At 44.4% G+C, this 72089-nt stretch overlaps 1 protein-coding gene across 1 annotated transcript; it reads left to right on the forward strand.

Annotated features, from left to right (window-relative positions):
* Nucleotides 1-5311: 5311 nt before the first annotated feature.
* On the forward strand, nt 5312-38182 carry LOC124045367 (pleckstrin homology domain-containing family D member 1-like). Its single transcript, XM_046364663.1, has 12 exons — nt 5312-5666; nt 14647-14740; nt 14987-15076; nt 17339-17415; nt 19573-19664; nt 19885-20032; nt 21366-21459; nt 21707-21897; nt 27279-27411; nt 35283-35427; nt 37627-37770; nt 38012-38182. The coding sequence occupies exons 1-12, from the start codon at nt 5512-5514 to the stop codon at nt 38173-38175; spliced, it is 1527 nt and encodes a 508-aa protein (XP_046220619.1). The 5' UTR covers nt 5312-5511; the 3' UTR covers nt 38176-38182.
* Nucleotides 38183-72089: the final 33907 nt, after the last annotated feature.

Consider the following 72089-nt stretch of genomic DNA (forward strand, 5'->3'; position numbering starts at 1 on the left):
TGTGTGTGTGTGTGTGTGTGTGTGTGTGTGTGTGTGTGTGTGTGTGTGTGTGTGTGTGTGTGTGTGTGTGTGTGTGTGTGAGAGAGAGAGTTGAGGGGCATCAGGGGTTAGCAGTAGACATCATGCTTCGGGTCATGTGATCATTCCATAAGGAGTCTGACATTTTTCCATCTGTTGATAGTGAAATGTTCATTCTGTTGCAAAACTGTGTTTTTATGATTTATTTAAATAAATAAAAATTAATGGGTGCAATGTGTCCCGACTCTGACTGTTTGGTCACCTGTCCTGGCCAGATCAAACCCACCCCTGAGCTATCCCACAACTGGCCACGCAGGGCTCTCCAGAGGGTGGTGAGGTCTGCCCAACGCATCACCGGGGGCAAACTACCTGCCCTCCAGGACACCTACAGCACCCGATGTCACAGGAAGGCCAAAAATATCATCAAGGACATCAACCACAGAGCCACTGCCTGTTCACCCTGCTATCATCCAAAAGGCGAGGTCAGTACAGGTGCATCAAAGCTGGGACCGAGAGATTGAAGAACAGCGTCTATCTCAGGGCCATCAGACTGTTAAACAGCCACCACTAACACAGAGAGGCTAAATAGCCATCCACTAGCACAGAGAGGCTAAATAGCCATCCACTAACACAGAGAGGCTAAATAGCCATCCACTAACACAGAGAGGCTAAATAGCCATCCACTAACACAGAGAGGCTAAATAGCCATCCACTAGCACAGAGAGGCTAAATAGCCATCCACTAGCACAGAGAGGCTAAATAGCCACCACTAACACAGAGAGGCTAAATAGCCACCACTAACACAGAGAGGCTAAATAGCCATCCACTAACACAGAGAGGCTAAATAGCCATCCACTAACACAGAGAGGCTAAATAGCCATCCACTAGCACAGAGAGGCTAAATAGCCATCCACTAGCACAGAGAGGCTAAATAGCCACCACTAACAGAGAGAGGCTAAACAGCCACCACTAACACAGAGAGGCTAAACAGCCACCACTAACACAGAGAGGCTAAACAGCCACCACTAACACAGAGAGGCTAAATAGTCATCCACTAACACAGAGAGGTTAAATAGCCATCCACTAGCACAGAGAGGCTAAATAGTCACCACTAACAGAGAGAGGCTAAACAGCCACCACTAACACAGAGAGGCTAAACAGCCACCACTAACACAGAGAGGCTAAACAGCCACCACTAACACAGAGAGGCTAAACAGCCACCACTAACACAGAGAGGCTAAACAGCCACCACTAACACAGAGAGGCTAAACAGCCACCACTAACACAGAGAGGCTAAATAGCCATCCACTAACACAGAGAGGCTAAATAGCCATCCACTAGCACAGAGAGGCTAAATAGCCATCCACTAGCACAGAGAGGCAAATAGACATCCACTAGCACAGAGAGGCTAAACAGCCATCCACTAACACAGAGAGGCTAAATAGCCATCCACTAACACAGAGAGGCTAAATAGCCACCACTAACACAGAGAGGCTAAATAGCCATCCACTAGCACAGAGAGGCTAAATAGCCATCCACTAACACAGAGAGGCTAAATAGCCACCACTAACACAGAGAGGCTAAATAGCCATCCACTAACACAGAGAGGCTAAATAGCCATCCACTAACACAGAGAGGCTAAATAGCCATCCACTAGCACAGAGAGGCTAAATAGCCACCACTAACACAGATAGGCTAAATAGCCACCACTAACACAGAGAGGCTAAATAGCCACCACTAACACAGAGAGGCTAAATAGCCACCACTAACACAGAGAGGCTAAATAGCCACCACTAACACAGAGAGGCTAAATAGCCACCACTAACACAGAGAGGCTAAATAGCCACCACTAACACAGAGAGGCTAAATAGCCACCACTAACACAGAGAGGCTAAATAGCCACCACTAACACAGAGAGGCTAAATAGCCATCCACTAGCACAGAGAGGCTAAATAGCCATCCACTAACACAGAGAGGCTAAATAGCCATCCACTAACACAGAGAGGCTAAATAGCCATCCACTAGCACAGAGAGGCTAAATAGCCATCCACTAGCACAGAGAGGCTAAATAGCCATCCACTAGCGGGCTACCACCCGGTTACTAAACCTTACGTGCTGACCGTACCGCTCGTCCGCCATCGTGCACGGGTTGATTTGGTCCACCCACACCAGACGTGACCAGGACACCCAGGTTGATTTAGTCCACCCACACCAGACGTGACCAGGACACCCAGGTTGATTTGGTCCACCCACACCAGACGTGACCAGGAAACCCAGGTTGATTTGGTCCACCCACACCAGACGTGACCAGGACACCCAGGTTGATTTGGTCCACCCACACCAGACGCGACCAGGACACCCAGGTTGATTTGGTCCACCCACAACAGACGTGACCAGGTTGAAAGGCAGGCCCTACCTATGTGTTCTGGTGCCATAAATGTTAAGAAATGTAAAATTGTTTATACATTTTACTTTTCATACTGAAGTATATTTTAAACCAAATGCTTTTAGACTTTTACTCAAGTAGAATATTACTGGGTGGCTTTTACTTGAGTCATTTTCTATTAAGGTATCTTTACTTTTACTCAAGTAGAATATTAATGGGTGGCTTTTACTTGAGTCATTTTCTATTAAGGTATATTTACTTTTACTCAAGTATGATAGTTGCGTACTTTCTCCACCGCTGTCATTAAGCCTACGGTATGTACAGTTGTGGCCAAAAGTTTGATGCTTCAGTGTCTTTAGATATTTTTGTCAGATGTTACTATGGAATACTGAAGTATAATTACAAGCATTTCATAAGTGTCAAAGGCTTTTATTGAAAATTACATGAAGTCGATGCAGAGTCCATATTTGCAGTGTTGACCCTTCTTTTTCAAGACCTCTGCAATCCGCCCTGGCATGCTGTCAATTAACTTCTGGGCCACATCCTGACTGATGGCAGCCCATTCAATTAACTTCTGGGCCACATCCTGACTGATGGCAGCCCATTCAATTAACTTCTGGGCCACATCCTGACTGATGGAAGCCCATTCAATTAACTTCTGGGCCACATCCTGACTGGTGGCAGCCCATTCAATTAACTTCTGGGCCACATCCTGACTGATGGCAGCCCATTCAATTAACTTCTGGGCCACATCCTGACTGATGGCAGCCCATTCAATTAACTTCTGGGCCACATCCTGACTGATGGCAGCCCATTCAATTAACTTCTGGGCCACATCCTGACTGATGGCAGCCCATTCAATTAACTTCTGGGCCACATCCTGACTGATGGCAGCCCATTCTTGCATAATCAATTCTTGGAGTTTGTCAGAATTTGTGGATTTTTGTTTGTTTACTCGCATCTTGAGGATTGACCACAATTTCTCAATGGTTTTAAGGTCGGGGGAGTTTCCTGGCCATGGACCCAAAATATCGATGTTTTGTTCCCCGAGCCACTTAGTTACCACTTTTGCCTTGTGTCGAAGGTGCTCCATCATGCTGGAAAAGGCATTATTCGTCACCAAACTGTTCCTGGATGGTTGGGAGAAGTTGCTCTTGGAGGATGTGTTGGTGCCATTCTTTATTCATGGCTGTGTTCTTAGGCACAATTGTGAGTGAGCCCACTGGCTGAGAAGCAACCCCACACGTGAATGGTCTCAGGATGCTTTACTGTTGGCATGACACAGGACCGATGGTAGCGCTCACCTTGTCTTCTCCAGACAAGCTTTTATCCGGATGCCCCAAACAATCGGAAAGGGGATTCATCAGAGAAAATGTCTTTACCCCAGTCCTCAGCTGTCCAATCCCTGTACCTTTTGCAGAATATCAGTCTGTCCCTGATGTTTTTCCTGGAGAGAAGTGACTTCTTTGCTGCTCTTCTTGACACCAGGCCATCATCCAAAAGTCTTCGCCTCACTGTGCATGCAGAATGCACTCACACCTGCCTGCTGCCATTCCTGAGCAGCTATGTACTGGTGGTGCCCCAATCCCACAGCTGAATAAACTTTAGGAGACGGTCCTGGCGCTTGCTGGACATTCTTGGACGCCCTGAAGTCTTCTTCACAACAATTGAACCGCTCTCCTTTAAGTTCTTGATGATCCGATAAATGGTTGATTTAGGTGCAATCTTACTGGCAGCAATATCCTTGCCTTTTAAGCCCATTTTGTGCAAAGCAATGATGACGGCATGTGTTTCCTTGCAGGTAACCATGGTTGACAGAGGAAGAACAATGATTCCAAGCACCACCCTCCTTTTGAAGCTTCCAGAATGTATGCACACATGACTGTAAGTCGCTTTGGATAAAAGCGTCTGCTAAATGGCATATATTATTATTATATTATTATTATTCAAACTCAATCAGCATGACAGAGTGATCTCCAGCTTTGTCCTCATCAACATCATCAAATCCCCATAGCGGTCATATAGGATGGCTGCAGAGACATATAGATTTGAACACCCTGTCCATTAAAACACACACACTAAATATGCATACATGCTATAACCATTCAGATGTATACATCTTTAACACCACAGTAAGTTTACCCATAACATATCGCGATCTCCATTTTACTATGTAACATGCTCTTTGCTAGAAAGTAGAGTGTGCGTGTTCTTGTCGAGCATCAGTTTACACTCCTACGAGCCCTGGTCAACATTAGAATAGTGCCATTTGGGACACATGCCTGCCCTACTTTGTTCTCTACAGGAAGCTGCTCAGAGAGAGAGAGAGATAGATGACAGGGATGTATTGACCTAGCAACAGATTTACTAAAACTAATTTCTAAAGCCTCTGCCGCTCTCTCTCTCTCTCTCTCTCTCTCTCTCTCTCTCTCTCTCTCTCTCTCTCTCTCTCTCTCTCTCTCTCTCTCTCTCTCCTGCCCCCCCTCTCTCTCTCCTGTCCTCTCTCTCCTGCCCTACCCCACTCTCTCTCTGTCTCTCTCCTGCCCTACCCCACTCTCTCTCTCTCCTGCCCTGTCTCTCTCTCCTGCCCTACCCCACTCTCTCTCTCTCTCTCCTGCCCTCACTCTCTCTTCCCTGCCCTCCCCCACTCTCTCTCTCTCTCCTGCCCTCTCTCTCTCTCCTGCCCTCTCTCTCCTGCCCTCTCTCTCTCTCTCCTGCCCTCACTCTCTCTCCTGCCCTCACTCTCTCTCCTGCCCTCCCCCACTCTCTCTCTCTCCTGCCCTCTCTCTCTCTTGCCCTCCCCCACTCTCTCTCCTGCCCTCCCTCACCCGTCTCTCTTCATCCTCTCTGCCCCTCCTCTCTGTCCAGTAGTCTGCCTCCAGCTGATGCTGATGTATTGGCAGCTTGATCATTCCACCCCGCTGAGTTTGGTATCAGGATGTGTGTGTTACTTTGTCTGTGAGTGTGTGTCGTGTCCACAACTGTGTGTGTGTGTGTGTGTTATTGGGTGTGTGTGTGTACTTCCTAGTTCCTCATTTCTATTTTTGTTCCATTGATTTTTTTGTCCAACTCCACGCCCCTCTGTGGAAGGGTTAGGAGGGTTAGCGATGTTCTCCTCGTCCTCCAAACCCTCTCTCTTCTCCTACTGGACGTCCATGGATCAGACAGACTCTGAAGTGCTGGACATTAGCACCAAGGTGCAGCTGCATGGGGTGCTCTGGAAGAGGCCCTTCGGACGGTCCTCCGCCAAGTGGTCCCGCAGGTAGGGCATTATCACCTGTCTAGTTAATTCTACCTAGCAGCAGGTAGGGCATTATCACCTGTCTAGTTAATTCTACCTAGCAGCAGTTAGGGCATGCCTAGTTAATTCTACCTAGCAGCAGGTAGGGCCTGCCTAGTTAATTCTACCTAGCAGCAGGTAGGGCCTGCCTAGTTATTTCTACCTAGCAGTAGGTAGGGCCTGCCTAGTTATTTCTACCTAGCAGTAGGTAGGGCCTGGCATGGTGGCACAAGTACTGGCAGTGTATATAGAAGGGGGGGAAATGACAATGTTAACTTTGGTTTACAGATGAACAACTTCAATCTTGTACAAAAAAAAGGCATTTTAGACAACAGAATAGTCCCTGAGGTTAAAAAACACTAATATATCTTGATTAGATAAGTGTTCATCCCCCTCGATAGATGTTAGATTCACCTTTGGCAGCGACAACCGCTGTGGGTCTTTCTGGGTAAATCTCTAAGAACATTGCACACCTGGATGGTACAATATTTGCAAATTATTCTTTAAAAAATTATTCAAACTCTGTCAAATTTGGTTGTTGATTATTGCTAGACAGCCATTTGTTTCCCAATGTCTGTTGGAAAGCAGACTGAACTGGATTTGGCCTGTGCATTTTCATCCCCAAAAAACTCTTAACATGATGCAGCCACCACCACCATTCTTGAAAATATGAAGAGTGGTAATTTAGTTATTTGTTTTTGTTTGATTTGCCCCAAACATAACACTTTGTATTCAGGACATAATGTTCAATCAGGTTAGTATTGTTGAGTAACTACAATATGTAATGTTCAATCAGGTTAGTATTGTTGAGTAACTACAATATTTAATGTTCAATCAGGTTAGTATTGTTGAGTAACTACAATATGTGGAGTATTGTTGAGTAACTACAATATGTGAAGTATTGTTGAGTAACTACAATATGTGGAGTATTGTTGAGTAACTACAATATGTGGAGTATTGTTGAGTAACTACAATATGTGGAGTATTGTTGAGTAACTACAATATGTGGAGTATTGTTGAGTAACTACAATATGTGGAGTATTGTTGAGTAACTACAATATGGTTCCATTTCCTCTCTGACAACTGGGCTGCTGTGGGATCGGCCTCTTCCAAGTTCAGTACTGTCTTCAAGCCTCCAACTAGAATAATCTGTTGTGCTCTACTTCTGCCATGATAAAAGCTCACAGTCAAACCCTTGGCTCAGATCCATCATGATTTTCCCGCACTACATTAAGTGCTATCTATGATCAACAATCGGAACAACCGAGTCCTGTTTGTCCTTGGATCCCCACGTACCACTTAGCCTTACACAGAATAGCACTATCGCATCGATAAAACATTCCACGCCGTATCGGCATTAAACAAAGACATCATAGCTAATGTGCAGATACTGCTTTTCCTTCACAAAGTATTCACACCCCTTGACTTTTTACACATTTTGTTGTGTAAAAATGAATTTAAAATGGATCAAATGTAGATTTGTATTTTCTTTTCATCACTGGCCTACCCACAATAACCCATAATGTCAAAGTTGAAATTCTGTTTTATCAAATATTTTACAAATTCATTAAACATGAAAAGCTGAAATGTCTTGATTCAATCAGTATTCAACCCCCCTTTGTTATGTCAAGCCTAAATAAGTTCAGGAGTAAAAATGTGCTTAACAAGTCACATAATAAGTTGCATGGACTCACTCTGTGTGGAATACTAGAGAGATGACTACCTCATCTCTGTACCCCACACAAACAATTATCTGTAAGATCCCTCAGTTTATTAAAAATGTAAAACAGAATTATATGGACATTATATGGTGATCAGGCTGGTTCTACCAGGCTAGGTTATACCCTGGACATTATATGGTGAACACAGTGATCAGGCTGGTTCCATCAGGCTAGGTTATACCCTGGACATTATATGGTGAACACAGTGATCAGGCTGGTTCCATCAGGCTAGGTTATACCCTGGACATTATATGGTGATCAGACTGGTTCCCACCAGGCTAGGTTATACCCTGGACATTATATGGTGATCAGACTGGTTCTACCAGGCTAGGTTATACCCTGGACATTATATAGTGATCAGGCTGGTTCCATCAGGCTAGGTTATACCCTGGACATTATATGGTGATCAGGCTGGTTCCATCAGGATAGGTAATGTGGTCCTTCTGTAGCTCAGTTGGTAGAGCATGGCGCTTGTAACGCCAGGATAGTGGGTTCAATCCCTGGGACCACCCATACGTAGAATGTATGCACACATGACTGTAAGTCGCTTTGGATAAAAGCGTCTGCTAAATGGCATATATTATTATTATTATTATAGGATAGGTTATACCCTGGACATTATATGGTGAATACAGTGATCAGGCTGGTTCCCACCAGGCTAGGTTATACCCTGGACATTATATGGTGATCAGACTGGTTCTACCAGGCTAGGTTATACCCTGGACATTATATAGTGATCAGGCTGGTTCCCACCAGGCTAGGTTATACCCTGGACATTATATGGTGATCAGGCTGGTTCCATCAGGCTAGGTTATACCCTGGACATTATATGGTGATCAGACTGGTTCTACCAGGCTAGGTTATACCCTGGACATTATATAGTGATCAGGCTGGTTATACCCTGGACATTATATAGTGATCAGGCTGGTTCCCACCAGGCTAGGTTATACCCTGGACATTATATGGTGATCAGGCTGGTTCCCACCAGGCTAGGTTATACCCTGGACATTATATAGTGATCAGGCTGGTTCCACCAGGCTAGGTTATACCCTGGACATTATATGGTGATCAGACTGGTTCCACCAGGCTAGGTTATACCCTGGACATTATATGGTGAATACAGTGATCAGGCTGGTTCCATCAGGCTAGGTTATACCCTGGACATTATATGGTGATCAGGCTGGTTCCCACCAGGCTAGGTTATACCCTGGACATTATATGGTGATCAGGCTGGTTCCCACCAGGCTAGGTTATACCTCAGGCTAGGTTATACCCAGGACATTATATGGTGATCAGACTGGTTCTACCAGGCTAGGTTATACCCTGGACATTATATAGTGATCAGGCTGGTTCCCACCAGGCTAGGTTATACCCTGGACATTATATGGTGATCAGGCTGGTTCCATCAGGCTAGGTTATACCCTGGACATTATATGGTGATCAGGCTGGTTCCCACCAGGCTAGGTTATACCCTGGACATTATATAGTGATCAGGCTGGTTCCACCAGGCTAGGTTATACCCTGGACATTATATGGTGATCAGGCTGGTTCCATCTGGCTAGGTTATACCCTGGGCATTATATGGTGAACACAGTGATCAGGCTGGTTCCCACCAGCTAGGCTATACCCTGGACATTATATGGTGATCAGGCTGGTTATACCCTGGACATTATATAGTGATCAGGCTGGTAACACCAGGCTAGGTTATACCCTGGACATTATATGGTGATCAGACTGGTTCCATCAGGCTAGGTTATACCCTGGACATTATATGGTGAACACAGTGATCAGGCTGGTTCCATCAGGCTAGGTTATACCCTGGACATTATATGGTGATCAGGCTGGTTCCCACCAGGCTAGGTTATACCCTGGACATTATATGGTGATCAGGCTGGTTCCCACCAGGCTAGGTTATACCTCAGGCTAGGTTATACCCAGGACATTATATGGTGATCAGACTGGTTCTACCAGGCTAGGTTATACCCTGGACATTATATAGTGATCAGGCTGGTTCCCACCAGGCTAGGTTATACCCTGGACATTATATGGTGATCAGGCTGGTTCCATCAGGCTAGGTTATACCCTGGACATTATATGGTGATCAGGCTGGTTCCCACCAGGCTAGGTTATACCCTGGACATTATATGGTGATCAGACTGGTTCTACCAGGCTAGGTTATACCCTGGACATTATATGGTGATCAGGCTGGTTATACCCTGGACATTATATGGTGATCAGGCTGGTTCCATCAGGCTAGGTTATACCCTGGACATTATATGGTGATCAGGCTGGTTCCCACCAGGCTAGGTTATACCCTGGACATTATATGGTGATCAGGCTGGTTCCCACCAGGCTAGGTTATACCCTGGACATTATATAGTGATCAGGCTGGTTCCACCAGGCTAGGTTATACCCTGGACATTATATGGTGATCAGGCTGGTTCCATCTGGCTAGGTTATACCCTGGACATTATATGGTGAACACAGTGATCAGGCTGGTTCCCACCAGCTAGGTTATACCCTGGACATTATATGGTGATCAGGCTGGTTATACCCTGGACATTATATGGTGATCAGACTGGTTCCACCAGGCTAGGTTATACCCTGGACATTATATGGTGAACACAGTGATCAGGCTGGTTCCATCAGGCTAGGTTATACCCTGGACATTATATGGTGATCAGGCTGGTTCCCACCAGGCTAGGTTATACCCTGGACATTATATGGTGATCAGACTGGTTCCATCAGGCTAGGTTATACCCTGGACATTATATGGTGATCAGACTGGTTCCACCAGGCTAGGTTATACCCTGGACATTATATGGTGAACACAGTGATCAGGCTGGTTCCATCAGGCTAGGTTATACCCTGGACATTATATGGTGATCAGGCTGGTTCCCACCAGGCTAGGTTATACCTCAGGCTAGGTTATACCCAGGACATTATATGGTGATCAGGCTGGTTATACCCTGGACATTATATGGTGATCAGGCTGGTTCTACCAGGCTAGGTTATACATCAGGCTAGGTTATACCCTGGACATTATATGGTGAACACAGTGATCAGGCTGGTTCCCATCAGGCTAGGTTATACCCTGGACATTATATGGTGATCAGGCTGGTTCCCAACAGGCTAGGTTATACCCTGGACATTATATGGTGATCAGGCTGGTTCCATCAGGATAGGTTATACCCTGGACATTATATGGTGATCAGGCTGGTTCCACCAGGCTAGGTTATACCCTGGACATTATATGGTGATCAGACTGGTTCCATCAGGCTAGGTTATACCCTGGACATTATATGGTGATCAGACTGGTTCTACCAGGCTAGGTTATACCCTGGACATTATATAGTGATCAGGCTGGTTCCCACCAGGCTAGGTTATACCCTGGACATTATATGGTGATCAGGCTGGTTCCCAACAGGCTAGGTTATACCCTGGACATTATATGGTGATCAGGCTGGTTCCATCAGGCTAGGTTATACCCTGGACATTATATGGTGATCAGGCTGGTTCCACCAGGCTAGGTTATATCCTGGACATTATATAGTGATCAGGCTGGTTCCACCAGGCTAGGTTATACCCTGGACATTATATAGTGATCAGGCTGGTTCCACCAGGCTAGGTTATACCCTGGACATTATATGGTGATCAGGCTGGTTCCATCAGGATAGGTTATACCCTGGACATTATATGGTGATCAGGCTGGTTCCATCAGGCTAGGTGTCACAACGGTACTTCTATCATAGGAGTCGAGAGAGACTCTGGCAACAACGGAGGAGGTGTCACAAGGATACTTCTGTGGCATGACACTTTTATTCTGAGATCTTGCCTGACAAGCTGTAAAAACAGCAAGTGAAAAGTGAATGAAATTATTTTTAGTTGGTCGCTAAAACCATTGCAATCACATTACCTCTGCTCCTTCTGGTCATCTGTTCCTGACAAGGGGATAAATCTGGCACCCAACTGTGCACTGTCTGACAGAAAAACAGGGTTGACGATTGTCTACATCCCTCAAATATAACCATAGCTCGAGAAATGAGATAAATCTCATTTGGAAGCTACTTCTATGCGATGTAGACTGACTGGCTCGAGATTGGAAATACAATGACATTGCTAAAGTAGACAAATAATTAGTAGGAAACAACATTGCCATATGATGTTGTCAAATGTATTTTTAAAGAGATGGCCATGCTTCCATTACTGTTACTAGCAAATTGCTAGCAATGCTAATGTTAGCTAGCTAAAATACAGTGGTTCCATTCATCTTAGTTAGCTGGCTAAAGTTCTACTGCATCTGAAGTCAATCTGGGGACATCACAATGATGATAAAAGGTTTTCTTACTAAGTATTATTCTCTCTTTAAAAAAATATATTATCGTGTTTCCAAGCCAAATCCAAGTACTGAGACAGGCTAACGTCAGCTATCTAGGTAGCTAGCTATTTACGTAACTCGAGCTAGCTAACGGCAGCTATGCTAACGATGATAGTGATAATGATTATCAAAATAAATACGAACAAAAATATAAACGCAACATCCAACATTTTCAACGATTTTACTGAGTTACAGTTCATATAAGGAAATCAGTCAATTGAAATAAATACATTAGGCCCTAATCTACGACTGAGCAGAGGTGCAGGCGTGGGTGGAGCCAGGCCCAGGCAATCAGAATCAGTTTTTCCCCACAAAATGGCTTTATTACAGACAGAATTACTCCTGAGCACCCCCCTCCCCAAGGGGATCCCGCTGGTGAAGAAGCCAAATGTGGAGATCCTGGGCTGACGTGGTTACACACGGTCTGCGGTTGTGAGGCCGGTTGAACATACTGTCAGGTGGATTATTGTGGCAAAGGAGAAATACTCACTAACAGGGAGGTAAACAAATTTGTGTAGAACATTTGAGAGAACTAAGCTTTTTGTGCATATTGAACATTTCTGCAATCTTTTATTTCAGCTCATGAAACATGTGACCAACACTTCACATGTTGTGTTTACATTTTTGTTCAGTATAGCTACATAACCAGCCCTTTCTCCTACACCCAGGCTGCTGTGGTCAGAGAGAGATCGTAAATTCCTGGAGGAGATTATCTCCTCATGGCCACAGTATAGAGACAGAGTGAGTTGTCATAGAGAACAAAGGAATTTCTTCCACGTCACAGAATTTGAGGTCCGAACAACATTTATGTTCTGGAGAAGGTATAAAAGATCGGTGAAGAATCCAGCTACGAACTGGTCCGTTTGGTACAATTTTGTGAAACACATGGGAGACGATACGGCCACATTACCATAATGCTGTTTATACAATAGCTTCAGATATGAGGCTTACATCTAATTGTTGTACAGGATGAATGAGGAGGGATTAAACTATTTGTGAAATGATGGGATGCTATGTAATGATGTAATGTGAGAGAATTGTATTTCTGTGTAAAGTTTTACTTAAGTCACTGGCACGCCCCATGAGCACAGTTAGGACCTGGCGTCATGAGACAGCCTTTTTCTGCTCTTCCAAATAAAACTCGCACCTTGAGAATTTCTCAACAGACCATGTTTCTCTCAATTACGAGAGGACAAAGGTTTCAGACCAGCTTACCTCGATAACGAGAGGGGCAAGGTTTGAGTAGATGGCAGAATCTTTTAACCATCCCATGTGGTTAAACTCTTAGACTATCGATACCGACAGAACAAGTCTTTGATATGAATTACTAGTCTGCAGCTAGGAATTCGGTATCATTGAACGCGAAGAACGACAACCCCCGAAACATCCATTCTATAACGATATGAATGAATGTCACTCTGAGAGAGAGAGAGAGAGAGAGAGAGAGAGAGAGAGAGAGAGAGAGAGAGAGAGAGAGAGAGAGAGAGAGAGAGAGAGAGAGAGAGAGAGAGAGAGAGAGAGAGAGAGAGAGAGAGAGAGAGAGAGAGAGAGAGAGAGAGAGAGAGAGAGAGAGAGAGAGAGAGAGAGAGAGAGAGAGAGCCGACGACACACTGAGCGTAAATATATGTATTGATTGCTATTGTTCCTGAATGAGTGAGTGTTCATGTGCAAAGGATTAGCATTTCAATTGTTATTATTATCATCTGTGTGTTGTCTTATCTCAGTCGACCCCCACTTTCCTTTTGTACACCATGCCGGTTTATCCCACTAGGGAAACTCCGTTATCATTTCCTTGTAACTATCTACTGTTTGTTTATGCATTTCTGTGAATTACTTAGTTAGTAAATAAATTATTTAAGACAATTGATGTATGCATGACTCATAGTGAAGACTGGGTTCGTGCAGATAACCAACAATTTACAACGTTTGGAATGAGACTAACGTGAGGTAAAATAAAGAATAAGTCATTAATCAGAAGACTAATTGATCAGATATTAAAATATCTGAAAAGTTATATTAGGAAAATTATAACTTTGTAATCTGAATATTTTCCTTGGTGCCCCGACTTCCTAGTTAATTACATTTGCCTGATTAGTTCATCACGAAATGCTAATTACAGAGAATCTTTGATTAAAAACTATACGTCTTCAGTTAATGATCGTAAAGACACGACATAGTTAAACCTCTGTCAGACTCTGCTAGTATGACATGGTGGCGTGGGTTATCTAGTAAACCTCTGTCAGACTCTGCTAGTATGACATGGTGGCGTGGGTTATCTAGTAAACCTCTGTCAGACTCTGCTAGTATGACATGGTGGCGTGGGTTATCTAGTAAACCTCTGTCAGACTCTGCTAGTATGACATGGTGACTTGGGTTAGCTAGTAAACCTCTGTCAGACTCTGCTAGTATGACATGGTGGCGTGGGTTATCTAGTAAACCTCTGTCAGACTCTGCTAGTATGACATGGTGACTTGGGTTAGCTAGTAAACCTCTGTCAGACTCTGCTAGTATGACTTGGTGTTGTGGGTTAGCTAGTAAACCTCTGTCAGACTCTGCTGGTATGACTTGGTGTTGTGGGTTAGCTAGTAAACCTCTGTCAGACTCTGCTGGTATGACTTGGTCTTGTGGGTTAGCTAGTAAACCTCTGTCAGACTCTGCTAGTATGACTTGGTGTTGTGGGTTATCTAGGCTGGTGCTTGCCTGGTTGTTGTTTTTTAACCTACAGTACATAGTAATCCAGAATGATCCAGTCAGGATGCAGTCTATTGGCCTCTGCTTGCCTGTCTATCTGCCTCTTTTTTTTAGCCCAGTTTTGCCGTACCTCATTCTCCTCCAACTAATGACACTTTCTCCATCCTCCTAGATTCTTCATCATCAAAGACAGTTTCCTGCTCTACTATGCGGAGAATGAGAAGAGAAGCTTTGAGACCAACAAACACTTTAACATCCACCCCAAGGTGAGCTTTACTCAACATGGTGCATGTGTTAACCTCAAAAGGTCCACAATATTCTCACATTATATCTCATATGTATGATGACGTGTGTGTGTGTGTGTGTGTATATATATATATATATATATATATATATATATATATATATATATATATATATATATATATATATATATATATATATATATATATATATATATCACAACTATGAGAAGTTGATGCATTATGTTGTATTCATCCTGTCTGTCCCAGGGTGTGATCCCTTTAGGAGGCTGTGTTGTGGATCCGAAGGAAGACCAGGGCATGCCATTCGCCATGGTTATAAATCATGATGACTTCACTGTAAGCACTTAGACAATAATATAAACTTTTTAATAATAGACACTTGAAATCTGCATCTCTGTATTTATCAGGCAGTTACTGTATATCTCATGTGATAATGCATAGTACTGTATTTCTCATGTGATAATGTATGTTACTGTATATCTCATGTGATAATGCACACTACTGTATATCTCATGTGATAATGCATGCTACTGTACATATCTCATGTGATAATGGTTGGTACTGTGTACCTCATGTGATAATGTGTGCTACTGTATATCTCATGTGATAATGCACACTACTGCATATCTCATGTGATAATGCACACTACTGTATATCTCATGTGATAATGCATAGTACTGCATTTCTCATGTGATAATGCATGTTACTGTATATCTCATGTGATAATCCACACTACTGTATATCGCATGTGATAATGCATGCTACTGTATATCTCATGTGACAATGCACGCTACTGTAATACGTTATATCTCATGTGATAATGCACACTACTGTATATCTCATGTGACAATGCATGCTACTGTATATCTCATGTGACAATGCGTGCTACTGTACATCTCATGTGAAAATGTGTGCTACTGTATATATCATGTGACAATGCACACTACTGTATATCTCATGTGATAATGCACATTACTGTATATTTCATGAGATAATGCACACTACTGTATATCTCATGTGATCATGCATAGTACTGTATTTCTCATGTGATAATGTATGTTACTGTATATCTCATGTGATAATGCATGCTACTGTATATCTCATGTGATAATGCACGCTACTGTTTGTGATGTAATCTTTTTTTAAATTACATTTTTGTAATTTAGCAGACTCTTATTCAGTGCATATGTTTTCATACTGTTTTGTTGTTGTTCGTACTAGTCCCCCGTGGGAATCGAACCAACAATCCTGGCATTATGAGTGTCATGCCCAACTGAGCCACACAGGATATATGCATGATGTGAGGATAATGTATGCTACTGTATATTATCATGTGATAGTGTATGCTACTGTATATTATCTAGTGATGATAATGTATGCTACTGTATATTATCTAGTGATGATAATATATGCTACTGTGTATCATGTGATGATAATGTATGCTACTGTATATCTCATGTGATAATTAGTGCTACTGTATATCTCATGTGATAATGTGTGCTACTGTATATATCTCATGTGATAATGCATGCTACTGTATATCTCATGTGATAATGCACGCTACTGTATATCTAATGTGATAATGGTTGGTACTGTGTATCTCATGTGATAATGCGTACTACTGTATATCTCATGTGATAATGCACACTACTGTATATCTCATGTGATAATGCATAGTACTGTATTTCTCATGTGATAATGTATGTTACTGTATATCTCATGTGATAATGCATGCTACTGTATATCTCATGTGATAATGTGTGCTACTGTATATCTCATGTGATAATGCTCACTACTGTATATCTCATGTGATAATGCATGCTACTGTATATCTCATGTGATAATGTACGCTACTGTATATCTCATGTGATAATGCACGCTACTGTATATCTCATGTGATAATGCACGCTACTGTATATCTCATGTGATAATGGTTGGTACTGTATATCTCATGTGATAATGCATGCTACTGTATATCTCATGTGATAATGGTTGGTACTGTGTATCTCATGTGATAATTCGTGCTACTGTATATCTCATGTGATAATGCACACTACTGTATATCTCATGTGATAATGCATGCTACTGTATATCTCATGTGATAATGGTTGATACTGTGTATCTCATGTGATAATGTATGTTACTGTATATCTCATGTGATAATGCATGCTACTGTATATCTCATGTGATAATGCACGCTACTGTTTGTGATGTAATCTTTTTTTTATTACATTTTTGTAATTTAGCAGACTCTTATTCAGTGCATATGTTTTCATACTGTTTTGTTGTTGTTCGTACTGGTCCCCCGTGGGAATCGAACCAACAATCCTGGCATTATGAGTGTCATGCCCAACTGAGCCACACAGGATATATGCATGATGTGATGATAATGTATGCTACTGTATATTATCATGTGATAGTGTATGCTACTGTATATTATCTAGTGATGATAATGTATGCTACTGTGTATCATGTGATGATAATGTATGCTACTGTATATTATCATGTGATGATAGTGTATGCTACTGTATATTATCATGTGATGATAATGTATGCTATTGTATATTATCATGTGATGATGCTCTATTACTCCCTCAGGGTAACATTGTCCTGGCTGCAGAGAATGAGGCAGAACAAAACCAGTGGCTGGAGATGCTGCAGGAGTCTGGCAGAGTGTGAGTCACTATTTACGACATAAAGCCTCTTTAAATCTAGCTGTTCAAACTGCCTTTTTAAATGTAACTGTAAACAAACTGAAACTACACACTGCCTCTTTAAATCCAACTGACCACACTGCCTCTTTAAATCCAACTGACCACACTGCCTCTTTAAATCCAACTGACCACACTGCCTCTTTAAATCCAACTGACCACACTGCCTCTTTAAATCCAACTGACCACACTGCCTCTTTAAATCCAACTGACCACACTGCCTCTTTAAATCCAACTGACCACACTGCCTCTTTAAATCCAACTGACCACACTGCCTCTTTAAATCCAACTGACCACACTGCCTCTTTAAATCCAACTGACCACACTGCCTCTTTAAATCCAACTGACCACACTGCCTCTTTAAATCCAACTGACCACACTGCCTCTTTAAATCCAACTGACCACACTGCCTCTTTAAATCCAACTGACCACACTGCTTCTTTAAATCCAACTGACCACACTGCCTCTTTAAATCCAACTGACCACACTGCCTCTTTAAATGGCCAACTGACCACACTGCCTCTTTAAATCCAACTGACCACACTGCCTCTTTAAATCCAACTGACCACACTGCCTCTTTAAATCCAACTGACCACACTGCCTCTTTAAATCCAACTGACCACACTGCCTCTTTAAATCCAACTGACCACACTGCCTTTTAAATCCAACTGACCACACTGCCTCTTTAAATCCAACTGACCACACTGCCTCTTTAAATCCAACTGACCACACTGCCTCTTTAAATCCAACTGACCACACTGCCTCTTTAAATCCAACTGACCACACTGCCTCTTTAAATCCAACTGACCACACTGCCTCTTTAAATCCAACTGACCACACTGCCTCTTTAAATCCAACTGACCACACTGCCTCTTTAAATCCAACTGACCACACTGCCTCTTTAAATCCAACTGACCACACTGCCTCTTTAAATCCAACTGACCACACTGCTTCTTTAAATCCAACTGACCACACTGCCTCTTTAAATCCAACTGACCACACTGCCTCTTTAAATCCAACTGACCACACTGCCTCTTTAAATCCAACTGACCACACTGCCTCTTTAAATCCAACTGACCACACTGCCTCTTTAAATCCAACTGACCACACTGCTTCTTTAAATCCAACTGACCACACTGCCTCTTTAAATCCAACTGACCACACTGCCTCTTTAAATCCAACTGACCACACTGCCTCTTTAAATCCAACTGACCACACTGCCTCTTTAAATCCAACTGACCACACTGCCTCTTTAAATCTAGCTGTACAAACTGCAACTGTAAACAAATAACGTCAAATTGATCAGAAATACAGTGAAGAGATTGTTAATGTAGTAAATGACTATTGTAGCTGGAAATGGCAGATTTTTTATGGAATATCTACATTTATCAGCAGCCATCACTCACGTTGTGTTAGCTCATCAAAGTTTATAATTTTGAAAGGCTAATTGATCATTAGAAAACCCATTTGCAATTATGTTAGCACAGCTGAAAACTGTTGTCCTAATTAAAGAAGCAATAAAACTGGCCTTCTTTAGACTAGTTGAGTATCTGGAGCATCAGCATTTGTGGGTTCGATTACAGGCTCAAAATGGCCAGAAATAAAGGACTTTCTTCTGAAACTCGTCAGTCTATTCTTGGCAATTAAATCCAACGGACCACACTGCCTCTTTAAATCCAACGGACCACACTGCCTCTTTAAATCCAACTGACCACACTGCCTCTTTAAATCCAACGGACCACACTGCCTCTTTAAATCCAACTGACCACACTGCCTCTTTAAATCCAACTGACCACGCTGCCTCTTTAAATCCAACTGACCACACTGCCTCTTTAAATCCAACTGACCACACTGCCTCTTTAAATCCAACTGACCCCACTAACTGTCTTATCAGGGGCAGCAAGGGTTAAGTCTATAAGTCTAACTCTAAGTAAAGGGTCCACCTTAGAGGGGGACTTTAGTCTCTTCAGACATGCATGGAGGAGCTGCACAGGTCTGCAATTGTATAGTGGAATATGTGACCTACTGTTGTGTGGTACTGGTGGTGATCATGCTGTATAAAACCTATATGGCCACATGCTGTGTTAAAGCTGTTAAACACCTAGTGTCTAAAACCTCCAGCACCTGGAAGAACGCCCAACTGGGAGAAGCCATGATAGAGAGCCTGGAAGCCCAGGGACTGCAGCTGGCCAAGGAGAAGCAAGAGTACCTGGGTAAGAAGAGGGACTGTGGAGGCATGGGTAGGCAGGAGGCATAAGGCCTGGTTCAGGAGAGAGAGGAGAGAATAGGTGAAAGGGGACATGGGCAGGTATGGGTCAGGGTGGCAGGTCCGAGGGGCTGAAAGTAATTTTGTTCTTTAGTTTTGATGCTTACAGTCCCACATGGAGACAATGGCCATATACAACAAGTGATCAGGCTGTTTTGTCACCCCAGATAAGCTGATGGAGGAGACAGAAGAACTGAGCCTGCAGCGAGAACAGAAGGAGCATCTGGAACGTCTGAACCTGGTTCTGGAGGAGGAGAAGCAGAAGTTTGAGGAGCTGGTGATGGAGCTTAGAGCAGAGCAGGATCAGATCAAACTGTAAGAGAGAGCTATGGAGAACATAAACTGGGATATTTACAATAATAAATACAGTAATAGATAATATACAGTAATAGATAATATACAGTAATAGATAATATACAGTAATAAATCATATACAGTAATAGATAATATACAGTAATAGATAATATACAGTAATAGATAATATACAGTAATAGATCATATACAGTAATAAATCATATACAGTAATAAATCATATACAGTAATAGATAATATACAGTAATAGATAATATACAGTAATAGATAATATACAGTAATAGATAATATACAGTAATAGATAAATACAGTATGTAATGTCGTTCGTCTGTTGTTTGAAGAAATTCAGACCGAAATGCAGCGTGTAGGTTACTCATGACTTTTAATGAAGATAATGCGGTACATGAAATAACTGAAAATACGAAAACAACAAACGAGTGAAACTAATTACAGCCTATCTGGTGACTAACACAGAGACAGGTACATTCACCCACGAAATACAACGCGCACTCAGGCTACCTAAATACGGTTCCCAATCCGAGACAACGAGAATCAGCTGACTCCAATTGGGAATCGCCTCAGGCAGCCAAGCCTAACTAGACACACCCCTAATAATACACAATCCCAATTAATACAAACCCCAATACGAAACACAACATATAAACCCATGTCACACCCTGGCCTACCCAAACATATAACAAAAACACAAGATACAATGACCAAGGCGTGACACAGTAATAAATAATATACAGTAATAAATAATATACAGTAATTGAGAATATACAGTAATAAATAATATACAGAAATAAATAATATACAGTAATAAATAATATACAGTAATAAATAATATACAGTAATAAATAATATACAGAAATAAATAATATACAGTAATAAATAAAGTGATAAATAAAATACATTAATTTATATACAGTAATAATAAAATACAGTAATAAGTAATATAGTAATAATAATATACCGTAATAAATTAAATACAGTATTAAGTAAAATACAGTAATAATAATATACAGTAATAAATTAAATACATTAATAAATTAAATACAGTATTAAGTAATATACAGTAATAATAATATACAGTAATAATAATATACAGTAATCCCCACATACGAGTAAGAAAGATGCATGTAATACATTTAAAGTGCATTTAATATAAGGAATGTAGCTCGTATCTCCGTCTTTATCCACTGCGTTAACTAAACTGCTGTGAAAACTCTTAGCCTTTAAGACTCTGATCCTCAGGTCCATCTGTTGTGGGTTTGATGCTCTCAGTGTGGAGAGTGTTGCTATTCCACTGTGTGGTGTATCGTGTTGTTGACAGGGACTTGGACGGCACAGCACAGTCTCTGAAAGGTGTGGAGTCTGAAAAAGAGGAGCTGAACAGTTTAACAACACTTCTTCAGAAATCTATTGAGGTATTTAAAATTAACTTGAGGAGAAACACACACACACACACACACACACACACACACACACACACACACACACACACACACACACACACACACACACACACACACACACACACACACACACACACACACACACACACACACACACACACACACACACACACACACACACACACACACACACACACACACACACACACACACTCAGGTACACACACACCTTCATTACATCCATGATCTGGTCCTCCAGGAGCTGTCCCATGAGAAGCAGCGAACCCTGGAGTTGTTGAGGGAGAAGGAGCTTGAGCAGGGGGCTGAGCGTCCAGAGAAGGACGAGGAGCAGGAGGTGCAGCCTGGTGACACGGGACTGCGATCGGAGCTGAGACACATTGAAGAGCAAATGAGGGAACTGCAGAGAGAGAAGGAGCAGGCTGAGGAGAGGTGAGAGGACCAGGAACATGGATCTTATTTTTGTCCAGTCTTGTGTGAAAAGTTCAGAAGTTTGTAAAAAAATAAAATAATTATCCTACCATATAAAAGACACATTAAGCAGCCGATGAATTAGAGAGGATCTGAGCTCAGATTCAGCCTGAATGTGACCGGTCCGCCTTCAGAAAGTTAGCCTGCCTGTGTCTGATCACAGCTGACTACCCTGTGGCCGCCTAAGAGTTTAATGAGGGTGAGAAAAACCATTAAATTGGAAATGTACATTGATTCCTCAACAGACAAACCAACGACAAGCACCAGTGACTGGGATCAGGATGTGATGGGAAACTGGTGTTGACCAGAGGGCATGAGTGTTTTCATGACGTTGCCCTCTTTGGGTACAGTGAGCACCATCTCCCTCTCTCTACTCCTTACACCAGGCTCTGTCAGAGAGGTTGTACATTTCTAGAGGAGAATCTTCCTCATGGCCAGACAGTATAGAGAGAGAGAGTGAGTTTTCATAGAGAGAACAAAGGAATTTCTTCCACCTCACAGAACTAGTGGTCCGAACAATATTTATGTTCTGGAGAAGGTATAAAAGATCGGTGAAGTAACGAGCTACGAACTGGTCCGTTTGGTACAATTTTGTGAAACACATGGGAGATGATACGGCCACATTACCATAATCCTGTTTATACAGCATTTTCAGTTATGAGGCTTACATCTAATTGTTGTATAACAGCCCCTTTCTATGTTGCGAAGAAAACCCCTGGGTTTTCCCATTTCAGACCAGCTTACCCTCATTACTAGAGGGCTAAGGGTTGAGAACAAACCAGTACCGCTATCACAGAGGGAAATAAGGTTTGAGTAGATTGCTGAATCTTTTAACCATCCCACGTGGTTAAACTCTTAGACTATTGATACTGACAGAATAAGAACAAGTCTTTGATATTAATTACTAGTCTGCAGCTAGGAATTTGGTATCATTGAACGTGAAGACCGACAACCGCCGAAACATCTATTCTATAACAACACGAATGAATGTTACTCTGAACTATCCATTCTAACCACGGCAAAGAGAAAGAGAGAGAGAGGGCGGACAAACTCTCCGACAGAAAGAAACTTTTCAACAGAGATCACAATGACACACTGAGCGTAAATATATATATTGATTGCAATTATTCCCGAATGAGTGAGAGTTCATGCGCAATTTATTAGCATTTCAATTGTTATAATTATCAACTGTGTGTCGTCTTATCTCAGTTGACCCCCACTTCCCTTTTGTACATCAAGCCACGATGCCGGTTTAACCCACTAGGGCACATCTGCTTTCATTTCCTTGTAACCATCTACTGTTTGTTTATGCCTTTCTGTGATGATTTAGTTAGTTAATAATAAATTATGTAAGACAATTGATAAATGGATAACTCATAGTGAAGACTGGGTTCGTGCAGATACCCAACAATTTACGACGTTTGGAATGAGACTATGAATAATTCATTAATCAGAAGACTAAGTTATCAGATATTAAAATATCTGAAAGATATATTAGGAAAATTCTAACTCTGTAATCTGAATATTTTCCTTGGTTCCCCGACTTCCTAGTTAATTACAGTTACATGATTAAGTAGTTTAATCACATAATAATAATTAATCTTCAGTTTAATGATGCCAAAGACATGAGTGTTGTATAAAAAAATGCAGTGTATCTGTCAATGGCGAGCCCAACTGCAGAGCTCCGCAGTGAGGCCTAATGTGGGTATCTCTCAATGAAGGGCCTCGCTGCAGAGCTCCGCAGTGAGGCCTAATGTGGGTATCTCTCAATGAAGGGCCTCGCTGCAGAGCTCCACCGTGAAGCCTAATGTGGGTATCTCTCAATGAAGGGCCTCGCTGCAGAGCTCCGCAGTGAGGCCTAATGTGGGTATCTCTCAATGAAGGGCCTCGCTGCAGAGCTCCGCAGTGAGGCCTAATGTGGGTATCTCTCAATGAAGGGCCTCGCTGCAGAGCTCCGCAGTGAGGCCTAATGTGGGTATCTCTCAATGAAGGGCCTCGCTGCAGAGCTCCACCGTGAGGCCTAATGTGGGTATCTCTCAAGGCGGAGTCACATTGAAGAGCCCCATGGTGATGCCTATTGAGGGTTTCTCTCAATGAAGGGCCTCGCTGCAGAGCTCCACCGTGAAGCCTAATGAGGGTGTCTCTCAAGGCGGAGTCACATTGAAGAGCCCCATGGTGAAGCCTATTGAGGGTTTCTCTCAATGAAGGGCCTCGCTGCAGAGCTCCACCGTGAAGCCTAATGAGGGTGTCTCTCAAACAAGTGTCCCCAATGCAGAGCTCTGCAACAAGGCCCTCTGTAATTTCCCACAGGGCATTCCCTGGAAATTAGGACCTACAGAACGACTTTCTTCTGTCCTATAACAGACCATTGCTTGTGCTTGTGTTTGATATTAACTTCTTGCGTCGAGCCATCCCGGATCCGGTATCGTGACTACAGCCTCAAGGTCATTACCATAACGCAACGTTAACTATTCATGAAAATCGCAAATGAAATGAAATTAATCTATTTGCTCTCAAGCTTAGCCTTTTGTTAACGTCATCTCAGATTTTCAAAATATGCTTCTCAACCATTGCAAAACAAGCATTTGTGTAACAGTATTGATAGCTAGCGTAGCATTTAGCGTTAGCATTCAGCAGGCAACATTTTCACAAAAACCAGAAAAGCATTCAATAAAATCATTTACCTTTGAAGAACTTCGGATGTTTTCAATGAGGAGACTCTCAGATAGCAAATGTTCAGTTTTTCCTGAAAGATTATTTGTTTAGGACAAATCGCTCCGTTTTCTGCGTCACGTTTAGCTACGAAAAAACCTGTATCCAGGATTGTGTAAATCTATCCGCTAGCTCATTAGCATAACACAACGTTAACTATTCATGAAAATCGCAAATTAAATTAAATTAACCTCATAGTCCGCCCCATCCCGCATGCGGTCGCATTACTACAGCCTCAAGCTCATTACCATAACGCAACGTTAGCGATTTCTAAAAATCGCAAATGAAATGAAATAAATATGCCTGCTCTCAAGCTTATCCTTTTCTTAACAATCCTGTCGTCTCAGATTTTCAAAATATGCTTTAGAACCAGAGAAAATCAATAATTTGTGTAAGAGTGGTGATAGCTAGCTTAGCATTTAGCGTTAGCATTTAGCACGCAACATATTCACAAAAACCAGCAAAGGGATCAAATAAAATAATTTACCTTTGAAGAACTTCAGATGTTTCAATGAGGAGACTCTCAGTTACATAGCAGATGTCCAGTTTTTCCTGAAAGATTCTTGTGTAGGACACATAGTTCCGTTTTGTTACTATGCATTTGGCTACCGAAACTAACCGAAAATTCAGTCACCTACACGTCAAACTTTTTTCCGAATTAACTCCATAATATCGACTGAAACATGGAAAACGTTGTTTGAATCAATCCTCAAGGTGTTTTGTCATATATCTCTTCATTGAAATGCTGTTCCTGGAAGCCTGCATTGTTCTCAGATTCGGATGGAAAAATAATAATAATAAAATACTGGTAGGTGACTTTTGCGCACCAATTTCCACGCAGACACCGTGCGGGACACTTGGCAATTGTAGTTTCTTATGGTCAATCTTCCAATGATATGCCTACAAATACGTCACAATGCTGCAGACACCTTGGGGAAACGCTAGAAAGTGTCCGTTCATTCCTGTCACATTCACAGCCATATAAGGCGATCATGGAAAACGTACCTTCAGAAATCCTGTTGATTTCCTGGTCGCTCAAACATCTTGGTTTTGCCTGAAGCTTTTGTTATAAGGCACTCACAGTGAAAATCTTTGCAGTTCTGGAAACGTCAGAGTGTCTTCTTTCCAAAGCTATCAATTCCAAGCATAGTCGAGCATCTTTTCGTGACAAAATATTGCGCTTAAAACGGGCACGTGTTTTTATCCAAAAATGAAATACTGCCCCTATAGGACTAACAGGTTAATCTATTTGCTCTCAAGCTTAGCCTTTTGTTAACAACACTGTCATCTCAGATTTTCAAAATATGCTTTTGAACCATAGCTAAACAAGCATTTGTGTAACAGTATTGATAGCCTAGCATAGGATTATGACTGTCTTTCAGCATGCAACATTTTCACAAAAACCAGAAAAGGATTCAAATAAAATAATTTACCTTTGAAGAACTTCAGATGTTTTCAATGAGGAGACTCTCAGTTAGATAGCAAATGTTCCGTTTTTACAAGAAATATTATTTGTGTTGACTAATCGCTCCGTTTTGTTCATCACGTTTGGATAAGAAAAAATAAAAAAAATAAAGTCATTAAAACTGGGAAATTAACTCCATAATATCGACAGAAACATGGCACGCCGATGTTTAGAATCAATCCTCAAGGTGTTTTTCACATATCTATCGACGATAAATCCTTCGTGGCAGTTGACTTTCTCTTCTGAAGAAATGGAACGCGCATGGACCTACAGATTACGCAATAATTTCGACACAGGACACCGGGCGGGACACCAGGTAAATGTAGTCTCTAATAAAATACTGGTAGGTGACTTTTGCGCACCAATTTCCACGCAGACACCGTGCGGGACACTTGGCAATTGTAGTTTCTTATGGTCAATCTTCCAATGATATGCCTACAAACACGTCACAATGCTGCAGACATCTTGGACGAACGGCAGAGCACATAAGATCGTTCACAGCATATTCACAGCCATATAAGGAGACGATAGTAGAACAGAGCGTCAAAAATCCTGCTCATTTCCTGTTTGAAGTTTCATCTTGGTTTCGCCTGTAAGATCAGTTCTGGGGCACTCACAGATAATATCTTTGCAGTTTTGAAAACGTCAGAGTGTTTTCTTTCCAAAGCTGGCAATTATATGCATAGTCGAGCATCTTTTCGTGACAAAATATTGCTCTTAAAACGGGCACGTTTTTTTATCCAATAATGACATAGCGCCCCCATAGGTTGAAGAGGTTAACATCCCCTTGTGATACATTATCCTATCAACTTCCTTCATTAGGTAAGAGGTTGGGTAAGAGGTAAGCGATATAAATGCCCAGGGCGGAAGGCTTTTAAACACTTAGCCTAGTATTGACCTGCTGTGGATGGGGATTGGACTGCAGGATTGTGCTAGTATGCACAGTACCTTTCCTCCAACTGTGTGTCTGGCAATGTGTGTGTGCGCGCTCTAGCTGTATGTTACTGTGTGTGTGTGTTTTGTACCTCTGACAGACTATGTGTGTGCGTGCAAGTCGAGGGTGCACAGGACTGTGTGTTCTCTGGCTCCCCCTGCAGGCTAACGGAGAATGAGCAGCGTGACACAGTTTAACATGACTGTCTGTGTTCTCTGGCTCCCCCTGCAGGCAAACGGAGAATGAGCAGCGTGCCACAGTTCTGCAACAGGAAAGAGAGTTCTACTCCTGTCAGTCCAGGACTTTACAGCAGTCCCTCACACAGCTCACTGTGGACAAGAAGCAAACTGAGGTGGAACTCAAGGTACACCACACTGCCTCTCCAATGGCACCCTATTCCCTACATAGTGCACTACTTTTAACCAGAGCTACTCTAACGTTTCCAAAACTGTAAAGATATTGTCTGTGAGTATAACAGAACTGATGTTGCAGGCGAAAGCCTGAGAAAAATCCAATCCGGAAGTGCCCCATATTTTGAAAGCACTGCGTTCCAATGAGTCCCTATTGAGCTGTGAATGTGCTATCAACCAGCTTACGCTTTCTACGTATTCCCCAAGGTGTCTACAGCATTGTGACATAGTTTTAGGCATTTATGTTGAAGAATAGCCGTAAGCGGCTACATTGCGTAAGTGGTCACCTGATGCCCCCAGAGAGATTCTTGCGTAAAATACAGAGGTAGCCATTACTCCAATTGGTCCTACTGAAAAATTAATTGTCCCGATGGATATATTATCGAATAAATATTTGAAAAACACATTGAGGATTGATTATAAACAATGTTTGCCATGTTTCTGTCGATATTATGGAGCTAATTTGGAATATTTTTCGCCATTTTCGTGACTGCAATTTCCGGCCGATTTCTCAGCCAAACGTGAAGAACAAACGGAGCTATTTCGCCTACAAAAATTATATTTTTGGAAAAAAGGAACATTTGCTATCTAACTGGGAGTCTCGTGAGTGAAAACATCCGAAGCTCATCAAAGGTAAACTATTTAATTTGATTGCTTTTCTGATTTGCTATGCTAGGCTATCGATAAACTTACACAAATGCTTGTCTAGCTTTGGCTGTAAACCATATTTTGAAAATCTGAGATGACAGGGTGATTTAAAATTAATACAATATAAATGTAGGACAAACACATCACAACAAGAGAGACAACACTACATAAAGAGACCTAAGATGACAACACATGACAACACAGCATAGTAGCAAAACAACATATCAACAACATGGTACAAACGTTATTGGCAACACATAGTTGAAACATTATTTGGCACAGTCAACAGCACACACGTGAATGTAGAGACAATAATACATCACACAAAGCAGCCACAACTGTCAGTAAGAGTGTCCATGACTAAGTTTTTAAATGAGAGATTGAGATAAAACTGTCCAGTTTGAGTGTTTGTTGCAGCTCGTTCCAGTCGCTAGCTTTAGCGAACTGAAAAGAGGAGCAACCCAGGGATGTGTGTGCTTTGGGGATGTTTAACAGAATGTGACTGGCAGAACGGGTGTTGTATGTGCAGGATGAGGGCTTTCAGTAGATATATCTGAGGGCTGCTTTAGATATCTCAGATAGGGGGGAGTGAGGCCTAAGAGGGTTTTATAAATAAGCATCAACCAGTGTGTCTTGCGACGGGTATACAGAGATGACCAGTTTACAGAGGAGTATAGAGTGCAGTGATGTGTCCTATAAGGAGCATTGGTGGCAAATCTGATGGCCCAAATGGTAAAGAACATCTAGCCGCTTGAGAGCACCCTTACCTGCCCATCTATAAATTATGTCTCCGTAATCTAGCGTGGGTAGGATGGTCATCTGAATCCGGGTTAGTTTGGCAGCTGGGGTGAAAGAGGAGCGATTACCATAGAGGCGTGTTCGTTAACAATACCACTGAAAATATTTTTAAAAAGAAGGTCCAAGCGTCTTCGACAGAGGGGATCAAGCTGATTATATACCATTTTACAGAGTCCAGTACATGAAGGAAGGTTTACTCATTAAAGATTTTAAGCAAGCGTCTATGACAAATCAGGACAGGTAATTTCACTGTGCAGCCATGGGATGGCCGGGGTTGGAGTGATAATCTGCAATAGGGTACAGGAACAGGGTTGGAGAGCCCTGCCCTACAATGTACACTACTTTTGACCTGAGCCTCACACACTAGCATACACATCTTGGCTAGAGCCCCAAGGCATCCTATTCCCTATTGTGAGCAGACCAAGTAATTTGGTGTTACTCTAAAGAGGAAAGATGGAATAAACGAGCCAGGAGTAGGTTTTCTTGATTGATCACAGTTCTCTATTGAGGGATTTCTGTCGATAGAAACACTCCGACACAATCAATGAGACTCTCCCATATAGTGCACTACTTTTGGCCAGAGCTATGGCACCCTATTCCCTATATAGTGCACTACCTTTGGCCAGAGCTATGGCACCCTATTCCCTATATAGTGCACTACTTTTTTGTTTGTAACTTACTTTGTACATAAAGCTGCTGCTACCATCTCTTATGACCGGAAAGAGCATCTGGATGTAGATGAGTGATTAAATCACCACTACCATCAGTTCTATTAGCAAATCACTGGAGAATAAACTGGATGATCTATGGTCAAGACTATCCTACCAACGGGACGTTAAAAACTGTAATATATTATGTTTCACCGAGTCGTGGGTGAACGACGACACAGATAAAATAGAGCTGGCTGGGTTTTCTGTGCATCAGCAGGACAGAGCAGCTACGTCTGGTAAGACGAGGGGTGGGAGGGGGTGTGTCCATTTGTCAAAAACAGCTGGTGTGCTATGTCTAATATTAAATAAGTCTTGTGATAAAGCTCACCTGAGGTAGAGTACCTCATGATAAGCTGTAGACCAAGAGAGTTCTTGCTATATAGTAAGGGTAGGTAACAACACATCTGCCACGCTGACCCTCAACACCGGGACCCCTCAGGGGTGCGTGCTTAGTCCCCTCCTGTACTCCCTGTTCACCCATGACTATGTGGCCAAGCATGACTCCAACACCATCATTAAGTTTGCTGAAGACACAACAGTGGTAGGCCTGATTACCGACAACGATGAGACAGCCTATAGGGAGGAGGTCAGGGACCCGGCAGTGTGGTGCCAGGACAACAACCTCTCCTCAATGTGAGAAAGACAAAGGAGATGATCGTAGACTACAGGAAAAGGAGGGCTGAACAGGTCCCCATTCACATAGACGGGGCTGTCATGGAGCTTGTCGAGAGTTTCAGGTTCCTTGGTGTCCACATCACCAACAAATGGTCCAAACACACCAAGACTGTTGTGAAGAGGGCACGACAACACATTTTTCCCCCTCGAGAGACTGAAAATATTTGGCATGGGTCCCCAGATCCTCAAGGAGCCCTACAGCTGCACCATCGAGAGCATCACCACCTGGTATGGCAACTGATCTGCATCTGACCGTAAGGTGCTACAGAGGGTGGTGTGTATGGCCCAGTACAACACTGAGGCCAGGCTGCCTGCCATCCAGGACCAATATACCAGGCGGGTTCAGAGGAACACTCTAAAAAATTGTTAAGGACTCCAGCCACCCAAGTCACAGGCTGTTCTCTCTGCTACTACACGGCAAGCTGTACCGATGCAACAAGTCTGGGACCAACAGGACCCCGAACAGCTTCTTCCCCCAAGCCATAAGACTACTAGATAGTTCAACAAAAGCTACACTGACTATCTACATTGACTACAGCTGCAGTAATTCTGGCATTCACAGGGCTCTAAATAAATAAAAAAGCTCACTCAATTACCACTGGTGCTCCCAAAGGTTCGGAGTACGGCATGAAATTTAGGAGCATCAGAAAATAAGATTGTTAGAATTTTTTGACGTACGTACAGCCAAAACTGAGTGTACAAAACCTTAGGACACCTTCCTAATATTGAGTTGCACCCCCTTTCGCCCTCAGAACAGCCTCAATTCATTTGGGCATGGACTCTACGAAGTTTTGAATGCGTTCCACAAGGATACTGGCCCATGTTGACACACACGCTTCCCACAGTTGTGTCAAGTTGGCTGGTAGTGGATCTCTACTCCGAATAGCTCGTTCCATCTCATTCCGCCGATGTTCAATTGGATTGAGATCTGGTGTCTGGACAGGCCACTGCAGTAAACTGAATTCACTGTCATGTTCGTGGAACCATTCCTGGACGATCCTGCTGAAAAACATTTATCCTGCTGAAAAAAATCCATCTCAGATGGATACACTGCTGCCATGAAGGGATGAACCTGATTGGCTATGATGGTTCGATATCCATTCAAACGTTGGTCCACTTTTTATCAAGGGGCCCAATATGTGCCATGAAAACACAAGTGGAACTTGTGAAGTGGAACCCTGTAACATCATCGGCTGCCATAGACCATTTGTGTCAAGGTACGACGAGTTGTGCATTGTTTAGTGGGTCTTTGGGCACACATGTTGTACTGGAATGTTAGTTGACTAACCATTCGCCCTCTGAACAACACACATACACAATTCATGTCTCGATTGTCTCAAAGCTTATAAATCCTTCTTTAACCCGTCTCCTCCGCTTCATCTACACTGATTGAAGTGGATTTAACCTGTCTCCTCCCCTTCATCTACACTGATTGAAGTGGATTTAGTTGAAATCAATAAGGGATCGTAGCTTTCACCTGGTCAGTCAATGTCATGGAAAGAGCATGTTTTGTACACTCCGGAAATATTTGATCTATATGAATTCTAGCTACTTTTGAAGTACATGTTGTGCCCTAGAAACTAATATGTAACACTGTAAATACATAAGTTTATTATAAAATATAAATGTTTGATAGGAATAAGTTAAAGTAATTTGTAGAATATTATGTTTCTGTGTAAAAGCACTATTTTGCTATTGGGATTCATTATATTGAAAATTGTACACTGTCTCTTTAAAAACGTCAGGTTTGTGATGACAACATGCAATGATCACATTGCTGTGATCATTGATCTCCTGAAGAAGATATCTATTTTCCTTTCTGTGTCATCAGATGTTTGATATAACGTAAACTCACTCACTCACTTCTGTACATCGCCTTGGTCCGTACAATTTACCTTATTTTAGCGCCCAAAAACGTAGTACTTCCAGATCAACTGTAATGTCAATACTATTGTAAAGCACAATTTTTCCCCTTTCCAACAGAATCAATTACATGACCTAAACGCTGCCCGTTTCTGCACAATTCAAGCAGGCAATGCGCCCCGTCGGGTCTTTAAAAATGGCGGGTGGGGATGCGAAACTAATGCGTGATAGTGAGAAGGAGAGATGTTGTGTGGGAAAAGGGCTTTCTTTTCACTCAATCTGTCCAATTTAGCACCTTATCGCTCTAAAATGTCAATAAAACACTATAAAGAGTTTATATTTGAATCGGGTTTAGGGCGAAAAAAAGTGATCTTAGAAGGTAACAGCGGCTTAGAGAATGATGATCGCATGCAATGATGACTCAAAATATGAGTAGGTATCCCCCCTGACCCCCATCACTGTTCATTTCTTGTTTTTAAAAGATGAAAGAAGTGCTACACCTGGTGGAGAGAGATTGTAAGACAGAAATAGTTGCTTTATGCGTGCTGTACGTTACGACATGACACGTCACGATGTAACGCAGGGTCTGTTTTTTTCAACTTTTCTCCAAAACTATAGAGCCATTACTATGTCGATCAACGCTTGAATAGAAACCTAGTTCACACCCCCGATTTTGAAGTCAACACAGTCGCCACAGTCCCATTCGTTTTCTTTGTTGCCTCGTTTGAATGTTGCGGTTGCGCACATTGGTATGGAATGGGGTGAGTTTACATTACCGGTCAAGTTACCAGGTTGTTAGCTCGCTAGCCAATGAGGTAACATGACTAATGTTTGGATATACTGGTCAAGTTACCAGGTTGTTAGCTAGCTAGCCAATGAGGTAACTGAACAAAGTGTAAACAAATGGTTAATGACGCTCAAGTAGTTTCCAAATTTAAGATGGGTCAGAATTTTAGACCTGGTTAAACTAAGTGTAACAGTATAACTTTAATCCGTCCCCTCGCCCGACCTGGGCGCGAACCAGTCACCCACGAAGCATTGTAGAGCAAGGGGAACCACTACTTCAAGGTCTCAGAGCAAGTGACGTCATCGATTGACACGCTATTTAGCGCGCACCACCGCTAACTAAGCTAGCCGTTTCACATCCGTTACATACGCAACTAGCTCTCACAGTCTCATGTCAGAATTAGACGCTCATCCACGTTCAGTGTAACATTTCAAAGTGTTTAAGGTTAAGTTTAACTCTGAATGGTTAAGGTAAGGGTTAATGTTTTGGATAGGCTAAAAACTAAAATCTCAAAAACAACTTTCTATCGCTGGATTTGAACTTGCAACTTTTGAATTCAGAGGATTTCACACAAATGCTGCGTGCACATTTGAAGAATCTAGCAAAACGAACCGCTTTCTTGGCAAACATGCATTTTTTTGGCACGGGTCCATTGTCCAGCTCTTTGTCCAGCTCTTTGTCCACTGATCTCCACGGATGGTTGTCTGCATGGTTGTACGCTCTGCAAAAACACATTCACGTCCACTGATCTCCACGGATGGTTGTCTGCATGGTTGTACGCTCTGCAAAAACACATTCACGTCCACTGATCTCCACGGATGGTTGTTAGCATGGTTGTACGCTCTGCAAAAACACATTGACATTTTCAGCACACCTTTATATAGTTATTGATTTTATTACACAGTATGCAGTACACATTGATAGGCAATATACATTTAAAGAAAATGCACTTAAACCAAAATAGGTCCGTCTTCTGTGCACAGCTCTGTGGCCCATCCTGTGCCCCCTGCCCTCGTGCCACGTCGGTGGATTGTAACACATCCAATTTAATTTTGCTAGATTCTTTAAAAAAAAATCAGATAGCTTAAACTGACAGATTTTTATTGGGATGTTTAAATTATGCTAATTCGATTTTACAGCTCTTCTCTCGTTCCTCCCGTAGACCACAAAAAAATGACGTCAATATATGTATTAAACTTTTAAGATCCTATTCATGAAGAGATTTTATTTTTTCATTGTTAATTAATAGTGACTCCCTTATCCCGCATGAGGGAGCGTAATCATCGACTGACACTAATTAGCATAACGCAACGGACATAAATATTCCTAGAAAATATTCCTATTCATGAAAATCACAAGTGAAATATATTGGGACACAGCTTAGCCTTTTGTTAATCACCCTGTCATCTCAGATTTTCAAAATATGCTTTACAGCCAAAGCTAGACAAGCATTTGTGTAAGTTTGTCGATAGCCTAGCATAGCATTTTGTCCAGCTAGCAGCAGGTAACTTGGTCACGGAAATCAGAAAAGCAATCAAATTAAATCGTTTACCTTTGATGAGCTTCGGATGTTTTCACTCACGAGACTCCCAGTTAGATAGCAAATGTTCCTTTTTCCAAAAATATTATTTTTGTAGGCAAAATAGCTCCGTTTGTTCTTCACGTTTGGCTGAGAAATCGGCCGGAAATTGCAGTCGCAAAACCCTAACCCTACAGAAACATGGCAAACGTTGTTTATAATCAATCCTCAAGGTGTTTTTTAAATATCTATTCGATAATATATCCACCGGTTTTTCAGTAGGACCAATTGGAATAATGGCTACCTCTGTATTTTACTTGAGAATCACTCTGGGAGCCATCAGGTGACCAGTTGCACAATGTAGCCACTTACGGTTATTCTTCAACATAAATGTGTAAAACTACGTAACAATGCTGTAGACACCTTGTAGACACCTACGGAGAAAAAGTAATCTGGTTGATAGCCCATTCACTGCTCAATAGGGACGCATTGGAACGCAGCGCTTTCAAAATATGAGGCACTTCCGGATTGGATTTTTCTCAGGCTTTCACCTGCAATATCAGTTCTGTTATACTCACAGACAATATTTTTACAGTTTTGTAAACTTTAGAGTGTTTTCTATCCTAAGCTGTCAATTATATGCATATTCTAGCACCTTGTCCTGACAAAATATCCCGTTTACTACTGGAACGTTATTTTTCCAAAAATTAAAATACTGCCCCCTAGTCACAGAAGACATAATTATCCAAAAGGCAGATCCTAGATCAGGCCTCCTACTCTGAGATGCTTTGTGAATACGGGCCCTGACCTCCTGTTGTGTCCCAGGTGGAGATTGAGTCTCGTATGGAGCTGGAGCGGAGGCTGAAGCAGGCTGAGGAGGCTCTACGGAACCTGGAGAAAGGTCTGAGCTCTCTGGAACGCTCCAAAGAGAAGGATGACAAGATGAAGGGAGACGTCAACAACCTCAGGAGTGAGTTACACTTACTGCGCGCACACACACACACACACACACACACACACATTCTTCATGAGTCATAGATAAACACACAGCCATAAACACTTCTACCCACTGGTTCAGTTAACCCAGGATAATTCATAAAGGGTTCAGTTAACCCAGGATAATTCATAAAGGGTTCAGTTAACCCAGAATAATTCATAAAGGGTTCAGTTAACCCAGAATAATTCATAAAGGGTTCAGTTAACCCAGGATAATTCATAATGTGTGTAGTTTTCCTGCTTCCTCCTGGGTAGAACAAGTTATTTCTGTCATATTTAGTGTCCTAGCAACTACTGAGTGCTGCGAGGAACATAACTACACTGAACAAAAATGTAAACGCAACAATTTAAAATATTGTTACTGAGTTTACAGTAAATCAGTCAAATTGAAATGAATTCATTCGGCCCTAATCTATGGATCTCACATGATGGGGAATGCAGATATACGTCTGTTATCGCAACTCAGGCTAAGACCCAGATTGAAATACAGGAGGTGGATAGTACGAGTCTGTTTTTTTATAGTACAGGACAGCAGAAATCAGAGTCAGGCAGGTACAGGACCGCAGAAATCAGAGTTAGGCAGGTACAGGACCGCAGAAATCAGAGTCAGGCAGGTACAGGACCGCAGAAATCAGAGTCGGGCAGGTACAGGACTTTAGGCAAAGAGTCGTAATCCAAATCAGAGTCAGGACACCAGGCAGAATCAGGTTAAGGACAGGCCGAAATGTCAGAACTGGGAAGACGGGGAAAAACAAAAACTAGATCACAGGAAACACGGGGACACGCTGGTAGGACTTGACGGGACGATCTGGCAACAGACAAACACAGAACTAAGGTATAAATACACAGGGTATAATGGAGGGAGACACCTGGTGGGGGGGTGGAGATATGCACAGAGACAGGTGAAACAGATCAGGGCGTGACACTGTTGGTCACAGGTACCTGGATCAGAAAGCCAGTCAGTATCTGGTGTGATCACCACTTGCCTCATGCCTTTGCAACGCATCTCCTTCACATAGAGTGGATCAGGCTGTTGATTGTGGCCTGTTTAATGTTGTCCCACTCCTCTTCAATGGCTGTGCGAAGTTGCTGGATATTGGCAGGAACAGGAACACGCTGTCGTACATGTCGATCCAGAGCATCCCAAACATGCTCAATGGGTGACATGTCTGGTGAGTATGCAGGCCAGGGAAGAACTGGGACATTTTCAGCTTACAGGGATTGTGTACAGTTCCTTGTGACATGGGGCGGTGCATTATCATGCTGAAACATGAGGTGATGGTGGTGGATGAATGGCATTACAATGGGCCTCAGGATCTAGTCACGGTATATCTGTGCATTCAAATTGACATCGATAAAATGCAATTCTGTTCATTGTCCGTAGCTTTGCCCCATACCATAACACCACCGCCACCATGGGGCGCACTGTTCACAACGTTGACATCAGCAAACAGCTAACTCACACAACGCCATATAAGCTGTCTGACATCTGCTCAATAAAGTTGAAACCGGGATTCATCCGTGAAGAACACACTTCCCAGCATGCCAGTGGCCATCGAAGTCGGTTACGACTCCGAACTGCAGTCAGGTCAAAACCCTGGTGAGGACGACGAACACGCAGATGAGCTTCCCTGAGACAATTCTTTGGTTGTACAAACCCTCAGTTTCATCAGCTGTCCCGGTGGCTGGTCTCAGACGATCCCGCAGGTGAAGAAGCTGTATGTGGAGGCCCTGGGCTGGCGTGGTTATATGAGGTCTACAGTTTTGAAGCCGGTTGGATGTACTGCTAAATTGTCTAAAGTAACGTTTGGAGGCGGCTTATGGTAGAGAAATGCCAATTGCTTGCTGCACCAAAACTTGAGACGTCTGTGGCATTGTGTTGTGTGACAAAACTGCACATTTTAGAGTGGCCTTTTTTTTGTCCCCAGCCCAAAATGTGTTTAATCAGCTTCTTGATATGCCACACCTATCAGGTGTCTTATCTTGGAGAAATGTTCACTAACAGCGATGTTCACCAACAACGACATATTTGATGTAAACATATTTGTGCACAAACTCTTGAACATTTCTGGGATCTTTTATTTCATGAAACATGGGACCAACCTTTTACGTGTTGTTTAATTTTTGTTCAGTATAGCTACATGGGATATGTGTGTGTGTGTTCTTCACCCAGAGTTCTTTGAGGAGTGTATCTGTGCTGCAGAGATCGAGGCCAAGCTCCCTTCTATAATGAAGAATGCTGTGTATCTCCACAAGGCTACAGCACGACGCATTAAGAGCTGTCGGATCCAGAGACGGGCCTCCAAACACCACTGGTGTGAGTACACACATACGCATGGAGGCTGCTGAGGTCGAGGACGGCTCATAATAATGTCTGGACCGGAGCGAATGGAATGGCACCAAACACAGGGAAACCATGGAAACCACGTGTTTGATGTGTTTGATATCATTCCACTAATTTCCCTCCAGCCATTACCACAACCCCGTCCTCCCAAATTAAGTTGCCAACAACCTCCTGTGACACATACACACACACACTCATGTCTTTTCCTCTGCAGTGAAACACTCCCAGTCATTTGTGGTTGCCCGTGGCGACGGCTCCAGCATGGAGGACCTGAGGGAGACTGCCCGGCGACTGACCTCCGACAGCTGCTTCAGGAAGAGCGTCTACAAGATCATCACACGCCACGACCAGGAGGCCTCCGCCAAGAAAGATGACTGACAGAGATGGGGAGGGATGGATTACGGGAGGGAATGTGTGTATGTGTGTGAGAGAGAGAGAGACTGATTCCTCAGTGTAATAGTGTCAAGTCCTGTCGTCTGCTCCCACAGTGTTGTAGCTGGGTCGGGATTATCTTTAGGATGTCATCGCTTCAATATGATGTCATCTCTTCAATATGATGTCATCTCTTCAATATGATGTCATCTCTTCAACATGATGTCATCTCTTCAACATGATGTCATCTCTTCAATATGATGTCATCTCTTCAATATGATGTCATCTCTTCAATATGATGTCATCTCTTCAACAGCCTGGTTGTGTTCAAACTGCATTACAATACTTTTATGCAAACTATTTTTATTCAAACAAAATTCATGTTTATTGTTAAAGATATAGCAGCTCTATTTACTGTCCTACAGCTTGGAGGACGGTCGGAAAACTAATGCATATAGTTATTGAACCAACACGTTATGACAATGTGATGGTTTACAGTACAGGCAGAAGCGTTAAACCTGACCCTGGGTAAAACCAAAGATGTACCCTTTAAAATAGGAATTCAATTGTAAATCAACCATATGGTCGACACACACACTGCAAGTCGACACACACACACACACACTGCAGGTCGACACACACACACACTGCAAGTCGACACACACACACACACTGCAAGTCGACACACACACACACACACTGCAGGTCGACACACACACACACTGCAAGTCGACACACACACACACACACACACACACACACACACACACACACACACACACACACACACACACACACACACACACACACACACACACACACACACACACACACACACACACACACACACACACACACACACACACACACACACACACACACACACACACACTGCAAGTCGACACACACACACACACACTGCAAGTCGACACACACACACACACACTGCAAGTCGACACACACACACACTGCAAGTCCACACACACACACACTGCAGGTCGACACACACACTGCAGGTCGACACACACACACACACTGCAAGTCGACACACACACACGCACACAGCAAGTCGACACACACACACTGCAAGTCGACACACACACACACTGCAAGTCGACACACACACAATGCAATTCGACACACACACACTGCAGGTCGACACACACACACACACTGCAAGTCGACACACACACACACAGCAAGTCGACACACACACACTGCAGGTCGACACACACACACACACACTGCAGGTCGACACACACACACACACACACTGCAAGTCGACACACACACACACTGCAAGTTGACCCACACACACACTGCAAGTTGACCCACATATACACACTGCAGGTCGACACACACACACTGCAAGTCGACACAAAATGTCAGAAAATGTGACTTCTTTGAGTGTTGATTGTATTTACACAGATGGTTCGTTTAAAAACTGTAGTTTATTTGCAGGTTGATGAAACTGCTCCATATGATATGTATGTTTTTATCTGATTTGAAACCCGGTTAGCCTGGTCCCAGATCTGTTTGATGACCATAGGAGTTGGCAAGACAACACACACAGATCTGGGACCAGGCTAGGTAATGACCATAGGAGTTGGCAAGACAACACACACAGATCTGGGAGCAGGCTAGGTAATGACCATAGGAGTTGGCAAGACAACACACACAGATCTGGGACCAGGCTAGGTAATGACCATAGGAGTTGGCAAGACAACACACACAGATCTGGGACCAGGCTAGGTAATGACCATAGGAGTTGGCAAGACAACACACACAGATCTGGGACCAGGCTAGGTAATGACCATAGGAGTTGGCAAGACAACACACACAGATCTGGGACCAGGCTAGGTAATGACCATAGGAGTTGGCAAGACAACACACACAGATCTGGGACCAGGCTAGGTAATGACCATAGGAGTTGGCAAGACAACACACACAGATCTGGGACCAGGCTAGGTAATGACCATAGGAGTTGGCAAGACAACACACACAGATCTGGGACCAGGCTAGGTAATGACCATAGGAGTTGGCAAGACAACACACACAGATCTGGGACCAGGCTAGGTAATGACCATAGGAGTTGGCAAGACAACACACACAGATCTGGGACCAGGCTAGGTAATGACCATAGGAGTTGGCAAGACAACACACACAGATCTGGGACCAGGCTAGGTAATGACCATAGGAGTTGGCAAGACAACACACACAGATCTGGGACCAGGCTAGGTAACGACCATAGGAGTTGGCAAGACAACACACACAGATCTGGGACCAGGCTAGGTAATGACCATAGGAGTTGGCAAGACAACACACACAGATCTGGGACCAGGCTAGGTAATGACCATAGGAGTTGGCAAGACAACACACACAGATCTGGGACCAGGCTAGGTAATGACCATAGGAGTTGGCAAGACAACACACACAGATCTGGGACCAGGCTAGGTAACGACCATAGGAGTTGGCAAGACAGCACACACAGATCTGGGACCAGGCTAGGTAACGACCATAAGAGTTGGCAAGACAGCACACACAGATCTGGGACCAGGCTAGGTAACGACCATAGGAGTTGGCAAGACAACACAAACAATATATCTCAACACGTGGCCCTGTGGAAAAGATTAACCAATATATTTACATTTACATTTAAGTCATTTAGCAGACGCTCTTATCCAGAACGACTTACAAATTGGTGCATTCACCTTATGACATCCAGTGGAACAGTCACTTTACAATAGTGCATCTAAATCTTAAAGGGGGGGGATACTTATCCTATCCTAGGTATTCCTTAAAGAGGTGGGGTTTCAGGTGTCTCCGGAAGGTGGTGATTGACTCTGCTGTCCTGGCGTCGTGAGGGAGTTTGTTCCAGCATTGGGGGGCCAGAGCAGCGAACAGTTTTGACTGGGCTGAGCGGGAGCTGTACTTCCTCAGTGGTAGGGAGGCGAGCAGGCCAGAGGTGGATGAACGCAGTGCCCTTGTTTGGGTGTAGGGCCTGATCAGAGCCTGGAGGTACTGAGGTGCCGTTCCCCTCACAGCTCCGTAGGCAAGCACCATGGTCTTGTAGCGGATGCGAGCTTCAACTGGAAGCCAGTGGAGAGAACGGAGGAGCGGGGTGACGTGAGAGAACTTGGGAAGGTTGAACATCAGACGGGCTGCGGCGTTCTGGATGAGTTGAAGGGGTTTAATGGCACAGGCAGGGAGCCCAGCCAACAGCGAGTTGCAGTAATCCAGACGGGAGATGACAAGTGCCTGGATTAGGACCTGCGCCGCTTCCTGTGTGAGGCAGGGTCGTACTCTGCGGATGTTGTAGAGCATGAACCTACAGGAACGGGCCACCGCCTTGATGTTGGTTGAGAACGACAGGGTGTTGTCCAGGATCACACCAAGGTTCTTAGCGCTCTGGGAGGAGGACACAATGGAGTTGTCAACCGTGATGGCGAGATCATGGAACGGGCAGTCCTTCCCCGGGAGGAAGAGCAGCTCCGTCTTGCCGAGGTTCAGCTTGAGGTGGTGATCCGTCATCCACACTGATATGTCTGCCAGACATGCAGAGATGCGATTCGCCACCTGGTCATCAGAAGGGGGAAAGGAGAAGATTAGTTGTGTGTCGTCTGCATAGCAATGATAGGAGAGACCATGTGAGGTTATGACAGAGCCAAGTGACTTGGTGTATAGCGAGAATAGGAGAGGGCCTAGAACAGAGCCCTGGGGGACACCAGTGGTGAGAGCGCGTGGTGAGGAGACAGATTCTCGCCACGCCACCTGGTAGGAGCGACCTGTCAGGTAGGACGCAATCCAAGTGTGGGCCGCGCCGGAGATGCCCAACTCGGAGAGGGTGGGGAGGAGGAACTGATGGTTCACAGTATCGAAGGCAGCCGATAGATCTAGAAGGATGAGAGCAGAGGAGAGAGAGTTAGCTTTAGCAGTGCGGAGCGCCTCCGTGATACAGAGGAGAGCAGTCTCAGTTGAATGACTAGTCTTGAAACCTGACTGATTTGGATCAAGAAGGTCATTCAGAGAGAGATAGCGGGAGAGCTGGCCAAGGACGGCACGTTCAAGAGTTTTGGAGAGAAAAGAAAGAAGGGATACTGGTCTGTAATTGTTGACATCGGAGGGATCGAGTGTAGGTTTTTTCAGAAGGGGTGCAACTCTCGCTCTCTTGAAGACGGAAGGGACGTAGCCAGCGGTCAGGGATGAGTTGATGAGCGAGGTGAGGTAAGGGAGAAGGTCTCCGGAAATGGTCTGGAGAAGAGGGGAGGGGATAGGGTCAAGCGGGCAGGTTGTTGGGCGGCCGGCCGTCACAAGACGCGAGATTTCATCTGGAGAGAGAGGGGAGAAAGAGGTCAGAGCACAGGGTAGGGCAGTGTGAGCAGAACCAGCGGTGTCGTTTGACTTAGCAAACGAGGATCGGATATATCTCAACACGTGGCCCTGTGGAAAAGATTAACCAATATTACTCAACACGTGGCCCTGTGGAAAAGATGTCCTCATGTATTTGGGCAGCAAAACTTAATATTGTTGTAGTAATGAAACAAAATGCCTTGTTATTAAAGCTGTGTTAAACCTTGTTCTGGTCTGGTACTATACTCTACAGCTCTATAATCCTAACCCTAAACGAGGCCTTGTTCTGGTCTTGTATAATACTCTACAGCTCTATAACCCTAAACGGGGCCTTGTTCTGGTCTGGAACTATACTCTACAGCTCTATAACCCTAACCCTAAACGAGGCCTTGTTATGGTCTGGTACTATACTCTACAGCTCTATAACCCTAAACGAGGCCCTGTTCTGGTCTTGTATAATACTCTACAGCTCTATAACCCTAACCCTAAACGAGGCCTTGTTCTGGTCTTGTATAATACTCTACAGCTCTATAAGCCTAAACGAGGCCTTGTTCTGGTCTTGTATAATACTCTACAGCTCTATAACCCTAACCCTACACGAGGCCTTGTTCTGGTCTTGTATAATACTCTACAGCTCTATAACCCTAAACGGGGCCTTGTTCTGGTCTGGAACTATACTCTACAGCTCTATAACCCTAACCCTAAACGAGGCCTTGTTCTGGTCTGGTACTATACTCTACAGCTCTATAACCCTAAACGAGGCCTTGTTCTGGTCTTGTATAATACTCTACAGCTCTATAACCCTAACCCTAAACGAGGCCTTGTTCTGGTCTTGTATAATACTCTACAGCTCTATAACCCTAACCCTAAACGAGGCCTTGTTCTGGTCTGGTACTATACTCTACAGCTCTATAACCCTAAACGAGGCCTTGTTCTGATCTGGTACAATACTCTACAGCTCTATAACCCTAAACGAGGCCTTGTTCTGGTCTGGTACAATAATCTACAGCTCTATAACCTTAACCCTAAACGAAGCTTTGTTCTGGTCTGGTACTATACTCTACAGCTCTATAACCCTAAACGAGGCCTTGTTCTGGTCTGGTACTATACTCTACAGCTCTATAACCCTAACCCTAAACGAGGCCTTGTTCTGGCCTGGTACAATACTCTACAGCTCTATAACCCTAACCCTAAACGAGGCCTTGTTCTGGTCTGGTACAATACTCTACAGCTCTATAACCTTAACCCTAAATGAGGCCCTGTTCTGGTCTGGTACTATACTCTACAACTCTATAACCCTGACCCTAAACGAGGCCTTGTTCTGGTACTATACTCTACAGCTCTATAACCCTAACCCTAAACGAGGCCTTGTACTGGTCTGGTACAATATTCTACAGCTCTATAACCCTAACCCTAAACAAGGCCTTGTTCTGGTCTGGTACTATACTCTACAGCTCTATAACCCTAAACGAGGCCTTGTTCTGGCCTTGTATAATACTCTACAGCTCTATAACCCTAAACGAGGCCTTGTTCTGATCTGGTACTATACTCTACAGCTCTATAACCCTAACCCTAAACGAGGCCTTGTTCTGGTCTGGTAAAATACTCTACAGCTCTATAACCCTAACCCTAAACGAGGCCTTGTTCTGGTCTGGTAAAATACTCTACATCTCTATAACCCTAACCATAAATGAGGCCTTGTTCTGGTCTTGTATAATACTCTACAGCTCTATAACCCTAAACAAGGCATTGTTCTGGTCTTGTATAATACAGCTCTATAACCCTAAATACCAGCTCTAAACCCTAAATGAGGCCTTGTTCTGGTCTTGTATAATACTCTACAGCTCTATAACCCTAAACGAGGCCTTGTTCTGGTCTTGTATAATACTCTACAGCTCTATAACCCTAACCCTAAATGAGGCCTTGTTCTGGTCTGGTACAATACTCTACATCTCTATAACCCTAACCCTAAATGAGGCCTTGTTCTGGTCTTGTATAATACTCTACAGCTCTATAACCCTAACCCTAAACGAGGCCTTGTTCTGGTCTGGTACAATACTCTACAGCTCTATAACCCTAAACGAGGCCTTGTTCTGGTCTTGTAATACTCTACAGCTCTATAACCCTAAACAAGGCCATGTTCTGGTCTTGTATAATACTCTACAGCTCTATAACCCCTTAATGAGGCCTTGTTCTGGTCTGGTAACAATACTCTACAGCTCTACAGGCCTTGTTCTGGTCTGGTATAACCCTAACCCTAAACGAGGCCTTGTTCTGGTCTTGTATAATACTCTACAGCTCTATAACCCTAAACCCTAAAACCCTAAACGAGGCCTTGTTCTGGTCTGGTACAATACTCTACAGCTCTATAACCCTAACCCTAAACGAGGCCTTGTTCTGGTCTTGTATAATACTCTACAGCTATATAACCCTAAACGAGGCCTTGTTCTGGTCTGGTACTATACTCTACAGCTCTATAACCCTAAACGAGGCCTTGTTCTGGTCTTGTATAATACTCTACAGCTCTATAACCCTAACCCTAAACGAGGCCTTGTTCTGGTCTGGTACTATACTCTACAGCTCTATAACCCTAACCTTAAATGAGGCCTTGTTCTGGTCTGGTACAATACTCTACAGCTCTATAACCCTAACCCTAAACGAGGCCTTGTTCTGGTCTGGTACAATACTCTACAGCTCTATAACCTTAACCCTAAACGAGGCCCTGTTCTGGTCTGGTACTATACTCTACAGCTCTATAACCCTAACCCTAAACGAGGCCTTGTTCTGGTCTGGTACTATACTCTACAGCTCTATAACCCTAACCCTAAACGAAGCCTTGTTCTGGTCTGGTACTATACTCTACAGCTCTATAACCCTAACCCTAAACAAGGCCTTGTTCTGGTCTTGTATAATATTCTACAGCTCTATAACACTAACCCTAAACGAGGCCTTGTTCTGGTCTGGTACAATACTCTACAGCTCTATAACCCTAAACGAGGCCTTGTTCTGGTCTTGTATAATACTCTACAGCTCTATAACCCTAACCCTAAACGAGGCCTTGTTCTGGTCTGGTACTATACTCTACAGCTCTATAACCCTAAACGAGGCCTTGTTCTGGTCTTGTATAATACTCTACAGCTCTATAACCCTAACCCTAAACGAGGCCTTGTTCTGGTCTGGTACTATACTCTACAGCTCTATAACCCTAACCGAGGCCTTGTTCTGGTCTGGTACAATACTCTACAGCTCTATAACCCTAACCCTAAAGGAGGCCTTGTTCTGGTCTGGTACTATACTCTACAGCTCTATAACCCTAAACGAGGCCTTGTTCTGATCTGGTACAATACTCTACAGCTCTATAACCCTCAACGAGGCCTTGTTCTGGTCTGGTACAATAATCTACAGCTCTATAACCTTAACCCTAAACGAGGCTTTGTTCTGGTCTGGTACTATACTCTACAGCTCTATAACCCTAAACGAGGCCTTGTTCTGGTCTGGTACTATACTCTACAGCTCTATAACCCTAACCCTAAACGAGGCCTTGTTCTGGCCTGGTACAATACTCTACAGCTCTATAACCCTAACCCTAAACGAGGCCTTGTTCTGGTCTGGTACAATACTCTACAGCTCTATAACCTTAACCCTAAATGAGGCCCTGTTCTGGTCTGGTACTATACTCTACAACTCTATAACCCTGACCCTAAACGAGGCCTTGTTCTGGTACTATACTCTACAGCTCTATAACCCTAAACCTAAACGAGGCCTTGTACTGGTCTGGTACAATACTCTACAGCTCTATAACCCTAACCCTAAACAAGGCCTTGTTCTGGTCTGGTACTATACTCTACAGCTCTATAACCCTAAACGAGGCCTTGTTCTGGCCTTGTATAATACTCTACAGCTCTATAACCCTAAACGAGGCCTTGTTCTGATCTGGTACTATACTCTACAGCTCTATAACCCTAACCCTAAACGAGGCCTTGTTCTGGTCTGGTAAAATACTCTACAGCTCTATAACCCTAACCCTAAACGAGGCCTTGTTCTGGTCTGGTAAAATACTCTACATCTCTATAACCCTAACCCTAAATGAGGCCTTGTTCTGGTCTTGTATAATACTCTACAGCTCTATAACCCTAAACAAGGCCTTGTTCTGGTCTTGTATAATACTCTACAGCTCTATAACCCGAAACAAGGCCTTGTTCTGGTCTTGTATAATACTCTACAGCTCTATAACCCTAAATGAGGCCTTGTTCTGGTCTGGTACAATACTCTACAGCTCTATAACCCTAAACGAGGCCTTGTTCTGGTCTTGCATAATACTCTACAGCTCTATAACCCTAACCCTAAACGAGGCCTTGTTCTGGTCTGGTACAATACTCTACAGCTCTATAACCCTAACCCTAAATGAGGCCTTGTTCTGGTCTTGTATAATACTCTACAGCTCTATAACCCTAAACAAGGCCGTGTTCTGGTCTTGTATAATACTCTACAGCTCTATAACCCTAAACAAGGCCATGTTCTGGTCTTGTATAATACTCTACAGCTCTATAACCCCTTAATGAGGCCTTGTTCTGGTCTGGTACAATACTCTACAGCTCTATAACCCTAAACGAGGCCTTGTTCTGGTCTTGCATAATACTCTACAGCTCTATAACCCTAACCCTAAACGAGGCCTTGTTCTGGTCTGGTACTATACTCTACAGCTCTATAAGCCTAAACGAGGCCCTGTTCTGGTCTTGTATAATACTCTACAGCTCTATAACCCTAACCCTAAACGAGGCCTTGTTCTGGTCTGGTACTATACTCTACAGCTCTATAACCCTAACCCTAAACGAGGCCTTGTTCTGGTCTTGTATAATACTCTACAGCTATATAACCCTAAACGAGGCCTTGTTCTGGTCTGGTACTATACTCTACAGCTCTATAACCCTAAACGAGGCCTTGTTCTGGTCTTGTATACAGCTACTTGTTCTGGTCTGGTACCAGCTCTATAACCCTAACAGGCCTTGTTCTGGTCTTGTATATATAACCCTAAACGAGGCCTTGTTCTGGTCTGGTACCCCAGCTCTATAATGAGGCCTTGTTCTGGTCTGGTACAATACTCTACAGCTCTATAACCCTAACCCTAAACGAGGCCTTGTTCTGGTCTGCTCTATAACCCTAACAATACTCTCTGGTACAGCTCTATAACCCTAACCCTAAACGAGGCCTTGTTCTGGTCTGGTACAATACTCTTCTATAACCTTAACCCTAAACGAGGCCCTGTTCTGGTCTGGTACTATACTCTACAGCTCTATAACCCTAACCCTAAACGAGGCCTTGTTCTGGTCTGGTACTATACTGGTCTACAGCTCTATAACCCTAACCCTAAACGAGGCCTTGTTCTGGTCTGGTACTATACTTCTACAGCTCTATAACCCTAACCCTAAACGAGGCCTTGTTCTGGTCTGGTACAATATTCTACAGCTCTATAACACTAACCCTAAACGAGGCCTTGTTCTGGTCTGGTACAATACTCTACAGCTCTATAACCCTAAACGAGGCCTTGTTCTGGTCTTGTATAATACTTCTACAGCTCTATATAACCCTAAACGAGGCCTTGTTCTGGTCTGGTACAATACTTACAGCTCTATAACCCTAAACGAGGCCTTGTTCTGGTCTGGTACAATACTCTACAGCTCTATAACACTAACCCTAAACAAGGCCTTGTTCTGGTCTGGTACAATACTCTACAGCTCTATAACCCTAAACGAGGCCTTGTTCTGGTCTTGTATAATACTCTACAGCTCTATAACCCTAACCCTAAACGAGGCCTTGTTCTGGTCTGGTACTATACTCTACAGCTCTATAACCCTAACCCTAAACGAGGCCTTGTTCTGATCTGGTACAATACTCTACAGCTCTATAACCTAACCCTAAACGAGGCCTTGTTCTGGTCTGGTACAATACTCTACAGCTCTATAACCCTAAACGAGGCCTTGTTCTGGTCTGGTATAATATTCTACAGCTCTATAACCCTAAAAACGAGGCCTTGTTCTGGTCTGGTACAATACTTTACATCTCTATAACCCTAAACGAGGCCTTGTTCTGGTCTGGTACAATACTCTACAGCTCTATAACACTAACCCTAAACAAGGTCTTGTTCTGGTCTGGTACAATACTCTACAGCTCTATAACCCTAACCCTAAACAAGGCCTTGTTCTGGTCTTGTATAATACTCTACAGCTCTATAACCCTAACCCTAAACGAGGCCTTGTTCTGGTCTGGTACTATACTCTACAGCTCTATAACCCTAAACGAGGCCTTGTTCTGGTCTTGTATAATACCCTAAATGAGGCTACAGCTCTATAACCCCTAACCCTAAACAAGGCCTTGTTCTGGTCTTGTATAATACTCTACAGCTCTATAACCCTAAACGAGGCCTTGTTCTGGTCTGGTACTATACTCTACAGCTCTATAACCATAACCCTAAACGAGGCCTTGTTCTGGTCTGGTACAATACTCTACAGCTCTATAACCCTAACCCTAAACGAGGCCTTGTTCTGGTCTGGTACAATACTCTACATCTCTATAACCCTAACCATAAATGAGGCCTTGTTCTGGTCTTGTATAATACTCTACAGCTCTATAACCCTAAACAAGGCCTTGTTCTGGTCTTGTATAATACTCTACAGCTCTATAACCCTAAACAAGGCCTTGTTCTGGTCTTGTATAATACTCTACAGCTCTGTAACCCCCTAAATGAGGCCTTGTTCTGGTCTGGTACAATACTCTACAGTTATAACTTATAACCCTAAACAAGGCCTTGTTCTGGTCTTGTATAATACTCTACAGCTCTATAACCCTAACCCTAAACAAGGCCTTGTTCTGGTCTGGTACTATACTCTACAGCTCTATAACCCTAACCCTAAACGAGGCCTTGTTCTGGTCTGGTACAATACACTACAGCTCTATAACCCTAACCCTAAACGAGGCCTTGTTCTGGTCTGGTACTATACTCTACAGCTCTATAACCCTAACCCTAAACGAGGCCTTGTTCTGGTCTTGTATAATACTCTACAGCTCTATAACCCCAAACGAGGCCTTGTTCTGGTGTGGTACTATACTCTACAGCTCTATAACCCTAAACGAGGCCTTGTTCTGGTCTGGTACTATACTTTACAGCTCTATAACCCTAACCCTAAACGAGACCTTGTTCTGGTCTGGTACAATACTCTACAGCTCTATAACCCTAACCCTAAACGAGGCCCTGTTCTGGTCTGGTACTATACTCTACAGCTCTATAACCCTAAATGAGGCCTTGTTCTGGTCTGGTACTATACTCTACAGCTCTAAAACCCTAAACGAGGCCTTGTTCTGGTCTTGTATAATAGTCTACAGCTCTATAACCCTAAACGAGGCCTTGTTCTGGTCTGGTACTATACTCTACAGCTCTATAACCCTAAATGAGGCCTTGTTCTGGTCTGGTACTATACAGCTCTACAGCCTCTATAACCCTAAACGAGGCCTTGTTCTGGTCTTGTATAATATTCTACAGCTCTATAACCCTAAACGAGGCCTTGTTCTGGTCTGGTATTATACTCTACAGCTCTATAACCCTAACCCTAAACGAGGCCTTGTTCTGGTCTGGTACAATACTCTACAGCTCTATAACCCTAACCCTAAACGAGGCCTTGTTCTGGTCTGGTACAATACTCTACATCTCTATAACCCTAACCATAAATGAGGCCTTGTTCTGGTCTTGTATAATACTCTACAGCTCTATAACCCTAAACAAGGCCTTGTTCTGGTCTTGTATAATACTCTACAGCTCTATAACCCCTTAATGAGGCCTTGTTCTGGTCTGGTACAATACTCTACAGCTCTATAACCCTAAACGAGGCCTTGTTCTGGTCTTGCATAATACTCTACAGCTCTATAACCCTAACCCTAAACGAGGCCTTGTTCTGGTCTGGTACTATACTCTACAGCTCTATAAGCCTAAACGAGGCCCTGTTCTGGTCTTGTATAATACTCTACAGCTCTATAACCCTAACCCTAAACGAGGCCTTGTTCTGGTCTGGTACTATACTCTACAGCTCTATAACCCTAACCCTAAACGAGGCCTTGTTCTGGTCTTGTATAATACTCTACAGCTATATAACCCTAAACGAGGCCTTGTTCTGGTCTGGTACTATACTCTACAGCTCTATAACCCTAAACGAGGCCTTGTTCTGGTCTTGTATAATACTCTACAGCTCTATAACCCTAACCCTAAACGAGGCCTTGTTCTGGTCTGGTACTATACTCTACAGCTCTATAACCCTAACCCTAAATGAGGCCTTGTTCTGGTCTGGTACAATACTCTACAGCTCTATAACCCTAACCCTAAACGAGGCCTTGTTCTGGTCTGGTACAATACTGTACAGCTCTATAACCTTAACCCTAAACGAGGCCCTGTTCTGGTCTGGTACTATACCCTACAGCTCTATAACCCTAACCCTAAACGAGGCCTTGTTCTGGTCTGGTACTATACTCTACAGCTCTATAACCCTAACCCTAAACGAAGCCTTGTTCTGGTCTGGTACTATACTCTACAGCTCTATAACCCTAACCCTAAACGAGGCCTTGTTCTGGTCTTGTATAATATTCTACAGCTCTATAACACTAACCCTAAACGAGGCCTTGTTCTGGTCTGGTACAATACTCTACAGCTCTATAACCCTAAACGAGGCCTTGTTCTGGTCTTGTATAATATTCTACAGCTCTATAACCCTAAACGAGGCCTTGTTCTGGTCTGGTACAATACTTTACAGCTCTATAACCCTAAACGAGGCCTTGTTCTGGTCTGGTACAATACTCTACAGCTCTATAACACTAACCCTAAACAAGGCCTTGTTCTGGTCTGGTACAATACTCTACAGCTCTATAACCCTAAACGAGACCTTGTTCTGGTCTTGCATAATACTCTACAGCTCTATAACCCTAACCCTAAACGAGGCCTTGTTCTGGTCTGGTACTATACTCTACAGCTCTATAACCCTAACCCTAAACGAAGCCTTGTTCTGATCTGGTACTATACTCTACAGCTCTATAACCCTAACCCTAAACGAGGCCTTGTTCTGGTCTGGTACAATACTCTACAGCTCTATAACCCTAAACGAGGCCTTGTTCTGGTCTTGTATAATATTCTACAGCTCTATAACCCTAAACGAGGCCTTGTTCTGGTCTGGTACAATACTTTACATCTCTATAACCCTAAACGAGGCCTTGTTCTGGTCTGGTACAATACTCTACAGCTCTATAACACTAACCCTAAACAAGGTCTTGTTCTGGTCTGGTACAATACTCTACAGCTCTATAACCCTAAACGAGGCCTTGTTCTGGTCTTGCATAATACTCTACAGCTCTATAACCCTAACCCTAAACGAGGCCTTGTTCTGGTCTGGTACTATACTCTACAGCTCTATAACCCTAAACGAGGCCTTGTTCTGGTCTTGTATAATACTCTACAGCTCTATAACCCTAACCCTAAACAAGGCCTTGTTCTGGTCTTGTATAATACTCTACAGCTCTATAACCCTAAACGAGGCCTTGTTCTGGTCTGGTACTATACTCTACAGCTCTATAACCATAACCCTAAACGAGGCCTTGTTCTGGTCTGGTACAATACTCTACAGCTCTATAACCCTAACCCTAAACGAGGCCTTGTTCTGGTCTGGTACAATACTCTACATCTCTATAACCCTAACCATAAATGAGGCCTTGTTCTGGTCTTGTATAATACTCTACAGCTCTATAACCCTAAACAAGGCCTTGTTCTGGTCTTGTATAATACTCTACAGCTCTATAACCCTAAACAAGGCCTTGTTCTGGTCTTGTATAATACTCTACAGCTCTGTAACCCTAAATGAGGCCTTGTTCTGGTCTGGTACAATACTCTACAGTTTTATAACCCTAAACAAGGCCTTGTTCTGGTCTTGTATAATACTCTACAGCTCTATAACCCTAACCCTAAACAAGGCCTTGTTCTGGTCTGGTACTATACTCTACAGCTCTATAACCCTAACCCTAAACGAGGCCTTGTTCTGGTCTGGTACAATACACTACAGCTCTATAACCCTAACCCTAAACGAGGCCTTGTTCTGGTCTGGTACTATACTCTACAGCTCTATAACCCTAACCCCCTAAACGAGGCCTTGTTCTGGTCTTGTATAATACTCTACAGCTCTATAACCCCAAACGAGGCCTTGTTCTGGTGTGGTACTATACTCTACAGCTCTATAACCCTAAACGAGGCCTTGTTCTGGTCTGGTACTATACTCTACAGCTCTATAACCCTAACCCTAAACGAGGCCTTGTTCTGGTCTTGTATAATACTCTACAGCTCTATAACCCCAAACGAGGCCTTGTTCTGGTGTGGTACTATACTCTACAGCTCTAAAACCCTAAACGAGGCCTTGTTCTGGTCTTGTATAATAGTCTACAGCTCTATAACCCTAAACGAGGCCTTGTTCTGGTCTGGTACTATACTCTACAGCTCTATAACCCTAAATGAGGCCTTGTTCTGGTCTGGTACTATACTCTACAGCTCTATAACCCTAAACGAGGCCTTGTTCTGGTCTTGTATAATATTCTACAGCTCTATAACCCTAAACGAGGCCTTGTTCTGGTCTGGTATTATACTCTACAGCTCTATAACCCTAACCCTAAACGAGGCCTTGTTCTGGTCTGGTACAATACTCTACAGCTCTATAACCCTAACCCTAAACGAGGCCTTGTTCTGGTCTGGTACAATACTCTACATCTCTCTATAACCCTAACCATAAATGAGGCCTTGTTCTGGTCTTGTATAATACTCTACAGCTCTATAACCCTAAACAAGGCCTTGTTCTGGTCTTGTATAATACTCTACAGCTCTATAACCCTAAATGAGGCCTTGTTCTGGTCTGGTACAATACTCTACAGCTCTATAACCCTAAACAAGTCCTTGTTCTGGTCTTGTATAATACTCTACAGCTCTATAACCCTAACCCTAAACGAGGCCTTGTTCTGGTCTTGTATAATATTCTACAGCTCTATAACCCTAACCCTAAACGAGGCCTTGTTCTGGTCTGGTACAATACTCTACAGCTCTATTACCCTAACCCTAAACGAGGCCTTGTTCTGGTCTTGTATAATATTCTACAGCTCTATAACCCTAACCCTAAACGAGGCCTTGTTCTGGTCTGGTACAATACTCTTCAGCTCTATAACCCTAAACGAGGCCTTGTTCTGGTCTTGTATAATAGTCTACAGCTCTATAACCCTAAACGAGGCCTTGTTCTGGTCTGGTACTATACTCTACAGCTCTATAACCCTAACCCTAAACGAGACCTTGTTCTGGTCTGGTACAATACTCTACAGCTCTATAACCCTAACCCTAAACGAGGCCTTGTTCTGGTCTGGTACAATACTCTACAGCTCTATAACCCTAACCCTAAATGAGGCCTTGTTCTGGTCTGGTACTATACTCTACAGCTCTATAACCCTAAACGAGGCCTTGTTCTGGTCTGGTACAATACTCAACAGCTCTATAACCCTAACCCTAAACGAGGCCTTGTTCTGGTCTGGTACTATACTCTACAGCTCTATAACCCTAACCTTGGTAACTGTAGTGTTCTGTAGGACATAGTTCTCTTGGTAACTGTAGTGTTCTGTAGGACATAGTTCTCTTGGTAACTGTAGTGTTCTGTAGGACATAGTTCTCTTGGTAACTGTAGTGTTCTGTAGGACATAGTTCTCTTGGTAACAGTAGTGTTCTGTAGGACATAGTTCTCTTGGTAACTGTAGTGTTCTGTAGGACATAGTTCTCTTGGTAACTGTAGTGTTCTGTAGGACATAGTTCTCTTGGTAACTGTAGTGTTCTGTAGGACATAGTTCTCTTGGTAACAGTAGTGTTCTGTAGGACATAGTTCTCTTGGTAACAGTAGTGTTCTGTAGGACATAGTTCTCTTGGTAACAGTAGTGTTCTGTAGGACATAGTTCTCTTGGTAACTGTAGTGTTCTGTAGGACATAGTTCTCTTGGTAACTGTAGTGTTCTGTAGGACATAGTTCTCTTGGTAACTGTAGTGTTCTGTAGGACATAGTTCTCTTGGTAACAGTAGTGTTCTGTAGGACATAGTTCTCTTGGTAACAGTAGTGTTCTGTAGGACATAGTTCTCTTGGTAACTGTAGTGTTCTGTAGGACATAGTTCTCTTGGTAACTGTAGTGTTCTGTAGGACATAGTTCTCTTGGTAACTGTAGTGTTCTGTAGGACATAGTTCTCTTGGTAACTGTAGTGTTCTGTAGGACATAGTTCTCTTGGTAACAGTAGTGTTCTGTAGGACATAGTTCTCTTGGTAACAGTAGTGTTCTGTAGGACATAGTTCTCTTGGTAACTGTAGTGTTCTGTAGGACATAGTTCTCTTGGCAACAGTAGTGTTCTGTAGGACATAGTTCTCTTGGTAACTGTAGTGTTCTATAGGACATAGTTCTCTTGGTAACAGTAGTGTTCTGTAGGACATAGTTCTCTTGGTAACTGTAGTGTTCTGTAGGACATAGTTCTCTTGGCAACAGTAGTGTTCTGTAGGACATAGTTCTCTTGGTAACTGTAGTGTTCTGTAGGACATAGTTCTCTTGGCATCAGTAGTGTTCTGTAGGACATAGTTCTCTTGGCAACAGTAGTGTTCTGTAGGACATAGTTCTCTTGGTAACTGTAGTGTTCTGTAGGACATAGTTCTCTTGGTAACTGTAGTGTTCTGTAGGACATAGTTCTCTTGGTAACTGTAGTGTTCTGTAGGACATAGTTCTCTTGGCATCAGTAGTGTTCTGTAGGACATAGTTCTCTTGGCAACAGTAGTGTTCTGTAGGACATAGTTCTCTTGGTAACAGTAGTGTTCTGTAGGACATAGTTCTCTTGGCAACAGTAGTGTTCTATAGGACATAGTTCTCTTGGTAACTGTAGTGTTCTGTAGGCCATTGTAGGTGGTGGTGGGGCCAGTAGGCAGGTGGAGGAAGTCATCGCCCTTTCCACCCTCGCCAGGATCTGTAACGCATCAACACCTCATTATGACATTTAATACCGAATATAACATGATGTTCCCTTTAAATATATTTTTCTCACAGGCAGATAAAAAGCTCACGTTTGTAATTCTTCCATTTCACCTCACCTCACCTACGGCTAGCTAAAGAACACCCTATTCCCTACATAGTACACTACTTTTGATTAGAGTCTTATGGGCCCTGATTAAAAGTGATGCACTAAATAGGGTTTGATTTGGGATGTAAACAGAGATCTGCGTTCATTGCATTAAGCCTAACACAGTTCTCTCTGCCAGGCCGGCCTAATGCTGCAGGGAACAGCTCACAAACCTTTTGGGCAGATTTCTCTCAGTATTTACAATGTTGATAATGGTTGGCAGGTTTTCTGTTCTGTTAAAAAGCCTGCGACTGAATAGTACAGGAGCTGAGAGCGAGCTGAGAGCGAGCTGAGAGGGAGCTGAGAGAGAGCGAGAGAGCTGAGAGAGAGAGCCACACATGTCAATATGATTATTACACTATTAGCTTTCCTTGTCTCCAATAAATCTCCTTTAGGAATCTGCTAGCTATCGGGATGTGTCCCAAATGGCACCCTATTCCCCACATAGTGCACTACTTTTGACCAGAGTCCCATTGGCCCTGGTCAACAGTAGTGCACTATATAGAGAATAGGGGTCCTCTTGGGGCGCTAGCTAGATGAGAGAAATCTGCAGCTGTAGGCCAGTTGGGAGAAGCACACGTTCTGCTGTGTGCTGAAATGAAATGCCCTCCCCCTCTTTCCAAGCCTGCCAGGCTCTAGCCTTTTTGGGGCCCTAAGCGAGATTTGGTTGGGGGGGACGGCCCCACCAAGCGGGCATATTTTTGATGTTTTAAAGTACATTTCCTGCAAGTCAACACATTAGGGGACATAGACAACATGTTGCAGTTTTAAAGCAAGCTTTCTACAGTTCTACACATTTTGCCAATGGGCAGAAAAAAGGTGTGTAATTTTTAAACAAATTCCATGCAATTTTACTCATTTTGCCATGGGTTGGAGAGAAATTTTAAAAAGTTTAAAAATGAATTTCATGCAATTCTATACATTTTGCCATGGTTTATGCCATGTTAATGATATCTGAGTGAGAGTTACTAACACAATCAATTGGGCCCCCTGGAGGTCAGTGCCAACGGAGGTCAGTGGTCAGGGCCCCCTGGAGGTCAGAAAAAATAGATGGCATCATGAGGGAGGGAAATTATGTGGATATGGTAGTGGAGGTGGAGATGGTATCCAGTCTGCAAGGACTCTAAGGATATTTCCTCTGCCTTCCAGATGGGGTGGAGGATGGTCAATGTGGAGAGTGATGGGCCCTCCTAAACCCCCAGCCATTGAGAGCTGCTGTAGTCCGGGTGACGGGGCTCTGCATGGAACTTTTGGACATGGTGGAGTTCATAGAGGCGATTGTTCTGGGGAAGGAAGAGGGTTTGGAGGCTGATCTGGGGAAGGAAGAGGGTTTGGAGGCTGATCTGGGGAAGGAAGAGGGTTTGGAGGCTGATCTGGGGTAGGAAGAGGGTTTGGAGGCTGATCTGGGAAGGAAGAGGGTTTGGAGGCTGATCTGGGGTAGGAAGATGGTTTGGAGGCTGATCTGGGGAAGGAAGAGGGTTTGGAGGCTGATCTGGGGAAGGAAGAGGGTTTGGAGGCTGATCTGGGGAAGGAAGAGGGTTTGGAAGCTGGTCTGGGGAAGGATGAGGGTTTGGAGGCTGATCTGGGGAAGGAAGAGGGTTTGGAGGCTGTTCTGGGGAAGGAAGAGGGTTTGGAGGCTGATCTGGGGAAGGAAGAGAGTTTGGAGGCTGATCTGGAGAAGGAAGAGGGCTTGGAGGCTGATCTGGGGAAGAAAGAGGGTTTGGAGGCTAATCTGGGGAAGGAAGAGGGTTTGGAGGCTGATCTGGGGAAGGAAGAGGGTTTGGAGGCTGATCTGGGGAAGGAAGAGGGTTTGGAGGCTGATCTGGGGTAGGAAGAGGGTTTGGAGGCTGATCTGGGGAAGAAAGAGGGTTTGGAGGCTGATCTGGGGAAGGAAGAGGGTTTGGAGGCTGATCTGGGGAAGGAAGAGGGTTTGGAGGCTGATCTGGGGAAGGAAGAGGGTTTGGAGGCTGATCTGGGGTAGGAAGAGGGTTTGGAGGCTGATCTGGGGAAGGAAGAGGGTTTGGAGGCTGGTCTGGGGAAGGTAGAGGGTTTGCAGGCTGATCTAGGGAAGTGTTGGAGGCTTTAGTGCTGCTGGGAAACTTTCTGACTACCGGTGGTGGACCCGAGACAGGACGGGGTGCCTTGGTTAGCTCTGAGGACGAGGAGGTTTTAGGACGTTTAGTAGGACCAGGACCAGGACCAGGGTAAAGACTTTTATATGATCCACAGGTTTGACCCCACAGCGGGCCGAGGCCTCCAGGGATCGAAGGCTGGTCAGGACGTAGCCACTTCCCTCTGGGGTGTCAAAGTTATACAGGTCCAGGTGCAGCCTGGGGGATTTTTCTCTGGGCTCTGGGCCGCTGCTAGGAGGCTTTTTAAAATGTATTTCACCTTTATTTAACCAGGTAGGCTAGCTTGAGTTCTGGATGTGCTGGGCTCGGAGGCTGGCTGATGTCTAGAGTGGGGGTTGCTGTCTCCTGACAGACCAGAGGGCTCTAAGGAGGGGGGTCTGGAGGGGGAGGGCTCGGAGGCTGAACCTGGGTGTCTGGAGGGCTCGGAGGCTGAAGATGGGTGTGTGGAGGGGGAGGGGGAGGAGACTGTCTGGATGGGGAGAGCTCGGAGGCTAAACCTGGGTGTCTGGAGGGGAGGAGGCTGAAGGTGGGTATGTGGAGGGGGAGGGGGACTGTCTGGAGGGGGAAGACTCGGAGGCTGAACCTGGATATCTGGAGGGGGAGTAGAGGAGGCAGAACCTGGGTGTCTGGAGGGGGAGGAGACTGAAGCTGGGTGTGTAGAGGGGAAGGCTGTAGGACTGGAGGAGGCTGAAGCTGCCTGTCTGGAGGGCTACGAAGCTGGGGCTGGGTGAATGGACTGGGAGGGCTGGAGTCCGTTCCAACTGGCGGAGGGGCTGACATCCTCTCCCCCAGCCCAAAGTGTATAGATGTGGTCTCTACGTCACTGCCACCCACACCCTCGCCCTCCTCTGTTGCTTTCCCTTCACCATGGTCTGCTAGTCTGGTGGGTACAGAGGCCTGGTCTGGTAGTCTGGTGGGTACAGAGGCCTGGTCTGGTAGTCTGGTGGTTACAGAGGCCTGGTCTGATCGTCTTGTGGGTACAGAGGCCTGGTCTGGTTGTCTGGTGGGTACAGAGGCCTGGTCTGGTAGTCTGGTGGGTACAGAGACCTGGTCTGGTAGTCTGGTGGGTACAGAGGCATGGTCTGGTAGTCTGGTGGATACAGAGGCGTGGTCTGGTGGGTGCAGAGGCCTGGTCTGGTAGTCTGGTGGGTACAGAGGCCTGGTCTGCTAGCCTGGTGGGTACAGAGGCCTGGTCTGGTAGTCTGGAGGGTACAGAGGCCTGGTCTGGTAGTCTGGAGGGTACAGAGGCCTGGTCTGGTAGTCTGGAGGGTACAGAGGCCTGGTCTGCTAGTCTGGTGGGTACAGAGGCCTGGTCTGGTAGTCTGGAGGGTACAGAGGCCTGGTCTGCTAGTCTGGTGGGTACAGAGGCCTGGTCTGGTAGTCTGGAGGGTACAGAGGCCTGGTCTGCTAGTCTGGTGGGTACAGAGGCCTGGTCTGGTAGTCTGGAGGGTACAGAGGCCTGGTCTGGTGGGTACAGAGGCCTGGTCTGGTAGTCTGGAGGGTACAGAGGCCTGGTCTGCTAGTCTGGTGGGTACAGAGGCCTGGTCTGGTAGTCTGGAGGGTACAGAGGCCTGGTCTGCTAGTCTGGTGGGTACAGAGGCCTGGTCTGGTAGTCTGGAGGGTACAGAGGCCTGGTCTGGTGGGTACAGAGGCCTGGTCTGGTAGTCTGGTGGGTACATAGGCCTGGTCTGTTAGTCTGGTGGGTACAGAGGCCTGGTCTGGTTGTCTGGTGGGTACAGAGGCCTGGTCTGCTAGTCTGGAGGATACAGAGGCCTGGTCTGGTAGTCTGGTGGGTACAGAGGCCTGGTCTGGTAGTCTGGTGGGTACAGAGGTCTCATCTGTTAGTCTGGTGGGTACAGAGGCCTGGTCTGGTAGTCTGGATGGTGCTGTGGCCTGGTCTTGTGGGTACAAAGTCCTGGTCTGGTGGGTACAGAAGTCTGGTCTGGTCTGGTGGGTGCAGAGGCCTGGTCTTTTAGTCTTTGGGCTTCAGAGGCCACCATTGGGACATCCATCTGTGGGCCTTTCCCCTTGGTCTGATCCTCTGTATCAGACGGGTCAACCATAGCTGGTCCTCTGACTTGTCAACCAATGGATGGATGGATGGATGGAGGGAGGGACTGAGGGATAGAGGGGAGGGGTGGAGGGATGGAGGGGGGATGGGGAATGATTAATGTAGAGGAATGGAGTGAATAGTAATCAGTAGGATTATAATCAGGCCATCTTTGTCCAGGGCTTAAGAGTGATGCAATCTGTCTGTCTAGGTGAGGGAATATCTAGTGCCTATTTTACATGCATGGATGATGCTGCTGCGTACTTATTGATTTATTTATTCTCTTTACATGATGCCCGTTATGCTGTAATCGAGACCTTCGGAGGAATGATGTTATAAAGCCTAGCTGATTTATAATGGGCCGTGTCTATACACCTACCTCTACCAAAACAACTCCTATCACATCGCATAGAGAATCTCCCCTGATGACACGTTTCGCACCAAACTGAAGAAGCACAAAAACGCTTGTTAATACTAATGCTAGCATACTGACTGAAGCAAAACATTCACTAACCTGCCTCTTTGCTGATTTGTTTTTCTAAATTAAATGCTTTCTAGTTCCAAATTAATGTGTTTAGTGAGCTCCTCCGCACCGTCACCCTGCATACTACCAGGTGACGGAGGAAAGACTGGCCACTGTTAGGCCCCGCGATGAAAAATCCCGTCACAACACGTCACCAGACCCCTCAGCGACGCGACACAGACTGTACTATAAACTATACTAAATATACTCACGTCACCAAATAATTGATTAAAACACACTGTTTTGCACTGAATGTCTACTGTAGCCTCAGAAGCACTCTGTAGGGTAGCACCATGGTGTAGCCGGAGGACAGCTAGCTTCCATCCTCCTCTGGGTACATTGACTTCAATACAAAACCCAGGAGGCTAATGGTTCTCACCCCAGTCCATAGACTTACACAGTAATAATAACAACTTCCGGATGACGTCACCCAACCTATAAGAGCTCATGCAGTATGAACTGACATGTTGTCCACCCAATCAAAGGATCAGAGGATGAATCTAGTACTAAAAGCATAAGCTACAGCTAGTTAGCACTGCAGTGCATAAAATGTGGTGAGTAGTTGACTCAAAGAGAGAGAAAGACAATAGTTTAACAGTTTTGAACAAATAAAAAAGAAAATAATGAAGGAGAAGCAAGTCAGATTGAGAGATAGCTATATTTAGTTGTCTTTTTTTCACTTTCACTTACTTAGCTAGCGAATGCAGCTAGTTGGTTTAGCCTACTCAAACATCCAGCTTAAACAGAGAGGGATGCTATGTTACCTAGCTGGCTATGGTTCTCCAACACTGGAAGTCTTCCAAGTCAAGGTAAGCTTTTGGTTTAATTCATTTACTGCCACTGGGGCCCGCTGTATACTGTACTGCTTGATCGTAGCGGGTTTAATAATAACACGTTAGTTCTAGTAGCTATGTTGACTACGATGTTAGCTAATATGGTGACAAAGTTGTAGGCTGTGTGTAGCACTTAGCAGTTACAATATGAAGGTTTGGCTTGGATTTTATTTTCTGGGATCATGCTATTTGTATGTGGCTGCTATGACAGTGAACTGTGTTTGCGGGTGATCAGGGGTGTATTCATTCCGTCGATTCTGTTGACAAAAAAGTTCTTATTAAAAGGAAGCACATGGAACGAAATGGGGATAAACATACCTGAATTTGTCCAATAGAAACTCTCGTTTGTAACTGACCTGAACCTAGTCTGGTTGACATCTAACTCTGACCAACTCAACAATTGATGTAATATCTAGAATCTTACTCAGGTTGTTAGCAACTCAGGTTGTTAACAATGTAACCAGGTTGAATGAAAAGTGTCTTCTAAAATCCTCTTTGATTAATCTTATTTTAACCAACACTCCACATCGTTTTAATGCTTCTGGTCTAAACACATCAGAAAGAAATGCCCCTTTCATGCAATACAGAATGAAGGGCAGAGACAACCCTTGAATGCTGTGTGGACTATGATTGGATAGCTTTTAAACACCTTCTGAATCAGGGTGGGACTATGACCTGAAATCAGACCACTACCTCTACTACCTTCTGAATCAGGGTGTCACTATGACCTGAAATCAGACCACTACCTCTACTGCCTTCTGAATCGGGGTGAAGCTAGGACCTGGAATTAGACCACTACCTCTACTGCCTTCTGAATCAGGGTGAGGCTAGGACCTGAAAGCTGAAAGCAGATCACTACCTTTAATCTACTGCTGATAATATGATTAATCCTTCCACATTTTGGCAAGTAGTGAAAGGTAAACAACTGCTGGGATTGACTCACAGCTGGTAGAGAACCTCTGTTCTTAACTCTTTTCAATCAAAATGTTCTTGATGCAAGCTGATTATTTGCAGTTAGTCCCCCCTTTGCTGCTATAACAGCCTCCCCTCTTCTGTGCATGCTTTCCACTAGATGTTGGAACATTGCTGCAGGGATTTGCTTCCATTCAGCAATGAGAGCATTAGTGAGCTCAAGCACTGATGTTGGGCGATTAGGCCTGGCTCGCAGTCGGCGTTCCAATCAATTCTAAAGGTGTTCGATGGGGTTGAGGTCAGGGCTCGTGTAGGCCAGTCGAGTTCCTCCACTCCGATCTCAACATACCATTTCTGTATGGACCTCACTTTGTGCACAGGGGTATTGTCATGCTGAAACAGGAAAGGGCCTTTATTTATTTTTTATTAACCATCAACCCCCCTCTTTGGATGACACATATCGTGTTTGATTTTTACAGCTTTTCTGCTGCACATACAGTACATACATTTTACATGACGTTTTACATACACGTTTTACTTACATAATTGCTTATTTTTTATTTAACCTTTATTTAACTAGGCAAGTCAGTTAAGAACAAATTCTTATTTACAGTGACGGCCTACCCCGGCCAAACCCAGATGATGCTGGGCCAATTGTTCACCGCCCTACGGGACTCCCAAACCCGGCCAGATGTGATACAGCATGGATGGGACTTTTATATACAGCAATCACAAAACAATAATTCATTACCAAACATAAACTCTTTAATCCCGCCCCTCAGCCACTCTCAGCCCATCCCACCTATCACCATAGACCTCAGCTCGTTAATCCCACCCCTAAGCCTCTCTCAGCCCATCCCACCTATCACCATAGACCTCAGCTCTTTAATCCCACCCCCTCAGCCTCTCTCAGCCCATCCCACCTATCACCATAGACCTCAGCTCTTTAATCCAGCCCCCTCAGCCTCTCAGCCCATTCCACCTATCACCATAGACCTCATATCTTTAATCCCGCCCCTCAGCCACTCTCAGCCCATCCCACCTATCACCATAGACCTCAGCTCTTTAATCCCGCCCCTCAGCCTCTCTCAGCCCGTTCCACCTATCACCATAGACCTCAGCTCTTTAATCCAGCCCCTCAGCCTCTCTCAGCACATTCCACCTATCACCATAGACCTCAGCTCTTTAATCCCACCCCTCAGCCTCTCTCAGCCCGTTCCACCTATCACCATAGACCTCATATCTTTAATCCCGCCCCTCAGCCACTCTCAGCCCATCCCACCTATCACCATAGACCTCAGCTCTTTAATCCCGCCCTCAGCCTCTCTCAGCCCGTTCCACCTATCACCATAGACCTCAGCTCTTTAATCCCGCCCCTCAGCCACTCAGCCCATCCCACCTATCACCATAGACCACCCTCATTTGGTTTCCATGTGCCATATATATATTTATTGACTGACTATGTCTTTCCAAATCGCCCAACACTGCAATTTGTAAGGTTAATTTTGAGTGAATGTTGTTAATTTTTTTTAACCATTCCTGAACCTATGATCAGAAACCAGCTACATGGGGGTAATACCAGAATAAATTATCCAGTTATTCTGTCTCTTCTCAGTAAAATCTACCTGAGCTAAGATTGTTGTATGAGCAATATATAAAAAGCATTCTGATGGTGGCAAGGATATAGTATAATAATTTAAATTGAAAGTGTTGAATCATGTGTTGTATTTGTATCAGTTTTTATACCATGTGCCATGGAATTGGTACATTCAAAATCTCTATTTTTTTCACCTTCATGGCGCAGCTGTAAACATTTTTGTCCTCAACTGATTCCGATATATTTTTAAATAAACACATGTATTTTTTTCTGGCTTAGCATTCCAGATAAAATGAAATATTTTTTGCTTATACAATTTAAAAAATTAGCCGTCTGGAGTAGGCAGCGCCATTAGTAAGTAGAAAATCATAGAAAATCTTTGGAGGGAGTTGAAAGTCTGTGTTGCCCAGTAACAGCCCCAAAACATCACTGCTCCAGAGGAGATCTGCATGGAGGAATGGGCCAAAATACCAGCAACAGTGTGTGAAAACCTTGTGAAGACTTACAGAAAACATTTGACCTCTGTCATTGCCAACAAAGGGTATATAACAAAGTATTGTTATCGACCAAATACTTATTTTCCACCATCATTTGCAAATAAATTCATTAAAAATCCTAAAATAGGATTTTCTGTATTTTTTTTCCTAATTTTGTCTGTCATAGTTGAAGTGTACCTATGATGAAAATTACAGGCCTCTTTCATATTTTTATGTGGGAGAACTTGCACAATTGGTGGCTGACTAAATACTTTTTTGCCCCATTGTAAGTGAACTATGATAGGAGCAAAGAGTGAATCGATGTGATTTTTCCTTAAACAGACTCTTAATTACCTCTCCATGGTTGCAGATTCTTTTTTAAATTTTTGCTAACTTCTATTAAAATTGACTTGAAGTTCGTTTATGTTTTTTGAGATATGAATGCCCAGCATGTTTACTTCACCATCCGCCCATTTTATTGGTAAACTACAAGGTCGTGTAAAAACTGTCTTTTAACAATCCAATACATAATACACTGCCACTTTTGTTTTCTAACCCCTTTATGTTCTTGTTGGATCTAATTTAAATAGCTAGCGTTTCAATGGCCATAATAAATCGATATGGAGACAATGGACAGCCTTGTTGTACTCCTCTTAAAAACTAAATACTTTCTGAAAGGTAACCATTATTTCCTATTTTACACTTGGGGCTGCTGTAACCCAAGAGATTCACAGAAATTAAAATAATCCAGGCATTTACTGTTGAAGTCAGTAGTTTATATACACATTAGCCAAATACATTTAAACTCAGTTTTTCATAATTCATGACATTTAATCCTAGTAAACATCCCCTGTCTTAGGTCATTTAGGATCACCACTTTATTTAAGAATGTGAAATGTCAGAATAACAGTAGATAATTAATTATTTCAGCTTTTATTTCTTTCATCATATTCCCAGTGGGTCAGAAGTTTACATACACTCAATTAGTACATTTACATTTACATTTAAGTCATTTAGCAGACGCTCTTATCCAGAGCGACTTACAAATTGGTGCATTCACCTTATGACATCCAGTGGAACAGTCACTTTACAATAGTGCATCTAAATCTTAAAGGGGGGTGAGAGGGATTACTTATCATATCCTAGGTATTCCTTAAAGAGGTGGGGTTTCAGGTGTCTCCGGAAGGTGGTGATTGACTCCGCTGTCCTGGCGTCGTGAGGGAGTTTGTTCCACCATTGGGGGGCCAGCGCAGCGAACAGTTTTGACTGGGCTGAGCGGGAGCTGTACTTCCTCAGTGGTAGGGAGGCGAGCAGGCCAGAGGTGGATGAACGCAGTGCCCTTGTTTGGGTGTAGGGCCTGATCAGAGCCTGGAGGTACTGAGGTGCCGTTCCCCTCACCGCTCCGTAGGCAAGCACCATGGTCTTGTAGCGGATGCGAGCTTCAACTGGAAGCCAGTGGAGAGAACGGAGGAGCGGGGTGACGTGAGAGAACTTGGGAAGGTTGAACACCAGACGGGCTGCGGCGTTCTGGATGAGTTGAAGGGGTTTAATGGCACAGGCAGGGAGCCCAGCCAACAGCGAGTTGCAGTAATCCAGACGGGAGATGACAAGTGCCTGGATTAGGACCTGCGCCGCTTCCTGTGTGAGGCAGGGTCGTACTCTGCGGATGTTGTAGAGCATGAACCTACAGGAACGGGCCACCGCCTTGATGTTGGTTGAGAACGACAGGGTGTTGTCCAGGATCACGCCAAGGTTCTTGGCGCTCTGGGAGGAGGACACAATGGAGTTGTCAACCGTGATGGCGAGATCATGGAACGGGCAGTCCTTCCCCGGGAGGAAGAGCAACTCCGTCTTGCCGAGGTTCAGCTTGAGGTGGTGATCCGTCATCCACACTGATATGTCTGCCAGACATGCAGAGATGCGATTCGCCACCTGGTCGTCAGAAGGGGGAAAGGAGAAGATTAATTGTGTGTCGTCTGCATAGCAATGATAGGAGAGACCATGTGAGGTTATGACAGAGCCAAGTGACTTGGTGTATAGCGAGAATAGGAGAGGGCAGCATTGGTAGCATTGCCTTTCAATTGTTTAACTTGGGTCAAACGTTTTGGGTAGCCTTCCACAAGCTTCCCACAATAAGTTAGGTGAATTTTGGCCCATTCCTCCTGACAGAGCTGGTGGAACTGAGTCAGGTTTGTAGGCCTCCTTGCTCACACACGCTTTATAAGTTCTGCCCACAAATTTACTATAGGATTGAGGTCAGGGCTTTGTGATGGCCACTCCAATACCTTGACTTTGTTGTCCTTAAGCCATTTTGCCACAACTTTGGAATAATGCTTGGGGTCATTGTCCATTTGGAAGACCCATTTGCGACCAAGGTTCCTGACTGATGTCTTGAGATGTTGCTTCAATATATCCACATAATTTCCCACCTCATGAAGCCATCTATTTTGTGAAGTGCACCAGTCCCTCCTGTAGCAAGGTACACAAACAACATGATGCTGCTACCCCCGTGCTTCACGGTTGGGATGGTGTTCGTCGGCTTGCAAGCATCCTCCTTTTTCCTCCAAACATAACGATGGTCATTATGGCCAAACAGTTCTATTTTTGTTTCATCAGATCAGAGGACATTTCTCCAAAAGTACGATCTTTGTCCCCATGTGCAGTGCCAAACTGTAGTCTTGCTTTTTATTCTTCTATGAAGCCTTAGGAAGTGCAAATTGACCCCATAGACACTGTGTTTTCGATAAGGCAAGCTTTGAAAAACTACAAACCTCAGATTTCCCACTTCCTGGTTGGATTTTTCTCAGGTTTTCTGCCATATGAGTTCTGTTATATTCACAGACATCATTCAAACCGATAAAACCTTTGAGACATTTTGTAGTGACGTTGCGCAAATTTGAAGCTGTTTTTTTCTGGATCAAACGCGCCAAATAAATGGACATTTTCGATATATATGGATGGAATTAATCGAACAAAAGGACCAATTGTGATGTTTATGGGATATATTGGAGTGTCAACAAAAGAAGCTCAAAAGAAGCTCGTCAAAGGTGATTTATATTTTATTTTTGCGTTTTTATGTTGCGCCTGCAGTGTTGAAATATGCTACTTGTCATGTTTTGTCATTTATTATCTTGTCTTGTCCCTGTGCTTCCCATTCTATTCGTTTCCCTCTGCTGGTCTTATTAGGTTCTTTCCCTCTTTCTATCCCTCTCTCTCCCCCTCCCTCTCTCACTCTCTCGCTCTCTCTTCTCTCAATCGTTCCGTTCCTGCTCCCAGCTGTTCCTATTCCCCTAATCAATCATTTAGTCTTCCCACACCTGTTCCCGATCCTTTCCCCTGATTAGAGTCCCTATTTCTTCCTTTGTGTTCCGTTCCTGTCCTGTCGGTTCCTTGTCTAGAATTCACCGTGCTGTGTTTGTGTATCGCCCTGTCGTGTCGTGTTTTCCTCAGATGCTGCGTGGTGAGCAGGTGTCTGAGTCTGTCTGGTTCAAGTCCCTTCCCGAGGCAACCTGCTGTTCACCTGCTGTTCAAGATCGAGTCTCCAGTTTGTCCTCGTCATTTCGAGTGAAAGTTGTGTTTTTTGTTTGTATTTACTTTACTGGATTAAAGACTCTGTTTTCGCCAAGTCGCTTTTTGGGTCCTCTTTCACCTGCATGACAGAAGGAACCGACCAAGGAATGGACCCAGCGACTTCAGACGCTCGTTACACTGCCGTCGAGATCCAAGGAGCCATGCTCGGCAGACACGAGCAGGAATTGTCTGCTGCTCGCCATGCCGTGGAGAACCTGGCCGCTCAGGTTTCCGACCTCTCTGGACAGTTCCAGAGTCTACGTCTCGTGCCACCTGTTACTTCCTGGCCTGCCGAGCCTCCAGAACCTAGGGTTAATAACCCACCTTGCTACTCCGGGCAGCCCACTGAGTGCCGCTCCTTTCTCACGCAGTGTGAGATTGTGTTCTCTCTCCAACCCAACACATACTCTAGAGAGAGAGCTCGGGTTGCTTACGTCATTTCACTCCTTACTGGCCGGGCTCGAGAATGGGGCACAGCTATCTGGGAGGCAAGGGCTGATTGCTCTAACAAGTTCCAGAACTTTAAAGAGGAGATGATTCGGGTTTTTGACCGTTCAGTTTTTGGTAGGGAGGCTTCTAGGGCCCTGGCTTCCTTATGCCAAGGTGAACGGTCCATAACTATCATGCAGGTGAAAGAGGACCCAAAAGCGACTTAACAGAAACAGAGTTTATTCAAGTCCAAACAGAAAACGACAAATCCTGAATCCTTAACAGGAAATGTCCAAACAGGGAATAACAGAAATCCTCTAGTCTGTAGAGGGGAATAACAGGAGAGGCGGCCACAGACTGCAGGTCGCTTCGGGTAGGCGCAGGCCGTAGCTGACAGAGACACCTGCTCACACGCAGCATCTGATGAAGGCAAAAACACGACAGGACAGGGCGATACACAATCACAGCACGGTGAATTCTAAACAAGGAACCGACAGGACAGGAACGGAACACAAAGGAAGAAATAGGGACTCTAATCAGGGAAAGGATCGGGAACAGGTGTGGGAAGACTAAATGATGATTAGGGAATAGGAACAGCTGGGAGCAGGAACGGAACGATAGAGAGAAGAGAGAGCGAGAGAGTGAGAGAGGGAGGGGGAGAGAGAGGGATAGAAAGAGGGAAAGAACCTAATAAGACCAGCAGAGGGAAACGAATAGAATGGGGAGCACAGGGACAAGACATGATAATAAATGACAAACATGACAGTACCCCCCCACTCACCGAGCGCCTCCTGGCGCACTCGAGGAGGAATCCTGGCGGCAACGGAGGAAATCATCGATGAGTGAACGGTCCAGCACGTCCCGAGACGGAACCCAACTCCTCTCCTCAGGACCGTAACCCTCCCAATCCACTAAGTATTGGTGACCCCGTCCCCGAGAACGCATGTCCATGATCTTATGTACCTTGTAAATAGGTGCGCTCTCGACAAGGACGGGAGGGGGGAGGGAAGACGAACGGGGTGCGAAGAAAGGGCTTAACACAGGAGACATGGAAGACAGGATGGACGCGACGAAGATGTCGCGGAAGAAGCAGTCGCACAGCGACAGGATTGACGACCAGGGAGACACGGAACGGACCAATGAACCGCGGAGTCAACTTACGAGAAGCTGTCGTAAGAGGAAGGTTGCGAGTGGAAAGCCACACTCTCTGGCCGCAACAATACCTTGGACTCTTAATCCTGCGTTTATTGGCGGCTCTCACCGTCTGTGCCCTGTAACGGCAAAGTGCAGACCTCACCCTCCTCCAGGTGCGCTCACAACGTTGGACAAACGCTTGAGCGGAGGGAACGCTGGACTCGGCAAGCTGGGATGAGAACAGAGGAGGCTGGTAACCCAGACTACTCTGAAACGGAGATAACCCGGTAGCAGACGAAGGAAGCGAATTGTGAGCGTATTCTGCCCAGGGGAGCTGTTCTGCCCAAGACGCAGGGTTTCTGAAAGAAAGGCTGCGTAGTATGCGACCAATCGTCTGATTGGCCCTCTCTGCTTGACCGTTAGACTGGGGATGAAACCCGGAAGAGAGACTGACGGACGCACCAATCAAACGACAGAACTCCTCCAAAACTGTGACGTGAATTGCGGGCCTCTGTCTGAAACGGCGTCTAACGGGAGGCCATGAATTCTGAATACATTCTCAATAATGATTTGTGCCGTCTCCTTAGCGGAAGGAAGTTTAGCGAGGGGAATGAAATGTGCCGCCTTAGAGAACCTATCGACAACCGTAAGAATCACAGTCTTCCCCGCAGACAAAGGCAGACCGGTAATGAAGTCTAAGGCGATGTGAGACCATGGTCGAGAAGGAATGGGGAGCGGTCTGAGACGACCGGCAGGAGGAGAGTTACCCGACTTAGTCTGCGCGCAGTCCGAACAAGCAGCCACGAAACGGCGCGTGTCACGCTCCTGAGTCGGCCACCAAAAGCGCTGGCGAATAGACGCAAGAGTGCCTCGAACACCGGGATGACCAGCTAACTTGGCAGAGTGAGCCCACTGAAGAACAGCCAGACGAGTGGAAACAGGAACGAAAAAAGGAGGTTACTAGGACAAGCGCGCGCGACGCAGTGTGCGTGAGTGCTTGCTTAACCTGTCTTTCAATTCCCCAGACTGTTAACCCGACAACACGCCCATAAGGAAGAATCCCCTCGGGATCAGTAGAAGCCACAGAAGAACTAAACAGACGGGATAAGGCATCAGGCTTGGTGTTCTTGCTACCCGGACGGTAAGAAATCACAAACTCGAAACGAGCGAAAACAACGCCCAACGAGCTTGACGGGCATTAAGTCGTTTGGCAGAACGGATGTACTCAAGGTTCTTATGGTCTGTCCAAACGACAAAAGGAACGGTCGCCCCCTCCAACCACTGTCGCCATTCGCCTAGGGCTAAGCGGATGGCGAGCAGTTCACGGTTACCCACATCATAGTTGCGCTCAGATGGCGACAGGCGATGAGAAAATAAGCGCAAGGATGAACCTTATCGTCAGACTGGAAGCGCTGGGATAGAATGGCTCCCACGCCTACCTCTGAAGCGTCAACCTCGACAATGAATTGTCTAGTGACGTCAGGAGTAACGAGGATAGGAGCGGACGTAAAACGTTCTTTTAGAAGATCAAAAGCTCCCTGGGCGGAACCGGACCACTTAAAACACGTCTTGACAGAAGTAAGAGCTGTGAGAGGGGCAGCAACTTGACCGAAATTACGAATGAAACGCCGATAGAAATTAGCGAAACCTAAAAAGCGCTGCAACTCGACACGTGACCTTGGAACGGGCCAATCACTGACAGCTTGGACCTTAGCGGAATCCATCTGAATGCCTTCAGCGGAAATAACGGAACCGAGAAAAGTAACGGAGGAGACATGAAAAGAGCACTTCTCAGCCTTTACGTAGAGACAATTCTCTAAAAGGCGCTGTAGAACACGTCGAACGTGCTGAACATGAATCTCGAGTGACGGAGAAAAAAATCAGGATATCGTCAAGATAGACAAAAACAAAGATGTTCAGCATGTCTCTCAGAACATCATTAACTAATGCCTGAAAAACAGCTGGCGCATTGGCGAGACCGAACGGCAGAACCCGGTACTCAAAATGCCCTAACGGAGTGTTAAACGCCGTTTTCCACTCGTCCCCCTCTCTGATGCGCACGAGATGGTAAGCGTTACGAAGGTCCAACTTAGTAAAGCACCTGGCTCCCTGCAGAATCTCGAAGGCTGATGACATAAGGGGAAGCGGATAACGATTCTTAACCGTTATGTCATTCAGCCCTCGATAATCCACGCAGGGGCGCAGAGTACCGTCCTTCTTCTTAACAAAAAGAACCCCGCCCGGCCGGAGAGGAAGAAGGCACTATGGTACCGGCGTCAAGAGACACAGACAAATAATCCTCGAGAGCCTTACGTTCGGGAGCCGACAGAGAGTATAGTCTACCTCGAGGAGGAGTGGTCCCCGGAAGGAGATCAATACTACAATCATACGACCGGTGAGGAGGAAGGGAGTTGGCTCGGGACCGACTGAAGACCGTGCGCAGATCATGATATTCCTCCGGCACTCCTGTCAAATCGCCAGGTTCCTCCTGAGAAGTAGGGACAGAAGAAACGGGAGGGATGGCAGACATTAAACACTTCACATGACAAGAAACGTTCCAGGATAGGATAGAATTACTAGACCAATTAATAGAAGGATTATGACATACTAGCCAGGGATGACCCAAAACAACAGGTGTAAACGGTGAACGGAAAATCAAAAAATAAATAGTCTCACTGTGGTTACCAGATACTGTGAGGGTTAAAGGTAGTGTC

The sequence above is a fragment of the Oncorhynchus gorbuscha genome, linkage group LG10 (assembly GCF_021184085.1).
Source record: "Oncorhynchus gorbuscha isolate QuinsamMale2020 ecotype Even-year linkage group LG10, OgorEven_v1.0, whole genome shotgun sequence".
Classification (NCBI taxonomy): domain Eukaryota; kingdom Metazoa; phylum Chordata; class Actinopteri; order Salmoniformes; family Salmonidae; genus Oncorhynchus; species Oncorhynchus gorbuscha.

Excerpts from the sequence above, each read along its gene's own strand:
- LOC124045367 (XM_046364663.1), top strand. The coding sequence starts at position 5,512 with ATGTTCTCCTCGTCCTCCAAACCCTCTCTCTTCTCCTACTGGACGTCC. Across the intron at positions 17,416-19,572 it reads CTGCAGGAGTCTGGCAGAGT|CACCTGGAAGAACGCCCAAC; the intron begins GTGAGTCACTAT and ends TAAAACCTCCAG. Across the intron at positions 19,665-19,884 it reads GGAGAAGCAAGAGTACCTGG|ATAAGCTGATGGAGGAGACA; the intron begins GTAAGAAGAGGG and ends TTGTCACCCCAG.